Source organism: Megalops cyprinoides, chromosome 18 (genome assembly GCF_013368585.1).
Source record: "Megalops cyprinoides isolate fMegCyp1 chromosome 18, fMegCyp1.pri, whole genome shotgun sequence".
Taxonomy (NCBI): Eukaryota; Metazoa; Chordata; class Actinopteri; order Elopiformes; family Megalopidae; genus Megalops; species Megalops cyprinoides.
The window spans coordinates 24,121,366-24,193,454 of record NC_050600.1 but is presented as its reverse complement, the minus strand read 5'-3'; the positions used below and the strand labels follow the sequence as shown (position 1 = coordinate 24,193,454).

The following is a 72,089-nucleotide window of genomic DNA, read 5'->3' as shown; positions in this document are numbered from 1 at the left end:
GCGCTGTCGTGTGAGGCTACCATCTGCGCACTCCATGCGATTGCCATCAGACGTTAAAGCCTTCGCAAATATATTGATCAAATTAAGTCCAACAAGGGTGACTTTCTCCGTTTATTTCAACGTCAAATGCAGCAACCAGCCACAGTATAATCTTTATTTTCTATATCTTTTACTTTCCACTGTGCAAAACGTTTCAGACCTTTAAAAGTAAAACAGACAGACAACAGGTGTAAGGCTCAGAGCTGTGGAAAAAGGTAAAAAAAAAAAATGAATAAAAGATCATCAAAGGACTTGAATCAGTGATGCCACTTTTGACTAGATATTGAGAAAGGATCGATGTGGAGCATATGGGCCAAAAGCGGGGTCCATCAGTACTATTTCTTTAGTAGCAAGTTGTTCTTGATACATTGAAGTTGAAGAAAGCGTAGAAGTTGAACAGTGGGCAAATGACCAGATTGTCATTATGGAATTTAAGATGGGACAGGGTACAGGGTACCAGTATTCTGACACTTTGTTTAATTTGTGTTGTGTACGACCCCGTGGTTCATTTAGCATCATTATGTTCACTAATAGCCTACTGTATGTAAATCTCCCTGGGTAAGAATTACTGCTAAATTGATAAATGTAGTCCTTTATCGTTGAAGATGTATCACGCCGTTGCAGTGGGCGGTTCTCCCCACGAAATGAGTCTGTCAAATCCCCGTATATTCCTCATTAATCTTGACTACGGCAGACATCAGACTTTAATGTCTCAAACTGGGCACCCTTCTTGATTAAACCGGAAGAGCAACACGTGAAAATGCTTGGATCTTTCGAAACGATGGAAAACGGGAAAAGCGTAATGAAAAGATAATTACACTTTGAATGTAGGCTAATTATCCAGGGAGATTAGTGGCTAAAATGACGGTCAGGAAAGTATATTGAAATCTGTGGTAAACAGGATAGGGAATTTGCGTTTTAGAGTATAAAAGTGGAAGTATGTTGTTTAGGAACGTGTAAATCTCATAACGGTATTTAGAACAGCGTCATTGTTAAACGAAGATTTTTTTGTGAGTGATGATTAGAACCTCATAGTCAATGCGTCATAAAACTATATTGTGACGTAACTGATGTTTAACACAGGAGAATATTTTTCCAATGGTTTCATTTTCCTTTAAATTTCGTAATTTAGTTAGCAGACGCTCTTACCTTTCAATTCGATAGTAAAAGACGCATCTAACAAAACAGAATGCAATGTTCAAACATGGACACAAGTCATATTCCATAATGTGGGAAACGCAGTGCTGATATCATACTTGGTTCGGCGTAAATAGCGTTTTCATTAAGACTAGGGGAGACCTTTTTTTATTTTGATCAAAGTAAAACTAATTTTGTTGAAAACTCCACCTTGAAGCTCCCCGTTTTCGCATGCCGTTTGATTAAACGATTTTCATAAGCTACACTTATACCTTGAAAAATAACACCATGACCCCACAGGTAACGCAAAGAAAAAATTGGTGGAGAACAGCATGTATTTTGCATATTCATTGGAGTTTAATGAATGTGCAATTTTGCGACTGTGTGGTTTGTTCCACACAAGTTCTATTTGTTTTATTTCTAACAGCTGGATCATCCGGGCCTTTGCCTCTGTTTTAAAGCTGTTGCGAAACTTTTCACAATATGTTTAATTATTTACCCCGGGGCTATCGCTTTACTATTTGGCAGTTTTTTTTTTCGAGGTAGCCATAGCACCTGCCCCTGCATTATTGAATGGCTTGGTGACATTGACAGTGTGGTAGTTTGCGCCGCCAGTCTCTTTGGAACAGTGGTGTACATGTACCTGTACGTGGCTGTAGCTGTCTACGAGAGAGCAAACTTGGCGCAGCAGGTTCATCCGCAAATGAAAGTAAATGGTGAAAGACAAAGCGCAGGAAAATGTAAAGCGCATGCAGTTTTCCGATGGAGGGGGAAACGTTTCAACCGGAGGGCGAGAAGCCGCAGAAGAGAGTTAGGTTTCGGGTGTCGTCGGCGAACAGCGGCCGGGTCCTGAAGGAGATGTTCAAAGATGAGGGCATGTCGGACTCCTTGGATTCCGACACCACCAGCGGTTCAGACGCGGAGAGGGCCAGCACTCCGTCGAGCAGCGAGACCAGCGGTCACTTCAGCGGATTTCTGGGCTCGGAGCTGGACGACAGTGAAAGCGAGCCCGATGACCTCCTTATGTACGTGGGAGCCCCGAAGGACCGGGCATTCGGCACTAAGCGCGTCAACATCCTCAGCAAAAACGGGACAGTGAGAGGGGTCAAGAACAAGGTCAGCGCCGGTCAAGCGCTGTTCAGCAACCTCGCCAACGTCTATGGGGTGAGTGCATTGATCAGGTTGATACCTGTGGCTATTTTGATTTTCAGCTGCTTTATTTCTTCCTCCATGGCCACACGCCCAGCTTGCATGTTCCCAGAAGAAATAAAAGTGCGGTTCTTTAGGATTCCTGATGACTTCGTTTTGGCATGGGCTTTTCAAGAAGAATGAGAGAAGAAATTAAAAGGAAAAGGAAAAGAGATTATGAGAGGATTCTAGCAGATTCTCTTCTTATGAGAAGAATATACAGGAGTTACAATTATTTAAAATACTTTGTGTTCTATAGAATTATTCAGACCGTGAAAGTCTTTTTGTACTTGGTACTTAGGACAATAACACTCAGCCTCCGTTCAAGAAGCGGCACTTATATAATGGCGCTATGTGGTGTCTGTTTTTTGGTATGGACATGTCATTACTGGGCTGGCAAGTAAAGGTATCTCGGGGGTTGTCGTTTTGCGGTTGCCTGTAAAGCAACGGTAGATAACTGTCAATTTGCCTGCATTAAAAACACTATTTTGTGAAAAATAATCAGCATTTGTAATCCAGACCAATAAGAACGTCCAGACGTCCTCACTAGGGTTACAAATGTCTTAAATTTGCTTAGAGAGCTGAAACCTTCACTTAAGGACAGTTAGAAAGGCCACATTTGAGTAGTATGAGTTATTTAAAAAAAAACAAAAAAAAAAAACAACAACGATACATTCATTTGTTTGTGCGTTGCTCAGCGCCACCCAGACTGGTGTATTCTGGTTTGAACAGGTTGTGATAGTGTCCCGTTTCGGACCAGTGCTGCATTCGAAACGGTTATGACTCAGTTTCGATCCCGCACCTCCTCTCTCTTACTCGAGCTCCAGCTGTGCGAGATCAAAGCACAGGGTCCCCGACAATTTAAAAATTAATGACGCAATTCGTTAAGTGTTACAGGGGGAACCTAATTAAGTTAATGAACTCTCAATACATTAGGTTTGTAGTGAGTCTGCATACGCAGCTATACGTAGCAGGGTGATTTAACGGACAACGGCATGTGAAGTTGTGATAGCTGGCTAGTATCTTGCGAAGAAGGAGCGGTGGTGCGGTGTAGCGGTTAGGGAAATATGCCCATAATCTAAGGGTTGTCGTTTCCAAGCCTGAGTGGGGCGCTGATGTTGTGCCACTAAATGATATACTCAATTTCAACGTAAATATCCACCCGTGCAGATGAATATTTGAAGACATGAGTCATGTAAAATCATGAGTCATACCTTAGATGAGCATATAAATAATAATTAAATGCGATTTGACCTGTTCTAAAAAAAAAAAAAAAAAAAAAACGTCAGTTAGAAAACACAGCATTGGTCCAAATTACTCATTATAATGAGTTTTGAAAGACTATATAAAATATAATGGTTTGGTGGTATTTGTATACATCTTTAGGTGTGCATCTACATTTCATTGAGACATTACCCCCATTCATATGAAGTGGTAACAGATAATATAAGTCAGCATTCAGACAGATGTTTACATTGTTAAGATACACTGGAATACTAGATGCTCACCTTCCTGACTTTGAGTTTGCAGCTCATTCAAGTCTTATTTTTAACTTGGAATATATATGTGTCCATGAACCACTTTGTTGCAGTGTTGAAATCTGCCTCAAATAGATAATGTGGCATGGAAACAGTCACATTTGTACATCACACTACACTGGTCACCCAAGTCTGTCGTTCTCAGAAACATGACAGGTCCTCTGGATGATTGGCACTTGTCTTGACTCATCATCTTGGCTGCTCAGGTGTCATACTGGTCTAACCATACATTTTTTCAAGCTGTGGGGGACCCTGTTAAAGGGTGCAACCTGCTGGATTTACCCCGGAAAAGAGCAGCATGTTTCACTCTACCATGAACTTGGCCACAGGCTTTAATCTCCTTCCAGCTGTGCAATCCCCAAACACTTGACTTGTCACAGGGAAAGCAATTATCCAATTGGGAGCACCCCCGAGTGACCCCTGACTGATGGGACAGGCACAATGAAAATCACACCCCCAAGCTTCCTGTGGACACAGCTATCATGTCTGCAAGTCCTCTATGTTGCTCCCATTGCTGTCACTCTCAAATGTTCATTTTTTGGCTGTACCTGGGGGTTGTTATGATACATGATGGCTAGCAATGGTGTTCATGGGAAATGAAGTCCACAGATTGCTGCAGTCACTATTGTAGTAACCATCAAATTGAAGAATGTGTTGTATGCTTTCCCATTATGGCTTTTCCCCATGCTGAGAAGGTCTGCTTTGATATAAGAAAAGTTGTGTTGGCTAAATTTTCCAGTGTTCAAGTTAATGGTAGGGATAATGTAGTCTTTCAAATCTCTCATTTATAAGATTATACCTCTGCAAGATCTAATTCTGTTGGGATTACTACCTCTTGTTACATCTGGTAAGGTTTCAGTCAGTTGCATTGTGTATGAATTTTGCATATTTTTCATATTTCATGCTGTCCAAAAACAATGTTGCTTTCTTGTTGAATAACTCTCAAGTAGCTCCTATTGGCTCTGGGCCTGGAACTTCATGAACATGCTCTCAGTGCACTGTGTCTCTGTTTAGTAGTGACATCTTGCCTATATTGATTTTCTGAAACAAATATTTAAGTACACACTGTGTGCATGTTTTTGCACTCATTTATTAACTCTCACCTTTTTGTATAATATGTAAAACCCACAATTGATCTAGACCTACGAATAATGTTGTGCAACACCATTTCTCCCTTTATGTACCGATTCCCACCTAAAGAGCAGAATTCCTGCTCAAGTACTCCTTGTTAAAGTATCGGTTTTCTCCTGAAAAAGAGATTCTTTCCTCATGCACACATTATACACGCATTAAAGTGCTGACTCTCTTCTAAAGAATTGATTCTTAACAGAATTCCTCATGAAGCGCTCATGAGTAAAGCAAAGTACAGTAGAGATTCTCTCCTGAAGCTCGGTTAAAGTGCCCAGTCTCCCCTAAAGTACTGATTCTCCCCAGCCAGAGTTGACGCTGGAGTACGGGCGCATTGTGATCTATACCACCAGCTTCCGGGTGGTCAGGACCACCTTCGAGCGCTGCGAGCTGGTTCGCAAGATCTTCCAGAACCACCGGGTCAAGTTCCTGGAGAAGAACATTGCCCTGAACAGCGAGTATGGGAAGGAGCTGGAGGACCGTTGCCAGCGAGTGGGGGAGCCTCCCTCTCTCCCCGTGGTCTTCATCGATGGACACTACCTTGGGGTGAGGGTCCCTTATTTATTTGGGTCATGTCACCTCTGCTACTTATTGAAGTAGAGCCGCCTGGCTGCATCAGCTCAGAAATGGCTGAAACTAGTTATTGTCACGACTCAGGCAAGGACTCAGTCGCAGACCACGGGAGCTTCGGGTTCCAGATGGGTTTTATTAAATCACTAGGCAAGATCGCAAACAGTAACAGGCAGGGTCGAAACCAGAAAGGCAGTCCGTGGGCAGATCCAGGATCAGGAAACGGGAACAGGCAGGATCGAGCACCAGGCAGGCAGAATATCAGGCGATCAGGGAGAGCGGCAGGCAGGAATCGGGTCGAAGAACAGGCAGGTCGAAACACGGGAACAGCACACTGGCGAAAACCAGCTGGGACGAAACCGCACACTGCTACGAACTAGCAACAGGACAGGGACACGCAGGGAACATATAGGGCAGGGCTGACGAAGGAATGGGAAGCAGGTGTGCAGGCAGGCAGGTGAAGGCGATGAGGCAATCAGGCGGGTGGAGACCGGGCGGGGAGCGGGGCAGGGCTAGAACACAAGGAAAACAAAAGCACATGGACAGGGAAAAACAAAAACACCACAGCTAAGGGGGCGGAGCACTGACAAGTTATTTTGTTAGATGTAACCAACACATCTTTTAATGTTTTTTTTCCCCTCATTATGCAACTTTGTTTTGGAATCTTTAATTGTCTATTGTCTGCCTACAGTCATGAATCTTGAACTTGTGAATCCTCTGATACACCAGCACAAAGCCAGCAGCTATTTTTTCACAGACAAGTCACACTACAGCGGAGTCAGTGCTCATTGGAGGATGTGACGGAGGGGAATGTGAACTATGGCTGTACAGCACAGCCAGCACTCCAAGAGAACACCTTGCTGACTGAGCCACTCGGGACATGTAAAAACACTTCTAACACAATGTTGTTGTAAGGGCTCAGGCAAGGACTCAGTCGCAGACCAAGAGAGCTTCAGGTTCCAGGCGGGTTTATTTATGACGGCAGGCAAATTGTGAAGCAATAGCAGGCAGGGTCGAAAACCGGAAGGCAGTCCGTGGACAAAAGCAGGGTCGGTAACAGAAGCAGGCAGGGTCAGGAACCGGGCAGGCAAACGATCAGGCAACAGGACAAAACGGCAGGCAGAAAACGAAGACGAAGGGCAGGCAGAGTCAAACACGGAGGAATCAGACATCCAAAAAACTGCGGGAACGAAACAGGTACGACAACACTGAGACGAACTGGCAAACAAGACAGGAACAAGCAGGGTAGAAATAGGGCTGGGCTGATGAGGAGATGGGATGCAGGTGAGCAGGCAGGCAGGTGAAGGTAATGGGGCAATCAGGAGGGCGGGGACCAGGCGGGGAGCGGGGCGGGGCTGGAACACAAGGAAAAACAAAAAAGCACATGGACAGGGAAAAAACAAAAACACCACAGCTAGGGGGGCGGAGCCCTGACAGTTGTACTGAACGTTATACTGACATTTGTAATGTAAATAAAACCTGTACACAATTTAACTGCAAGGTGCTGGCAAGTACCTTTGAATAACATATTTAACCATTTGAGTCTTCTTTTTCTTATACACCTTTAATTATTTACTTTCACCATCATAGTCATAGTATTTAGTCATGAATGAATAAGTTCTGGATGTTATATTTTGCTATTCATGAATGAGGGAACAGCAAGCTTTACATTATAATAGATGTGTTAATGTAACCAGTCTGTTTGCAGTGAATATGATTAGTCATGTTGTTCATGCTGTAGCAAATGGAATGGCATTTGCCCACTTAGTGATGATATTACCTTAGTTCAGTTTTACAACTCATGGGCATCAGTCATATTTGGATAGAAGTCTAAGGTGCTAACCCTACTCCTACTGGAAATAACCATTCTCCCCAGTGTAGGTTACTAGTTACCAGGCCCCACCCCCTCTCCTCTCTGATACCTTCCCTGGACCAGGAGCTGATACCTGTAGCTTGGGGCATTCATCAATCAAATGCTCATACTCCCATTAATGTTGATGACACCTAGCACTGCATGTCAGTTAACACAGATGACATGCTACTGATTATTTGCAATGTTCCTCAGTCTTTTCCACATTGCTTGACTGTTTTTTGATAACTTTAGTTTGAATTTCAGGTGTAAAGTCTGCTGGTTTAAAGCCACATCATATCCTGTGAATGAGACACCCACCATTCAACACTTTCTGTATCTTGGTGTGAGGATCTGTTCTGGCTTGCACTCCACTGTACGGACAGATTTTAGTCATACCATTACAAGTGTAGACACAGACCTAGATAGATGGTCCAGGCTTTTTACCTCCTTTCAGGTGTGTTTTTCCATTATTAAAAAGATTGTGGTATGAAGCACTCATATTCTGTGGATCTATGCTCTGTTCCTCTTCACCTCTATATGATACTGGAATATGCTGCTCACTTTAATTCCCGAGTTCATCTGGAAGGGATGGAAGGAAGGAAGTTTTAAGAGCGGCATGCAAAGAGAAAAATATGAAATTTAGCTTTAGCAGTCAGCAATATGCTATTTCTGGTTGTTGGTTTTCGACCCTCTTGCTGCTGTGGTTCCAGTGCTCCTGTCCCATGGTGCTGTGGGATACCCACATATGCCTCAGGATGTAATCTACTCTGTTACTCCTTGCAGATGCTGTAAACTGCATTTAGGCTCAGTTCATTTTAATATGGTTTAATAAAATTATTCAAATATGAAACATAAATAGAATTCCCACTTGCCACAGATTCATGAATATGTTCTAGGTGTTTTTATGCATGTTGGAATGACAGATGAAGATGGTAGATGCAGTCTATAATTATGACTTTCTCTTCACAAGCAGTACAGTTTGTCTGCAATTTAGAGATAGAACTGACAACCCATCCCCTACAAACCTTTTTTTATATTTCTTTATGTCATAGTCACTTATTTTATTATTTATGAAATGGGACATTGTATGGGCTAATGTTAGTTTTTCTTCTTGGAATCCTAATCATCAGAGGATTCTCTTTGTAACTTTGTCTGCAGGCTCCATCTGACTCCTCATAAAAGATTTCCAATGAAGCTCGTCCTCAGCTCTGTCTGTCAGCTTTGCCCCCTGGTTGCCCTGGGTACTTTGTTACATATGGCGTGGGAATTATCAGATATCGCTGAGTTCCAGGAACTAACGTCTTGCAGCGTTTCCATTATTCTCGGTAAAAATACACCTTGCTCCTCTCGTGTTCTGCCCTTAAGTGACGATTCGGCTCTTGATTGACTGATTCGCCAACAAGGCAGTGTGACTCGACTGGTTCACTGCAGTAAGAAAAGATCCCTTCAGGCTGTCAGTGACCACACTCTCTCCCCTTGCACCAAAGGATCCTCTCTTAAGTAGTTGATGTAGATGCTGTATGGGGTTACCTACAGCTGGGATCCACAAGCCTAGAGAGGAAGGTTTCTATTACTGGAACGGCACAGTGGCTGGATTTCAGGATACGATATTAGGAATGTCATTTGGGATATGAGGCAGGGGAGGAGGGAGACTCAGGGGTGCTTGGTCTTTGTGCTGTTTTATTTTTGTTGTGGTGTTGCATGTGTGTGTCATTCTAGTAAAAATGTGGGTTCAAAAAATAACCGCTGATGAAACGTTGGAACTGGGGAAAAAAACTCAGTCTTTTCATTACTTCTTCTTTTTCAGTTTTTGATCAAGTTTGTGTTCATGTCACAGGGTGCAGAGAAAATACTGGACATGAACGAATCGGGAGAGCTTCAGGATCTCCTCACTAAAATTGAGGTAAAATTTCCAAATGTGTCTTTGCACAAAAACAGCAATAACACTGCCAGGGAAGGCCTGTGTCAGTTTCTTCGCAGTGACTGGCTGTTCTGTTAAAGTCTATGAAATAAGCTTTTTTCATAGCGAGTGGATCAGAGAATTTTTGGCTGTAACTAGATTCAACCTAGATGCTTATAATGTGCCAGAGAATCCTACTTTGGGAGTTGTCTTCTGTCTCCAGATATTTCTCTATGTGTCACATTGTTGCTTTTAAATATATGCATTTAAACACTGGGCATATAACCCAGAGTCTGCTGGTTTGATTCTTTGGAGGTCCACTGCTGTTGTACTCTTTAGCAAGGACAAGAACATTAGCTGAGCAAAAGTAATGTAAGAGTAAACAGCATAATACTCATAGCTGAACTGGATCCATAAGCCAAATGTTAGACAATGACAATTACTTAAGTAAAAGTGGTTCCACAATTATGGCCAGTGTTAGTTTTTGTGTTAGAAAAAAAACACTCTTCATTATCAATAGTGTTTTCCCCAGCAACCCCGTCATGTTTCACAGCTTGGCTTTGGTTCATTTCTGACATTTGGCTTCTGCGTCAGTAGTTGAGCAAGTCACAGACCTAGTGCGTTTGCCCCAGAGTGAAATGGGCGAAAACTCTAACACCACCGGTGCTGAGGGGGCAGGCCGCGCTGGGCGAGGTGAATGTTTACAGATATTTACAGGGCACTGATGCGGGAGACAGGAGAACAAGACGTCTACAGGGGAGGTCATTGCTGCCCTGTTCCGTTTCCATTCAGGGGAGCTGCGCTCGAGGTCGATAAAGCAGGGACACGGCATCAGTAATGCACCAGAGGGCTGCCCCTTAATTATGAATGGGCATCGACAAATGCAACATCAATTATGGATGGCGGAGATGCCAGTTTTGTATTCACAAAACTTGTTGATACACGGCTAGGGAGGGCCAACCACTCAGGAGTGCAAATTGGGCTGGCCTGAGCCGAGCTCTCTCAGCTGAGCGACATGGGCTGGTGGACGTGAAAAAAGGCAGACTGCTGGCTGATCCAGGATCAGCCGGTCCAAAATGAGTCACCATGCAGACATAAGACATAAGACATAAGAGAGCTTCATTGTCATTGTTCATGTCAACCAAATTACAACACTGCAGCTCTCTGAAGTGTTTCCCTTGTGTACCTGTGCTTTGTCCCATCGTGCCATGAATAATGTTATTGCCTCTTGTGAGTGCTGTTTGCTAACTAGCTGGCTTTGACATTAATACCACCAATGTGTCCTTTTAATAATCCTATCGTGTCTCATTTAAAACAGCAAGGCCCCTTCATCTGGATACTTAGACACTTTGTCATTAGTATAGCTTGTTTTGAGTAATGTCAGCTTACACACTTTGTCATTAGTACAGCTTGTTTTGTGTAATGCTTTGTCATATGTTACTTGTCCTGGGTAATGTTAGCTAATGCACCTCCCCATTGGTAATACTAAAGTGTCTCTTTCTGTTGGCTCAGAGGGTGCAGCACCCCCACGCATGCCCCACCTGCGGGGGCTTCGCTTTCATCCCCTGTCCTGTGTGCCATGGCAGCAAGATGTCCGTCTTCCGCAACTGCTTCACGGACACCTTCAAAGCCCTGCGGTGCACCGCCTGCAACGAGAACGGCCTGCAGCCCTGCCGTAGCTGCGCGCTGTAGAGCCGCAGTGCCTCGCCACCTCCCCCTGCAGGCTGCCTGTGGGACTGCACCAGCAGGGACGCGCCCCGGCTACCGTGGTTTCTCGTCTCATTTTTAACTGTGGGAGTTATGTCAATAAAGACTGTGTTTCTAAGAAAACCCGCGATTTGACATGGTACATGCTTCCTTTTTTTCGTGTAATGGTTCTAGGGCAAGAGTAGCGGTTGGAGTTTCTCAGGTTATGTTGGTCACCCACGTCTCATATTACCATGCCATAAGGGAAATGTCCCTAACCTTTCCATGGCAACAGAAACACAACCTGGTCTCCACACTGAGGACCAGCAAGCACCTAGCACAGGTGCTGTGCTCAGAGGTCATGAAAGACTGGAATGAGCAGTCTTGGAGGGGTTTCACTGAATGGTCTTGAAGCAGTGTACCTAGTGGGCATGAAACAGTTTAATGCACAGTCTTCAAAGGGATTTACTACGTGGTCATGAAGTGGTGCACTTCGTGGTTATGTAGCACCCTCAGGACAGTTTGTGTCACGCAAAGGACAGGGAGCATCACAGGATCACCTCTTGCTCCCCTGGAGAAGGCTGTAAGCCAGCCTTGCTCTCATCCGCACTGCACCCTTCTCAGGGAACAAGAGCACCCCATACGAGATGATTACCATTAGTTTAAACCATTTCCTTAGATTCTAGCTCCTCTACCTCACACTGTGGGGTGACTTGTATGATTTATGAAGCTTACATGCTCATCATATGGGAGGAGAAATGGTATGGGGGAGGGGTCACAAAAATGTATGAGTTCAAGCATCTCTCAGCATGGTGTCAGATGTAGAACCATTCAAGTTGTGTCACTAAGTAATGTGGCTTTGAGACCTTAAAACTTCATGGCCTCACTGATATCAGCTCTGACCATCCCAAGATGCATCAGTCCACTGTCTGAGGCCAAGAACAGAGATCTGCTTTCATGCACAACCTGTGGACTCTTTCTGCATGTTGCAAAGCTCCACCCCTCGCGCTTTGTGGTGTTGTGCCCAAGCATGGTGAGGTAGTAGCCTCCAGGGACAGGATAATATACACAGTGCTGTCATGTCGGATCACCCTGTCGTACTCCAGAAAGTAGAAGACAGAGCGCAGGAGGAAGTGAGCTGGATGAACAGGAAGTATTGTGAAGAGTTTGAAGAGCATGCTGGAGGATACCTCTCTTCTAAATCCACTTGGATGAAAGCAAGAGAAAAGAAGCGAAAGATATGTTGTCAGATTCATTGGACCAAGATCATTTGTTATTCAGCCCTCTACTTGCTTTCTCCCACTTTCCGTGGGTCATATTTATTCCTTTCACCACGGGCAAAGTGAAGGATATTAAATGACAAAACTGTTTGTTTAAAAGTCTAAATCTAAATCTTCAAACATTGTTCAATATTGGTTGATATCTCCATCGTGACTTTGATTGAATTGAATTGTAGCAGTTTTATGGCAGGATATGCTGTTCAATAATCACGTATATGGAGCTTGCCACAGGGACACATGCATGTGCTGAATAATTGAAATTACTGAGGACTTTAGACTGCTGGGTTTCCATTAAATTATTAAGGCCAGAGTGAGGACACAGAACCTGAAATCCTATCACTTACAGTTCGTAGAATAAAGGGGAATAGACATGAGGTGTTGCATCTTAGTGTTTCATACTGTTCCTAGAAAAGACCAGACATCTGAGACACCTGTATTCACACCACGCCCATTCCCCTGCCCCACCTTCTGCCACGCCAGGGAGCCTGGGCCTTTATCCGCGCCACAGTTCACTCAATGGGTGAGCTTCTGCGATTACTGCTTAAAGGTAATCATTTGCTGATATGGTGCCACGCAAAGTAAACTGTGCAGATGCATGTGGAACGCCGGTATCTCTTTATCCCAGTAGAGGGCAGTATTTGTGCGAAATAAAAGAGGTTGTTACCTGGCTTCCTACATTTCTGCTGTAGTAGGGCAACATCTCTGGCAATATAACTGACCGTATGCAGGAATAAATGCCGAGATAAAATCTTCAATGTGTTAACTCTGAAGAACAAGAACAGTAGATATCCAGCTGGATAACCTGTAAAAACCTGTAATTGATGTAAATCGCTCTGGATAATAGCGTCTGCTAAATGATAATAATGTAACAAGAAAGAGCAAGGGTTACTTAAGTATCACCATAACATTGTGGGTTTGGCATGTCCGATGACTTTGAAATGCTTTTAAAACATGACACGCTTTTTGCTCATATAATATTTGGCTACAGACACTGTGCGTTGTTATTTCCCTCCCATAAGGAGTTGGAAAAGAACAGCTGTTGTTGTGTGCTTTAACTTTCCAACTGTACCCTTTCAGCTTGAAAAACAAACACTTACTTTTGATTGTCACATTGTGCTAGGATCAGTATAACTGACTGGCATCATTTTCATCCTCCAAAAGAACATGCCTTATTAAAATAGCTTCACTTTGAAGCCAAAACAGATTTTGAGCAGTACTTCAGCAATGAAATCGACTTTAATTAGGAACATTATATGTTATTATAAATAGGCTTTATTTAAATGAGTCATTTTGTCACCCTTAAAATGTGAAGCTTAAAACTATGTAGCTCTGAAATGTGGAATTTCAAAATCAGAAGCGTGACTATTTGCAGTAGGCCTATAGCTACATTTGGCCCCTTCAGTTAAATCCTAAATATATCATTCTGATTCCCCTTGTAGGAAGTGCAAATTTAATCAGAAATTTATTTAATGTTTAATAGCAAATAGGCAGAGCCCAGATCTGTGTAAAGCTGGAATAAACAGTGCCTTCGTTGCCTTTTCAAACCCTCAGAATGCCGTCATATCCTAATTTTCCGGTTGTTCTCTTTAAATTCTTATTGCATTGAGAACTACCATTCACATGGTTAAATTTACATATGGATTATAGTGGAATTTACATAAAAGATTATGTTCTGGCGGGAACTCTTTCGTTTTGATTTCACAGTATTTGCTCTGGGTATTAGGATTTCAATTAAGATCGAGCCAAAGGAGGAAGCCATTCGGTGCAACTGAATTGGTTCTCTTGTTAAGAATTGTATTGAAGAAAAACTCTGGTCAATTAACCAATCAATTTATTAATCATTCGGTACGTAATGCTTAATTGTGATGTGTTTTTGTACGTGCATGACTGAACATTCCAAACCTTGAAACAAACTGAAAAGAGCCGTTGTTGGAAAGCATGTAGAAAAAGACACTAACGGTGTGAATTAGAAGTTGCAAAAACCGGAGCTGAGCAAACTACGTGCAGCATCAATATGGAAGCTTTGACTGCAATATCCTGTAGAGTATATTTCTACTCACATACGCTAGACATTGGCTGTACGGCCACGGCCACACTTGACACACGGCTCAAAATACAAACCTTCATTATAAATATTTACCTGGAGACATATGCTTCACGGTTGTAACAATTTTTTTCAAAATTTTTTTTATACCAAGCCTCACAAGAGAACAACGGCTGTTGCTGTGGGAAAAAAAATATATGTTGACCTTCAATCACTGACCATGGATCAGCTTCATCTTTTTCCATACAATAGCTGTCACACATGGAACTGGTAAATCTTATCTACTGTATATTACGAAGGCCATCCCAGTCCAGTCACATCACATGGTTCAACAGTCCATATCTTACTTTCCTTTAGCCTATTCATGACATCAGTGCCAAAAATACCGGAATACACAACTTCTATTACTCATTCTATTACTCCTTCCTGTTCATGTTTAAACATGTTTTTGAAATGTATATGCAAAAAGGAAGAAAGGCAACAGAGCAGACATGGAGGCACAGGGCAAATAGGACAAGTAAGGCATTCCATTCTAAGAAGATATATGCTAAAACAACATTTGCTAAAGCAACATTTTTTTGTCAGTTTTAATGACCATTTTGTGTGAATTTCACACAAAAAAAGAATACTTGCATTATTATGCAGGTCCATGTGACACCCCTCTTTGAGTTCTTCCATTGGCTACCTGTTGCGGCAAGTTCAAGATCTTGTTACTAACCTTTAAGGGACTTAATAGAGCAGCCCCCCGATACATACAGGACATGATCAAGGCCTACCAGTAAGAGAGCTGCACTCTGCTACCTCGTGTTGCCTCTGTGTCCTGAAATACAAGGGAAGGATCTCTCTGACCCGTCTCTTCTCAGTACTTGCTACACACTGGTGGAATGAGCTTCATGCTGCAATTCGTACAACAGACTCTACACTTAACTCAGTATTTTACTGACCTCTTGTAGTACTTCTCAGTAACTTCTCAGCATTGTGATGCACTTATTTGGAAGTCGCTCTGGGTAAGAGCCTCTGCTAAATGACATAATGTAATGTAATGTGATGAAGTTATGGAATACTGAGGGGTGTGTGTGCTTGGGGGGGGGGGATTTTTCCTGGAATTTTTCCCAGAGCTGTAACTAGAGGGCTACTTTCTAATGGTCCCAGAGAGCTACAGTATCTGCAGTCTCAGTGCTGGTAACAGAGGGCTGCAGCCCGCAGTGTCTGCAAGGCTACTTTACCTTGGCCTTGGGGGACCATAGTGTCCGCATATTTACTAAGTGCTGGTAACAGAACACCACCTTCTGTCCCCTTCTGGTAGAGCACCTACGCTTACTTTGAATCACTTGCAACATTCACATGGACTCGCCCAAGAACAGACTGTGAGATGACAGCCGACTGACCGCTCTCTCTGTGGTTGGTCAGTGTGTTTCCACGTCCTGGTTTCAGAGGCAGGTGGTGTATGCTGGTCTTACTTCCAGTCAGGCTCAATTAACCGTTTGATTCAGCTGTTAATTGAATGCATATCTGGGCTTGACTTGTCTTGATGGGTATATGCTGTTTGTTGTGAAAGAATCCTTTGGAACTGTGCCTGTGCAATTAAAAATAGAGTAAAGGCATTTCATCAATTTATTTCTGTTAAATTGTGTTCTTTAAACGAACTATGGTTCAGCTTAATTAAGATGAATTGGTTGTTTAAATAGTTTTTTTTTTCAGTGCCTTTAGCAATTAATTGAACAACAAATTAAGTTTAATCAACTGAGGCTGGCAACTCAATTTGTTGTAAGCTCAGTCAAACCTGATTAATTAAGAGCCTCATTGGACCCAAAACCAGCAGACACACAGCAGGGAACCCTTCAGTCTGCTGTAACATGTCACTGCTGGCCAGCAGGGGGCACTGCTTCCTGCTTGTTCCATCTTGAGTGTTGAGTGAAACCGCTTCCACCAATGTGCTGTTCCTCAGATGAAGTGCCAATAAAACAAAGGCAGTGAACTTTAATGTTAAGATAATGCAATGCAATTTTTTGTATTTTTGTTCATTTTTTTCTGTTTTCAAAAAAAAAAAAAAACACACCCATTGACAATGTTATGAAAAAAGAGACGGCACCACAACATCAGTGTTTTCAATGGATGGAGTGTCTTATGCACATTTACAACGGATTTATCTTAGAGATCTACCTAGCTAAGAGAGTCATGTACAGAATTTGCAAGAAGTCAAACATGCCAAGGAAAACAGAAGTTAGCAGTGCCAGAGTTCACATGCAAACCGGTTGTCCCCAAGCAATCCCATATAGTACATCCCATACTGAGCATTCCAATACATGTAAGTATATAATATATAATATAATATAATATAATACACTGAAGTATGTCATCACAGAGGCCTACGCCAATCTTCTCATTAGCTGAAGTATAAAAATTGCATTTGTACAGAATTTCACACAATCACAATTATGCCATTTGACATATCTGTTCAGCCCCCCAGTTACAAAATACCAGCATGTTTGTAATATTCATTCATTTAAATGACAATACTTGTATGAAAAACATACAATGAAAACAAGCACCAGTAGAGACTGGTACATAGCCTGCTTTGATGTTCCATGGTAGTGTAGAATATTTCACACCTGTCAAACCTTTTCTGCAGACTTCGGAGGGGGTGACTCTGCCACACAGTCTGAAGTGACATATATGACTCCACAGAGACACAACAGCAATGCTTGCTTTGGAGGTAACACAAAAAGTATTTATATGACTCCTGATAGGTTCCCAGTTTTATGTAGCACCATGTGTATATCTTACATGTAGTGTATTGTGTCTCCTTTTCACCCATTACTGTCTGTGATTTGTCTGTATAACACCTCTGTAGTGTCTGCAGACAGCCCGAATAACCTGAGTTTGTCTCTCCCTTGCGCATTGAATTAAACATCAATTCTCTTAAGAGAAGTCGTCAGCGTGTTCTTCATCGTCCTGCATTGAGCGCCACGGAGACATAAAATATCCTAACACTCCAAAGCACAGGGTGTCTCATATGCTGTGGCAGTCTGTCCATAAAGAATTTAAAGAATTTACAGTTCTGTGAAATCTGTCATTGGTTACATTAACAAGTGTATCGAGGATGTGACTGCTGTGAAAACCATCAAGACATGTGCCAACCAGAAACCCTGGTTGACTGGGGAAGTCCACCCGCTGTTGAAGATCTGAAATGCTGCTTTCAGGTCCGGAGACACTGCAGCGTTCAGGCTGGCCAAAAATAATCTGTCCTGGGGTACCAGAGAGGCAAAGAGGAAGTATGGGCAGAATCTCAACAGTCACTTTACAGACAATAAGGACACATGCCACTTGTGGCAAGGTTTCCAGACCATAACAAACTACAAGCCAGCCCCTCAAACATGCCACAGTGACCCCTCCCTTCCAGACACTCAATAACTTTTACACGCGTTTCTAGGCCTCTAACAACACCACAGCACAGCACCCAGCAAACAGGTATTACAACTGTCTCCAGCCAGGGTGAAGAGAGCCTTCTCTAATGTTAATCCCCAAAAGGCTGCTGGTCCAGATAACAATCCATGGATGCGTTCTCAAGGACTGTGCAGAACAGCTGAAGGATGTCTTCACAGACATCTTTAACATCTCACTCAGCCAAGCAGTAGTGCCCACCTGCCTCAAGAGCGCAACCATCATACCTGTGCCAAAGAAACCCAACCCACTCTGCACGAACGGCTTCCATCCCGTGGCTCTCACTGCGATAGCAATGACATGTTTCGAGCGACTGGTCTTGCAGCACTATAAGGCCCGCCTCCCCAGACTCCTCTTCATCGACTTCAGCTCAGCCTTCAACACCATCATACCACAGCAACTGGCCTGAAAGCTGAGGTCGCTGGAGGTGGATACTGGCACCTGTAATTGGATCTTGGACGTCCTGACACAAAGGCAGCAGTCAGTCAGAGTTGGCAGCCACACATCATGCACCATCTCAGTGAGCACAGGCTCACCCCAGGGCTGCGTCATGAACCCCCTGCTGTTCACCCTGCTGACCCATGACTGAACTACCCGATATAGCAACAACCACATCATCAAGTTCGCTGATGATACTACAGTTGTGGGTCTCATCAGCAAAGGTGATGAGTCAGCATACAGGATGGAGGTGGAGCAGCTGACAGCATGGTGCAACGGACACAACATCTCCCTGAATGTTGATAAGACCAAGGAAATGGTCATCGACTTCAGGAAGGCTCGCACAGTGCACCACCCCCTGCTGACCATAGATGGCGTGGCAGTGGAGAGGGTCAGTAGCATCAAGTTCCTGGGAGTGCACCTGGCGGACGATCTGTCCTCTGACCTAGTGCATCACTGCCTGGTCTGGAAACTGCACAGCATCCGAACAGAAACAGCTGAACAGGGTAGTGAGAACAGAGGGGAAGATTATTGGTGCCCCTCTCCCATCCCTGCTGGAGATCTTGAATCAGTGCTGTGCCTGCAGAGCCTCCAGCATCACCAAGGACCCTGACCACCCCTCCCACAGCCTGTTTTCCCTCCTGCCATCGGGGAGGAGATACACAAGCATCCGTACCAGGACCACCAGGCTTCTGAACAGCTTTATACCCCAGGCTGTGAGGATCATGAACACTCTTGCCCCCCCCCCCCACTGAATTGTTAACCGCTCCATAGGGGTTCACTTCTCTCCACCAGTGCAATCCCTTTCATGCTGCACCTAGCACTTTTTTGTAGACTATAAAACTATAATTTACTGACAGAATACATACAGCTAATCCCCTCCAAATATACTGTAAATACATGCTGCTATAAAACTCAAAGACTATTTACAGTACACTCCTTGTTTGTACAGTATTCAATGTGTATAGATATACATTATATGGGCAAAAGTATTCGGACGCCTGACCATTACATTATAATGACATTGTATTCAAATACATATACTTTAATATGGAGTTGGTCCCCCTTTTGCAGCTATAACAGCTTCCACTCTTCTTGGAAGGCTTTCCACAAGATTTTGGAGTGTTTCTCTGGGAATTTGTGCCCATTCATTCTGTAGAGCATTTATGAGGTCAGGCACTGATGTTGGACGAGAAGGCCTGGCTCGCAATCTCCGTTTCAGTTCATCCCAAAGGTGCTGGATGGGGTTGAGGTCAGGGCTCTGTGCAGGCCAGTCAAGTTCTTCCACAGCGAACTCATCAAACCATGTCTTTATAGTCCTTGCTTTGTGCACTGGGGCACAGTCATGTTGGAATAGAAAAGGGCCTTCCCCAAACTGTTGCCACAAAGTTGGAAGCATAGCATTGTCCAAAATGTCTTGCTATGCTGAAGCATTAAGATGGAGATAAGGGGCCTAGCCCAAACCTTGAAAAACAGGTGTGGCCAAATACTTTTGTCCATATAGTGTATGTTGTTCTTATTCTCTTCCTTAATTTCTGTACACTGTTGGTACAGGAGAAACATACTTTCATTCTTGATTGTACGCAAGTGCATGATAAAATGGCAATGAAGGAAATCTGAATCTGAATCCGGAAGAACTTCAGTAGCAGCAGCAAGAGGGGAAGCACCACTACATCCTGAGGCTTCCTTCTTTTAAATCTTCCCGCTCGTTCCTCACCCAATCGCAGAGAGGCGCCAATCTGTAGAGAAAAAAAAAAAAGAAAACATAGGACGGAAAAGATCGAGAGAGAGACAGCAGACACACAAACTCCATATGTCCAGGGACGTAACAGTTATCCTTTTATATAGCTAGATATTTACTGAGGCAATTGTGGATTTAGTACCTTGCCCAAGGGTTGATAGTGCACAAGCATATTTAACAATCTAATGGTAACAACACGTCGGCGTGAAAACATTGTGATTGAGTGTTTGCCTCTGCCATGTTAATCTGCCAAATTTATCAAACTGATTCATGTATTCAGAAACATGGGTTTCTCTAAAGCTAGCACTTAGCTGTAGCCAGAAAAGTCCTACCAGCACATTTAAAACTAAATTTACTATATGTAACTCTAGCCCAGTAATCCATTACTGATGTTTGAAACACTTATGATGTAATATAAACTGCACTTTCTTTTGTCTGGGTGCATTTTGCCAGTTGTGTTTGACAACAGCAAATAGGAAATGGAGTTTTACAATGTGATATTTCTAACAGTGTTACAATGGTTAAAACCACCTCGCCAGCAAGCAACTGAGATGTTTCAAAAATGGAATGCTTTGCATATTATAGTTACTGTTTAATACCCTGCATTGTGTTTATTTTAATACTTCTGTTGTTTATTTTTGTCCCAAATGTTGATTACTTTTGTTATAATTTGTGTTACTTGTTTGTGTTAGAGTCAAGTTTATTGATATATTGTCTGCCGGATGTTCCAGTGGGAGGGGCTACATCTACTTAAGGGCAGGAGTAGAGCCTCTCTGGGACAATATTGGAAGGAGAAGACTTGTGTCTGTAGGATGTATAGGATCCAAGAGAAGCAAGTTTTTGTTTTGATTTATTGTTTTTGTACAGTAAGTTTATTTATGTATACTGCTAGTCATGATGGCTTCATTGTAAATAGTCTGTACTGGTTCCTGGGTACAGCACCAACAGTAAATAAATCACTGGCGACTCCATCTCAGCCACTCTTTCAAAACAATAAACACATCTCTGTAAACATATCTCAACACGCCACCTGCAGTAACTCATTCACCATTAGCTCATTTAAATACGTTGTTAAATAGGTTTTAATCTGTTGGATTTCTTGGATTTGTCTCTTTTTACCATCAGCTGATTGCAGATAAAATAACATGAAACACAGGACAGACATTGCAGTTGCATTTTATTTTGATTATGGAGACAATATTGCCGCAATGCATTTGATTTACAAATTCCTTTATAGCTTGGCTTCAAGAAGACATTGTATACATGCAGACTTTTTCTACAATGATTCTGTAACAACAATATAGGTAAGGTTTTGTTTACAATTACAGCAAGCACTTTAGTTATGTTTCATTTTGTTATAAGGCTGCCCCGAGAAATAACAAAGAAATTAAAAAGACAAATCAGTAGACTATAAGGAGGGCAAGGATGCTGGAATCAGCTGTCATGATGGTGGCAAAGTAGAAGCCATTTTTATACTTGTAGAAGGTTAACATGTTCAGGCTAAATTTGTGTAAGGGTGTTCAATGATGAATTTTCAAAAAAAAAAAACATAGAAGATCTGTTCCTTTTATTTTTTGCAATTCATTGACCTCAGTCAGACAGTGTGGTGTAACCTGTGGTGGAACAGATGGGAGCACTACAGCAAAATCAAAACTGAAAGAAATTCCAATATAGAAACCACCTCCTTTCCTCACTCCTCCATCTTTTTCTGCATCTTTCTCTCCATCTCTCTGTCCCTGAATGGAGAGGTTCAGCGCTTGTCCTCTCTGTGAGCCATCTTGCATGACACTGAGGCATGAATTTCCCTCAAAAAGCAAACAAGCCGCAGCTATGGAGCAAATGATGAACCAATTCTGTTTTCACTGGAAGTCCGGTGTTTACATTTACATAGTCCCTGTTTGAATGTTTAACCTCCAGTACTGTAGCTCAATATATTATGCTAAGAAGTAGCTTGTAACTTCCTGCAGAGTGATATTTTTGTAGAGATTTGTCAGACATGTCTATTTGCATTTTTGGAGGATGAGACATGGAGCGGGCGGAATAATCAGGAAGCTGCTTGGTTTTGTAGTTTCCTTTTGCAAAGCAGTTGTCATATTTGAACGAATGGATTTGTTTATGAGCAGGACTCTATGCGCTGCTTCACACCACCAAAGGATCAGCAATGCAAGACGAGCATGAGTTCCGCTTCCTTGAGACGCATCATCACATTGGTTTGTTTGTGTTCTTCCTCTAAACCCAGAAAGCTGTCTTTGTGTGCAATGACTGTGAGATGTTACATGGCACAGTATCAGTCGGTCATCTCTGGCTGTCCATCAGGGCCATATCCAGGGCCAAACATGCATTTCACCAACCCTCCCTCTCATATCCATTCATATCTCAGTACTATGTGTCTAATTATGATCCAGTAAAATATTTAGCTGTTTCCTTTCCTTAATATGGCACTTATAATTGTTACTGAACATTAGATGTCACTTGAAGATTGGTTGAAATGGTTCATGTGACGGTGGTACAGTGGTAATGGAAATTACAATTTACTGTATTTTCTGAAATTAGTTGCACTGTATTAATCACTTACACCACCATGCACATGACATGAAAACGTGACATACAATACAAGAGATATGGAAATGAAGCGAGGGGCAAAGAGAAAGTTTTCCAATTAAACATTTTCAGAAGATTCTTAAGAACGGGCCAAAAATATTTGATATTGGTTTGTATAAGAAACAGCGTTTCAAAGTCTCATCCAGTCCTTTTCCATATGGAAGCGTTGAGGGGTCAGGTGTTTGCATTTTTCGTATACTCAGACACTTCAGCAAAGCTACTGCATGTGCATTTGTGTTTTTTCCCCACTTTCTGCCTGAGGGGTAAGTACTAAACGCTGAGCTCTGAAGACTTGTACCTCTGAACACAGAATAATGAGGAAGAGTTGTGCATGGTCTGCACATCCGTCTTTCATCTGTAGATGACAAAAGAGAGATAACAAAACCTCATCTTCTTACCTCCCAATCAACTCACTCCAGCTGATCAAAAAATCCCCCGCGCTCTGAAACAGTAAGTACATGAATGGAATAATTAATAAAATGATTATTAATACAATAATTTAAGAAGGTCAATGAAACAATGGAACTCATAAGGTTTCACCAACAATATGCTCATTTCATTCCCTGAAAATATCCTTTTTCTAAACGGGTAGTGACTAGCTTTCATGCAAGAATTTGCAAGGTGGCATTGGTAGCATTAAGGATTTCTGAAGGAAACTGCTGTGTTCATGTGCACCACTAGATGTCAGCATTCTGTCAATGCATTGAACTTGGATGTCTGCATTGTTTTGGTCCAGAATATACCAAAGTGAGGCTGTATAAAAGAAGGAAGTGACCATTTACCACAACAGAGGCTCCCTGATGACATATTGAAGATGTGTCCTCGAATTTATATGCAAGGTTGAGCACTACAGCCTGGGTTTGATCCCCTCTGTGTCATCAGCCAGCGATGAACAGGAGCCCATAGTGACAGAGCAAATTGGCTCATTGTGGAGGGTATAGTGGAGGGTAGGTGAGCCAGGGTCTGAACTCATAGCTGAATAGTGACCCCTACTGGTTGGTGCAAGTAGTGGCATTAGACAGCAGGTCGTTCAGAGGAGAGCTTGTTAGTCTCGTCCTTTCCTGCCAACAGGAACTTTTCAAGTAAAAGTGGTAGGCAGCATCAAATGGGTGTTTCAACCAATGGAATGAGCTGAGTGCAATCATATTGTTTCTTAAAAAATGTAATAATCTTTGGATCTGAAACCCAGACAACAGATGACACTGACACCTGCAAGTACGCTTCAAGCTCCCTAAAGACACATTCTTAGTGATCCACGCCCACAACCTTCCGTAGTCCATTGCCACACCATTGTTCTACCCATCTTCTCTGAACTTTCCCTTTCCACCCAGAGCATGATCTCATTACATTTATTTATGTTTATTCTTAGTCTTCATGTCCTCAACAGTCTGTGCTGGATCTTGGATACAGCACCAACCGTAAATAAATCACTGGTGACTCTACTTCATCTCAGCTGCTCTATCAAAGACTCCAGCCGACAGTGCACCCTAACACCCACCTTGTTGATTGGCTGATAGACAATATGTACATCTCTGTAAACACATCTCAACACTTCACCTGCAGTAACTCATCCACTGGTAGCTTATTTAAATAGGACTTCATATGCTAATCTGTTTGATTCCTTGGGTTTGTCTCTTTTTACCATCAGCTGATCACAGATACAATGACAAGAAACACAGGGAAGCCTCTGCAGTTGCTTTTTTATTTTGATAATGGAGACAATATAGCCATAATAGATTTGATTTACAAACTCCAAATTAATGCTTTGTAACATAGCTTTAAGGGGGATATATGGTATTTATGCAGAATTTACATGCAAGCTTCTTCAACAACCATTCTTTAGAAACAGCGTGTACACAAATGAAATTTCAGAGGTTTTTTTTTTGTTTTGCAAGTATAGCAAGCACCGTAGGTATGTTTCATCTTGTCATGGGGTTCCCCCAAGAAAAAACTAATTGAAAAGACAAATCACAAGATAATGAGGTCAAGATAGTGGAGAAGTAGGGGTCATTCTTATACTCATAAATGTTAACATGTTCAGGCTAAATTTGTGTGAGGGTTTTTCTACACATTTCCCTGACTCCTCTCTGTTTAAACTACAACATGTCACCAGTTCAACAGGAAGCATGAATACAAGCAAGAATATATTAAGTACGCATCAGGAAATCACAATAATATTTCAATCTGCAGGTACATAATTAGATTTATATAATTTTCATACCTTCACTACTGAAAATGAATAAACTACATTTATTTGGATTTAAAAGGTCTAACACTATATTCTTTGTCCTGTGCTCGTTGTACAATTTTCCTTCAAACTCAGGGAAACATTCACTTTAACTCTTTCAACACAGAGTCTTCTGTGATTTTTTTCCATTCCTCAGGGATTTTACCATCACCAGCAAATCTGTATCCGCATTTTCCCTCCCACTGTGTCTGAAACTTGCAGATGAACCATTTCCAGTAGTGCTGAGTACTACCATCAGCAGTGATGTTCCATGTATTGTAAGGATCTCCAGCATCTCTGTAGGTCTTGTAGGGGACCCAATTACTCATTCCATGACCTCTGAAACTTGAATCACTGCTCACTGAAGTGGTGCAGAAATCAATGGCAAAATTGTCTATGTCCACATAGTGAACACGACCCAAGGCTTTGGACCGATGAAACATCACACTGTGCTCTCCACCATGGTTAGGGATGGTGTTTGTGCAGATGGCTTTGCAGAAAGGACATTGGGCCCAACACCCCTGAAGCTGCTCACACAGAATTTCTGTGGCCTTCTGTTTCAAGGCCACTGAATCAATTCTCTTTTCGTTCTTCACCATGTCTTCCAGAGATACGGCCATCCTGTTTTTGAGAAACTGTAGGTCTTTAATTTCTTCATCTTCAATGCTTTTTAGTTCTTCTCTATTTATTACTATGTGTTCTCCAACGGTTTGACAGAACTGGTCAAGCCACATGGATGCGTTGCCTTTTCGTTCATCCACTTCCTCAGTAACTGCTGTGCTTGCCAGTAAAATCTCATTTTTTAAGGTTTCCAGAATTTCCTCTTGAATTTTGCCCAGCTGTACTGAATCTCCACAAAATGTATCCACCTGTTCATGGATAAATCTTTGAAAGTAACTCTTTGGATGGTCAATGTATTCCTCATACAAGCTGAAGTTCTTCTTAGTTACCAGTTGTTTCAGTATGTGATTTTCAAGATTTGATCTGTTGCTGTTGAAAGCTGGGTTGTTGGATTTCAATTCATTTGCAATTCTCCGACCGGTTCTAACAGTGCCCGATTTCAGGACTTCTGGTTTGATGTGTTTACACAGATAATCAACAAATATTGTCACAGAACTTGCTCCTTTGCAATAGTTTTTGAAAGTCTGGAGATACTTGTCTCTTTGGCTTTGCAGATATGTCAGTGGATTGTTTGCAGTCCTGAAGGCTTTATGAATTTTCTCAAATCTCCAAATAGATTTGATACAAAGATGGATAGACAAGTCCAGCTTGAATTCATTTGTGAACTTCAGATCACCTGTGGAATTCTGAAATTCATCAACATTTTTTCCAATACATGATAATATTTCATACATCAAGTTCTCATCAAAGTCCTTGTTTTCGTCCTCTTTTGTCATGATGTATGCATTGACTGTCTGATTCACTTGTTGTTTGAGTGTATCAGCATCATGCCCCACACTGCCCCTTCCTAATGATTTGAGCCACTCCCATGTGCTCTGGGATATATGTTTTTTCTTGTTAAATTCAAACTTTCCACGTTCACCTTTTATTTTCTCAATAATGTTCGGCTGTTTTTTGAAGTGTTCTCGGAGGACTGTCTCTACTACGGCTTTGACATTAATGTGCTCCTCGGGTGGCTGCGCTTTGGCCACATCAGCTATCCATTCAACCCAGAGTGTATCAAACTTGTCCTCCACTTGCTTATCAGTGAGACGCTGACCCTTTAGTGTGGATGCCAGGGCTTTACTCTTTACCACCAATTCATTCTCATACTCAATTTTTTTGTGGTCCAGTTCTGATCTGTTTTTCTTGGAGGTAATTAATTCTTTGCATTTCTTTAGAGTCCCTTCAATGAGATCATGCTTCAGGCTTTCAAAGCGTTTGTCAACGCTTGCCCTCCACTTTATGAGGGTCTCTTTGTTTTTGTCTTCTTTGAAATACTTCTCAATCTCACTTTTCAGTGGATTGTACACTTGGTCAAATTTCTCTGTCAGATCTGCTCCATTCACATCCTGAATTATGTTGCTGCCAATTTGATTGTGCAATTTGCTCTGCATCTCCAGCGCATGCTTTCTAAGTCTCCATGACCATGCGGCATACTTCTCCTCCAGAGCACTGTACACCATCACTTCTATTGTGTTTCTGAAGCTGAAAACAAAGTTTTCCTGTAAAAGAGCATTCCAAAGATCACTGACTCGCGATTTGAATTTTGAAAATGAGGAAAACTGGAAGTCCTTCTGCCACTCTGCAATTGTCAGCAGCTTTGTCTTCAGCCCCTGAACATTCTGGCTGTATGAGGGGTTTGGAGGAGCCATGGGTGGGTCTCCCTCAAGAAGATTTTTGAAGTAGAACACCTGGGTTTCCAAGTCAAACTGTATTACATCACTGAAGCTGTTAATGCCATCGACATTCTCTTCCTGTGCTGCTATTCGAGCCATGTCATCCAGTTTCTCCAGGAGACGTCTCTTCCCCTCCATGTTTTTGTCTCCAGCCGATGCTTCTGCAACATTCTGGTGCACAAAAATGCAACTTGGTGCGATTTTAACTTTCTTCATTCTCAAGAAAGCCTGGACACAAATCTGAAGGATCTCATGCATCTCGGACGGGTTCTCTCCCATTATGTTGATGACGGTTATGTCGCCGATTCCAATGATGAAAGTGGCCAGCTCATTGTCATGGCTCAGTGATGAACTGTTACTGATCTCTGGTGATCGAAGTCCCTCTGTGTCCACAATGAGGACAAAGTCATATCCAAGCTCATTCACAATGCTGGGGTCCACCTTTAATAGCTGCATGAAGGCACCACGTGTACACCTCCCTGCACTCACAGTAAACTGAAGGCCAAACATGGTGTTCAGCATTGTGGATTTCCCAGAGCTTTGAATCCCTAGAATGGACAGCACAAACACCTTTTTGTCTCCAAGTTTTCTAATGAGTTCATCCAGAACAGCTTTAATCCAATCTAAAGGCACATGGGCAGCATCTCCATCCATTAGTTCAAGTGGATACCCAGATACCAGCATTTCCACACCAATTGCAGGAAGATTATTGTCATTTTGTGTGATATTTTTAGGTGCAGCAATTGCTTCATAGAGCTGCCCAACCTCTCTCATAAGATGCTGAAGACCAATTGTACTAGCAGCCATTTTGTCAGATATATCATTAAGTTTTGTTCGCAGTTTCTCTGTGTCCACTGATTTTGCTTTGTCTTTGGGAATGCGCCTCATTTGTGTCCATGTTGAGTGATACTCCCCCTCCAGCCCTGCAATCACACCAGCGGTGAGGTCATCAAGGAGAATTCTTAGCCACTGTAGCATGTACAGAGTTGTATCATGGGAATGAACAGGTGATGTCAGGCAGTCTAAAAATGATCTCAGGAAGTCATTAAGAGGAGTGGCTGTGTTCAGCTGTCTCTGTCGGATTTTGTCCATCTCAGCTGAGATTGTACTCAGCTGCTGTTCAATGCTTGTCTGTGCTTTGCACTGTAAGCGATACTGTTCTTTGTTTTTCCTGCACCAGGCATGCCACAATTCACCTTGCAAAGGCAAAAGCCTCTCCTTGAGAGTTGGTAAGTGTCCCTCACTCAATAGGCACCTTAACGTCTGGGCCTGTTCACGTCCATCTTGACATGATTGCTTATCTTCATCTACTCTGAACTGTTGTTTTCTTGCAACTTCAGAACATGTTTCAAGGCTTCCGGTCTTTTCATATGCACCAATGCACTGTTTGATGCTTGAAATCAGCTCATCAGTGAGCTCAGCTTCGTTTCTGTTCTTCGCAGCAAGTCTCACTTTTGTTAGATTTTTAGAAGGCTGAACTTTCTCCTGTCCTGAGAAAAGGCAAATCAAAGGGACAGGAGACTTGGAGAGTTTCTGGGAAATTACTTTAGCCCCGTCACCCAAAGGATGTTCCGAAAGTAGAAGCACAATGACAGTGCTTACTGCCTGCAGAAATTCAAGTTGTTTTGGTTGTTCTGCTGCATCACCATGAAGGTTCAGAAAAGCCACACAGTCATCAAAAATGTCATCTTCCTTTCCTCCTGGACAGTACCATGCAATCTCCACAACTCCATTCATGAGCAGGCTGTCTGGAGTGCTGCCTTTGCAATGACGGTGGTAAAACACATGGTGCCTCTGTTTGCTAATGACACCATTCAATATCTGGGCCTTGGAGTTGGAAGACGCTCCTAATCTAATGAAGGAAACAATTGGCACTGGTGTATTGAACATTTGCTTTATATTGCACTTTCCAGAACTGTCAGATGTACCATGTTTTTTGCTTTGCCATGATTTACTGATGTGTCGAAGTGCCCAGAGGGGGAATTCCACCTCCCCTGTGCAGGGGCTTGGCACTAAGAAAGGTAGACCAAACTGACAGGTGGAGAGTTTTGAAAAAAGGTACTGTCGCAAAAAGTCATTGGCACAGTGGAAAATGGCCATGTGAACATCCATTGGATGAATGTGTGCCTGTTTGCTGCTCACCTCCGGGATGGATGTCTCATCAAAGGTAAAAAAATCATCATTTTCATCAACAGTTGCTTCATCATTCTCGGCAGCCATGATAGTTGCCTCAGGTTTTATAAACAGATATCTAGCTCTATAGTCTAACATCATCAGTTTGTAGAGGTAATGAGAGTTCAGTTCGTTCTCTTCTTTTGGTTGATTCACATTCAGAGATAGTCTGTCTATGACCAGAACATCTGCTTTTGTCAGCTTCTGGGGATAGCACTTACTTAGACCCAGCTTTTGGAGCAAATTCATAAAGCTGCCAGTTTTCTCACCCTTACTTTCATCCACTGGTATATTCTGTTCATTAGTGTGTTGAATCTCAGATAAAGATGGCACATGCTTTGCTAATAAGCTGTCCAGTTCTACGTCCGTTTTATTTGACTCTGCATTTTTGTCATCCATCTGGGAGCACGTCACAATAGAATTCAGTTGTCCCTCAAGCATTTCCCAGTCTTGATGGCTGTTTTCAATTGCTAATTCAACAGTATCCAAAAGGCTGTCCTTTAATTCTGACTTTATGAACTGCAATCTTTCACCTTTTTCCTTGGGGGAGACCTCTTTATCTTCATCAATGGACGTAGTCAAAGCTGTGATCAACAAGAAGGCCTGAGCCCTGGAAGCGCACGCTTCTCTCAGTGAGGAGTATGTGCTGTAAGCATTTTGGAGTTTATTCTGTAAAAAGCTAATTTCTTCAAAACCCAGAACATGATTAAATGTCTTACTATTCCTGCTGTATCCTAAGGCATTGATTATGGAATATATTAGCAGTTCAGCTTCTTGCTGATTGTTCTTCCTCAGGGTCTGACACAATGAGTTCAGTGAATGGGTTATAGTACATGTAGCTCTTACTTTGGAACTATGTCCCAGTTCAGCAGACCTGAAGGCATATCTGTCTTCTAGTTCTTCTTTAGCATGCTGCAGGATGTTGGCTAGCTCTGAGAATTCTGACACAGAAATGTCTTTGTACGTGTCTTCCTCAGATAGGTACACCCACTTCATGATTTCTGCTCTATGCCTGAAGTTTTTAACTGTGTACAGACCAGGGTCCAACAAACAGCGCATCAAAATTCTCAAATATCCAGCCGTGGAATGATTGTTTTCTCTAACCACTTCCATCAAATAATCTTGAAGCTCTGGACTTGAGAGACAGGTTTGAATCCAGATGTTGTAGGATCCTGTTGTCTCATATAGCCTGGTTTTGAATTCCAATAATTCTGTTAATTGGGATTCACAGTCTGAGGCAGTCCAATTCTGTACTGACTGAATCAGTGCTTTTGCTCTTTCTATTTCCATAAGGACATCTTCTCCCCACAGTTCGTCCTCATTTAACTTAGTGATATCTTCATAAACATTCTTTAATTTGGTGCCTAAACTGAGAGCATCTTGGAAATCATTTTTGTGAGCAGACATGATGATTTCCCAGACAGGAATTAAAGTTGTTCCTCTGTCAACAACGCTCCAGGTTCTGTTACTAGTGACAAGATGAGACTTCCACTGCAAGTGATTATCAGTCTCAGCCGGACCACCAGTTTTACTGACTGACAGCTGCACTTTACTCATCAAGGTTTCACTGTGTCTTCCAGTAGAAGATCCTTTCACCTCTGAGGAAGAGATGCTCAATCCAGCAGAGACACTGACAATAGGTCTAGTGTATCCCGCTCCGACGTGAATGTTCAGAGCTTTAGATGTCAGCTTCTTCATCTCTGACAGTTCATCACTTCTAAAGCCTTCTGCAGAAGCAGTCCACCAGAAAACTCCCCCAAAGTGTATCGGGCCCTGGTTTGCATGGGAGCCAAATCTCTCATAAAAACTGCTGACTCTGTTCCTTAGTGCCATGTTCTCACCAGAATGTGAAAGGATAGTTTCAATTTCTTGAAGGGCCTTAATTGCTCCTTGTGAAAGCTTCAGTTTATCCTTTTCAATAAAACAGGATGCCAGTGGAATGTAGTTGTATTTTGTGCTGAAGATGGAAGACTGTTCACATGACTGAGTTCTTGTTTCTTCTGTCTCACTTGATTCATTTCTTTCGGTTGTATTTCTAATGCCAAAGCCCCATAATCCAACATTCAATGAGCTGCTGAAACTGAAGCCCAGCTTCTCCATGACTTTCTGATGAACTGTTTGAGATCTGTGGGATGAAAATTCTTTCTGCTCATACATGGCACTTTGTTTTGGGCCAATGAGTGAAAATGACAGGGGGACCTCAATGAGCTGCTCTCTTTTTGCCAACAAGTCCTCCAGATTTTGGGTTCTGTAAAAACCTTCTAACGCCAGACCACCAGATGCATTTTTCAAGACCTGCACATCTGAAATCGTCTCAGGAGAGAGTGAGGCACTCTGCAAAATTTCCAGCTGTCCATGCAAATGTTGTATTAGATCCTTCAGAGATTGACCAGGAGGAGCCCAGCTTTCCTTTGGGACATCGAGAGCCACACGAATCTTCTCTTCAAAGCCTTTCACCACTGCATCATTTCGATCTTTGCCCTCTTTATATAAGCTTTCAAGCTCATTTAGACTCTGTTGTACCTGTTCTTGAGATTTCCTTAAGGACTCCATTCTGTTTTTAGTCACTTTTGATGTACCCTATGCGATTCAGTCTTCAGTCAAACTGGTTCTTCCAACTGTTACTGTTATGTCCTTATTAGTGAACGGTTTCTGAAGATTTTATTCCATGTGTGTCTACAGCTTTAAATCCTCCACTGTCAAAAAATAACTGAGGATTCAAATGTATGATATTCAATTAATCTTAGAAAATCCTCAGTTCTAAAGTTCAATATGAATATCTGTGAATAATTTGTCTTCCACGACAACCTTCTTGTCCACTGGACCCATGCCTGGAACAACAAAACAAAATGGACATAAATCAAAATTACTGTGATCATCTAAAATACAGTGTAACTGAAGTCACTAAATGCATTCTTATGAAATATTTTACATGCATTGCTACTATTTTCCTCATAAAATTGTTTGCTGACACCTTTGTCTGCATGGCCTGATCACACAGAGCATTGGATTAGTCATGGCTTGGGTTCCTAGTAGATTGATTCATGGTTCATTTGGTCCAGTTTCCTAAACCTGTCAATAATCTTGAAAAAAAATTAAGGAAAATACAAATTTTAAATACAAAGACTAGTCTTAAATATGCTGAACCGCTCCAACAGAATTTTGTTCCAGTGGGAACATTTAAAAAAGTTCATTTACAAAACAACTTTATTTCACCCCTTTTTGTTTTTCAACGGTAAAAAGGCTCTTAGGGCCCCTGAATAATCAAAATTACAGTCCTGCGTTTTCAGTGACCGGGATCTGAAGGCTGTAATTCAACCAAAGTCCACAACGTGCTTCTGTAGCAGTTGAGCACTTAAAACAGATGACTGCAAAAAAGTGCAGATTAGATAGAGAGAGACACATAAATTTGGATCAATAAAACAGATTATTGCTTTAACTGAATAGAATGCCCAAGATAGTTCTGGTAATGGAAGTAAGCATTATATATAAGTCGTTCTTTGAACAAATGTGCTCAAAAATATATGCCTACTGCACTGAACACAAATGGAGTTTTTTGAAAATCCTTCAGTTGATCGTCAAACTATGCAGTGAAGATAGTTTAATATTACAAATTGCTGACATTGAATGTGACAGGACAGTATAGCTGAGAAAAAATTCACATTGCTGACTGACATGATCATTTGGTAGTAATCATCCCAAACTACACTGTAGAAAAGGGCCACATTCCTTAGTCCATGTTTGTACACACACGAATCTGCCTCAGTAAGTACTATGCCTGAGTTCAACTGCTTGTATTACAATTGTCTGTAGAGAGAGAAGGGTGACATGCATTCTTGTTCAACGTATGTTATGTGTGCACATTAATTAAGATCATGTTCATCTGTTATTTGTACCAAAATGAAGTGCTTCTTTGCTTAAGACAACACGTTAACATTGCACATTGGTTTTATGGTAGACTACACTGTTGTGGTCCAAATAATTCCAGCTAGCTAGCGTCATCATTTCCTCTACATGCATGTGGTGCAGTAAAATCAAAATGGTACACACCTAGGACCTCTTGCGGTCACAAACAGAGCTACATCCTATTGTTAGCCTTGTTGCGCATGAGCAGTAGTGTTAGGGGCAGCTTCCTAAGCATTAGGCAACCTAGCCGCTATTAGCTCACAGCTGGTGTTCTGTCGATTTGTTCTACCTTATCGAAATGTCCTACCGTAGCGTAGTTTGATAGTCATATCTATCGATCTTTGCTAGCCTATCGGGAAATACTACCACAAGTAGGTTGTGCTACCTTAGAAGCCAAAAAAAGGTCGGTAATTCTTTTTTACGGAGCCTGACTCCTGTGTCCTGACCGACGCCCCACTGTGACAGCAACATTAGCCTGAACCTACTTCACGGGTGAAACTGCCCCCTCAGTTTCTTACACCGATGACTGTATATCAGGAGGAAGCAATGGTTTGTGTGACGCAGATCACAGACTGTTATCAAGCTGGATCACATACATTTCTCTTCCATTTCAAAAGCACTACTGCTTTAAACCAAATAAATATTTAATGATGCACACATTTTTACAGGCCTATTGAACTGATGTTGCAAGGTTGTCCCAACTGCTTCTATTGTTTCATAAAAGGAAACATTACTGAACGTGAAAATGTTTTTCAAAATGATGTTTTAGTGTAAATATGCTATGATATTGCTGCCTAGATGCTTTTCTTCCCTGCAGAAGGTATGCAAGGAAAGTGGTGTATAGGTTGGAAACCTATGCAAGTCAGGGTTTCAGAGACTGCTTCTTGCAGCAACCAGTAGGCGTCCTCGTGACAGCCTGTCTGGCCCAGTTGCCTGCTACTTCTCCGAGCTTCCACTGGAGGGACCGTCTTCCTGTTTGTGCCTGAACTGAGTATGCCTGATCTAGCTGAATTGTTTAATCCTGTGTGTCATCAGTATCTGTGTGTTTTCCTGCTCCATTTAAACCCTGCCTGTGGCTTTGTCCCCTGCTCAGTCTTGAGCTGCCCTGTGTTGTGTGCTTTCCTGTGCCCAGGTTTGCTTGTTCCTAGTAAAGATTCTTTGTGTATTGAAACCCTTCTGTATTTTGTGTGTGGTCTTTGCATCTGGGTCCCTCCTGCTCAGTCAGTTTTGATGACAGTATCTGCTAAATGACAGAACTGTAATGTAACTGTTGTTTTGTGTGGAGGAGACAGCTATTTTTTACCTCCACAATGAATGGTCTCTTCTTGTCAAGTGTTAGTTTATCAACCACGTGGGAAAGAGACCAGCTTCTCTCCCACCCTAAAATCCCACCCACTTTAACCCCCGACCTCCTCCTCTCCATCTCATTAAAGAAAAGTGGACTCAAACATAGATCTGGAAGATGACGATGATACATTGGGTCAGGCTTCTTATTTGTCTACTGTTGACAGGAGAGTGAACAAACCCATGTGTGACTCATAAATGTGACAACAAAAGAGTGTCAGCATGATGGCTCAGAAAGCTTACCTGTCGGCAGGTCCACAGGCTGCTGGAGAGGCAAGCAGGATGGTGCAGCAGCAGCTTCCTGGGAGACGGCGAGAATAAGATGAGTGAGTGACAGTGGAGCTGCCCATACTAACTACAGCCCCAAGTCTCATTTAATTTTTTCTGCTTTTTATGGTGCTCTCCTCCTAGTCAACAGTGTCCCAGCGCAAGACCCTGTCCTCCATTTTCTTTAAATAAATATAAATAAATCTCTTAAAGGAATTGTTCTAAGCTTTGTTCAGTCGTTTCATACTTCAAGAAGCCATGTAAGTAATCTTGCTTTGTGAAATAGCCTATTTGAGAAAAGGAGAGTACGTATGTACTTTTGTAAAAATGTATATGCGCAAATTATGTGCTTTGCATATATTTAGATAACGTAACTCATGCCAGTAAAGCAAATTTAAATTCAACTTAAGTAAAATGTGAAATGAGAGAGAGAAAGAATTACAATTTCACCTAGCAATGTAGTCACTGTGGGACAGGTGAGGTGCATTTAAACAATGGAAAGGTGAAGAAAAATTATAAATTGTTCAGGGAGAGGGAAACCTTTAGCAGCACAATACGTATCTGAGCGCCACAGCCTGAGAGACAATGGGCAGGAAGCATCTGTCCAGCTACTGTATTAAGGTAAATAAATATATGTATGTCCGTTTCTGTATCTATGTATATATTTTCGATTAATTTTCCTCTTGTTCGCATACATATGGTCATACCAATAAAGCTTTTTTGAATTTGAAGAGAGATATGTATACAGTTGGCTGACAGCACGCTTTTCAATTTGATGAATTGAACAATTTGTGAACTTCATTTTTTTCGCCTTTATTTATCTTTCTTAGTTTAAGTGTCAGTGAGTTTGTTACAATATTAATCCACAATCCGTAACAAACTGTCCTTCACCGATATACACAATGCCGGTGGCTGGCGAAATAAAGATAGTAGCAGCTGAACAGAGCACCAATTCCATACATATTTGGCTAATTTGAATAATCTATAATATAAAAGATAGATGTATTTAACACTTTTTGGTCACTGCATAAATCCATTTGTGCTATTTCATAGTTTGATATATTTACTATTATTCTAAAATGTGGAAAATAGAAAAAATGAAGAAAACTGTATGAAGGTGTGTCCAAACTTTTGACTGGTAGGCCTACTGTAAATACTGAACATTTGCTACTTTCGACTACTCATCTAGCGATTCACTTTCACCTCCTCAACGTTTATGAATTTAAGGAATCAACTCAGTTAGGAGGCTGCAGGTAACTACTGACAGTGTGTCGCTTTCTTCACTGGGGTGTGAACAATTGTGGGGCTGGACAATTGTCAGGGGCAGTAGATACGCAACCGTGATTTACCTCTGTGTGATCCAAACTATGGAGGACGAAAGCTGCCAAAATCAAAAATAAATAAATGACTCAAAAAAGAATATACATTTCTTTATGCATTTCTTCGTCTTTTTACGTCTTCATGCATTTCTTTTTACATTTCCTCGTGCATTTCTTCGTCTTTTTACATTTCTTCATGCATTTCATCCTCATTATGCAAATGGGATTGACATCAGAATACATGATAGACTATATATGGGGGCGACAGTGGCTCAGGAGGTAGAGCAGTCAACTGGGGATTGGAAGGTCCCTGGTTTGAATCTGGCTCATCCTGGCAGAGTGTTGAAGTGTCCTTGAGCAAGACACTGAACCCCCAACAGCTCCCAGTGGCCAGTTGGTAAGCCTGTATAGCAGCCTCTGCCACTGGTAGGTAGATGTGAGGCATATAACTGTAAAGTGCTTTGAGTACTCAAATGAGTAGAAAAGCGCTATATAAATGCAGTCCATTTACCATTTATACCTGCCTTAGTTGCTCCCACACCGGTGGCCAGGCTCACTACAGAAATGGCTACCTCCAGTCAGGAGATCGCTGGAGAATTGAGGCGCTTAGCTGATCTAGCTGAAAAGAATACCCTCAGTCTGGACTAGGGCGGGGTATCCTGGGGATACTTTTCTCGGTATGTCATTACGCTCGTTGTTGCATAAACGTTAAATAAATAAACAAATTCACAGCACTGAACTCTAAGATATGGAAAGAACGTAACTGCTTCCCTTTCCCGAAGTTGCAGAAACCATGGCGTCCAGTGCACCACACCGCGTCCATTTTCCATTGACCCCAAAGGGAATATTCCTGGCTCTTTCTGCCAAACAAATGGGTTTACAGTCATATTTTCAATCCACTTATAACAATAATGCCTGAGGTAGGAAGCTAATACTAGCTGGCAATGATTTGTGAATCCGTGTGGCCTGAACTAGCTAATATCAGAGGAAGTGCGGGTTATGAAAAAAAATGATTTCACTTGTAGTGAGCGAATAACGTGTAATTTTATGTAACAGCTTTATATGCAGCTCACAGGAATTAAAATAACAATTATATGTATAGCTTTATAACGAATCCTACTGAAATCAATATAGCTGCCCGGGAAGCTAGCAAGCATCATTTTAAGTGACAATAATAGCACTAACATTTCTACAATGTTCCCCTTCGCTACAAGACCGTCTGCACTCATTATCACTGACTGGCAAGCGCTGGGTCGATCCGTATATATCTCGATGTTCATACACAGTTCAGTAACCATTAAAGTTCAAGCTACTTTATGACTGTAAATTCTTTTAGGACATTCATCTATACACGTTCCATTAACTTCATTGCCGAATTGTGTCAAGTAAAATCACACCTTGATTTTTATCCTTATATCCATTATGGGTGCAACTTGGTTGCCTTATGCCATACTTTGCCATCCGACGGTTCTCTCTCACCAACACCAAGCCTTGCAATGTCACCGAGAGACAAAGCCACAAGCAAAAAACTTTCCAGGGTTTCCGCAGGAAGCATATGAGGAGGGCGCCCGACTGTCCCAGCATTATTTGTGTGGTATACGGACAGTGTTCGGCCACTTCCTCCAAATTATTGAAAACAAAAGGGCCAACCTCTGTTAACGGGGAGTGTGTGGAAGAATTGGCTAGCTAACGTTAGCTACGCATGGCTAGGGGCTAGGTACATTGGGGTGCTAAAAGAGATCGTATATAGAGACCGGAGAGGTAGAATCAGAAGTTGCAGACACTAGAACGGAGGCTAGCGCACCGCAACATGTCCACTTCCCATTGATTATAATGGGGAAACTCCTGTCTTTTCCCACCAAACTAAGGGGATTACAGTCATATTTACAACACTTCCAATGTTGTAGCCTACAGCATATTGTTAAACACAAAAGTTGGTAAAATATCCAGTGCACTACCAAACTATGACAGACAGAAGTACATTTTGAATAATCCCTGATAGTTATATATACATTTTTCTACAATCATAACAACATTAGCTACACTGGCTTACGTTTTGACGGCCCACAGATTTCAGTGTAATGCTACTTGCTATAATTTTAATTTTCTTACAGACAAAAAGATAAAATCCTGTAACTTACCGCAACAGCAACCCACCCCGAGACCTATCCCGAATCACATCAGCCCTGAATCCCCCTTAACAATGCATGAAGAAATGTAAAAGAGGAAGAATTGCAAAAGGAATGTAAAAAGATGAGGAAATGCATGAAGAAATGTAAAAACAAAAGTATATTCTTTTTTGAGACATGCTGTTACGTCCCAGGTGGGTAATGGCGTCCAGGGGTACGTATATGGGACGCAACACAAAAGGAAACAACCAGACATGGGAGCAATATATGGGAGCACGATATATTTACAATATTTACAAGACGATATACAATGACAAACATTCACAGGGCAAACAAAAAGGGGGGAGGGAGGACAACAGACGGTGTCAAAGAAAAGAACAAAACAAAACAAAACCAACCCTACATACCTATACAAATCCAACTAGATACAAAAGCAAAAAGGGGTGGCAGAGCCAAACGAAACCTACCTACTCTAACTAACTTAACCAAAAATACACAGGAGCGGCACCCGCCTCTAACCTAACCCTAACACGGCGAACCCTCACACGGGGATCCCCCAGCTTACCTGTCCTCCTCCCACGACAACCGAAATGCAACCAAATCCGAGACAAGATCCACAACCAAAGTCACTACACGATGCAATATCAAAGCACGGTATAGGCAAGTTTGTAACAGAAATGAACACAACGGATCAGAAAAGAAAACAGCGAGACGATCACCCCAAGCATCCAGCATCTTTAAATCGGGGCGCCCCGTTTTCTGGTTGGCCGAGCCGGAACGAGGAGGCGGGGCGCAGCGCCGCGGGATACCTGCGTCAGGGGAGAGAGCGGAAGAGGAGAGGGGGGGAAGAAACCGAGACGCAGGCGACCCAGACTCCACACGCCCAGTGCGCAGCACGTAACACATGCATAATGAAATGTATACTTTTTCGAGTCATTTATTTATTTCTTTAAATATTTTGATTTTGGCAACTTTCGTCCTCCATACCAAACATTGCATTTATATTTACAATTATTCATTTGGCAAATCGACTTACAAGTAAGGTAGCGTACAGCACAAGTAAAAAGCCATAGAAGGAGTCAACAATATTCGAAGCACAGCATGACCAGGGTTCAAAGGCTGGTCGGGCAAGGTACAAGCTAGCTGCCAGAGATACGAGTGCATCGGAAGAGCTGTGTCTTCACAATGTTTCTTGAAGACAGCGAGGGACTCGGTAGTACGGATGAAGCGTGGAAGTTCATTCCATCATCGGAGGACAACGGCAAAGAAAGTTCTGGATAGTGATTTCATAAACATCGGTTAAGACTACTACATGTGCAAAAAGCGGGAACATTAACAGTTTACACAAATCATTGCATCTGGCGCACAAATGCTTCTGACACCATTACCAGTCTAAGAAATTGTGTCAATAAGCTGTCACACGGCAGAGGGCTGCCGTCAGAGCTACTGGAAACGGGAGAACATGAAAACGGCAACGGTGCAGTTGGCTAGCAGCGAAACAGAGCAATGCTCCTTTATCAAAGAAAAAACGTTAAGTCCACAGATTGCCTTCAAATAGGTTCGTATTTCAAATACTGTAGCTCTGCTGGTAGAATATTTTCATATAAAAGTGAGAGGCATTCTAGGTAGGCTATCGTAAGTGTATCTTAACTATTAATGTCACTTATCTACCGTTACCTATGGACGAAGTAGTTCAAAGAATACAGCAGTAGGCTACTGATACAGATTTGGATTACTGAACATAACCGTTCCTGACGTGTTAGAGACGATCGGGTGTAGGCTACATTATAAAATGCTGATGCTCAGACACTTGTTTGAAGCATCTCTGCATAATCCTAAAACAGTGACACACTCAGTTCTAACGCCACAACGGCTTCCTCGCAAACACTTACCCCACCCTCATAACACCAAAGCTACTCAATCACAGGGCATGAATGAGAACGAAACTAGCGATACTGAGCTTCGAAACATTTCAAGACATTGCACCACAGTAAAAACATTACAGGTACGTAAAGTACTAAAAACACCACTAACAGACAAAAGTCGTCTCCCCGCACACAAACATGAAGATGCTGCAGCAAATGTCTGAAGAGCCGCTCCTACGTAGTGGCACAACCGTAAATACTGAATTACCGGCGCATTTCTTTCCACTTATTAATTAGTAAGGTAGCAATTGATGGCCCAATAGTTGCTACTAATCCGTTTTATAAAAGCATTAATATGCTTGAGGATGATTATTGGCACTTCGTAATATTGGCAATTCGTTACGAACTCCTGAAGCTACTGAAAAACGAACCGATCATTTGAATCAGCTGTGTTGGAGCAAGGAGAGATCTAAAACATACAGGACAAGTGGCCCTCCAGGAGAGGTTTGGACACCCCTGGGATAAGCAATCAGCACCCAGGTCAGCATGACCAAAGCATTAAGACTTTTCCTCAGTCTGCACTCCAGTTTCTTTGGGGGTGCATTCTGTGGGATAGAAGGCCTTCACTACAGAAGTGTCTCATCTTATATGGTGGGCAAAGTGCAGCAATAGCGCAAATGTCTGCATTTTACACAAGATGCAAAAAGCTAAGTGCCGTTTCTGTTAACCTGACCATTCCCCTTAAAGTTAAACAGTGCTTCAGTGGTGACCTTTACTCAGTACACAACACTAATCATACAAGATACCTTTTAGACTGATAACCAACAGTGAGTGTTTCAGGTGAGCACAGAAAAGATGTGTCTTCATATTCTCAAAGTGTTGGAAGATAGTGAAGGACTCGGCAGAACAGCTCACCAGCCGCCACTGATTTTTATATATATATATATACACAGCCAATTCTGGCGACCAGGTGCAAACATTTTTTTCTCAAGATGTATTATATTCCAAGGTGACAACACACACATACACACTGCTAAACAAAGGTTCAAGAGTGGTCTCCCAAATCACTAGATATAAACATAATTAAACCTTTATGAAAAGTTCTGGAATGTAGATGTCCATCTCTTTCATCTCTTAAAGAACTGCAGGCTTTCCTTCTTGAAGAATGGTCTGTATATAAAACTTGCTGAGCTGTAACTGAATTTGTTTAATAGTGATGAATCATGAGCTCTTTTCAGGCAGCGACACAGTGTCTTCTCATGTTCAATATATAATATTTCAGTTTGAGGCAGACTTCCCATTTAAGAATGGCCAGTGACTAACTAACTTTGTTGTTATTTTGTCCACACTGAATAGGGAGCAATGATGCATGTGATGCACATCAGATTAAACCAAATGTATATTTACAGATAAATATAGATGTAGTTCAGATGACTTCACATTGGGGCCAGTGCAGAGCAGTGTTTGTGCGCCTCACCTAAGTGTTTTTCACATTCAGACTTATCTTACGCAACAGCATTTCCCTTAAAATGGGTGGTGCAAAGCTGCACGCTGTAGATAAACAGAAATTGCTCCGGAAAACCACACCTCCCTGTCAAAAGTCTTCATTGCAGAATGCAGTCGCAAGACACTCACTTTAGGCATGAAAGCTGAGCAGATACTTTTGAGAAAATAAAGCAGTTCTGGAACCAAGGCATCTGTAAAAATTCAGCATCTCATTTATAGACTAATTAAGTGGGGTTTAAGAAATTGGGCGAATTGATTCAAATGTAAAATTCAATATATGTGAAATGGAAAATCTCTGTTTCCTATTTTTATGTTCACTAGTCTTTGCCTGTCTAGTCACCAACAATGTTGCTGTTACACAGTACGGCCACTGCGGTTGCACAACCTTTTCCTGTGCAGAAGGGTCATGGAGAGAAAAGCAACTTACAAGTCAGAATATTTGAAAAATAATGAGCACACCCTTATTTCGAGAAACACACCCTCATTTTGGGCAAACTCTGCGCATACTAGTAACAGAGGCTTGCAACTCTCGGCCGAAGCTCTTAAGCACACATACACAGTGTATCTCAAGTCTGAATTGGCCCCATTGTGAGGTTTTTCCAAATGCTGCTACTTATTGAGTCCCACAGCTTCCTCAGTACCTAAGGTTTTCGTAGTGCTATGCTAGCTTAGCCCTATGTCTAAATCTCCACATAGGCCACGTTCTTGTAAGTTATCACTATTTGCTGTGTGACGCTGACAGCTATTTGATTACCTCCAGAGTTGGCAAGGGACACTGTGATTTGAGCTTCTGAGCACTGAGGTGTTCCAGCAAAAGTCTTAGATATCCACAACCAATGAGAGTTGTCCCTAAGGCCTCTGTGAAAAGAATGCAGAGAACTAGTGAAAACATTTTAATATATGCATTTGTTTTAAAGAGCCACATAATTTGCTCGTGCTCTGTGGAAATAAGGACACACAGCCCCAAATCTCAATCTGAAGACTTTCCCAGAATTGCCCCTGTTGCTTATTCCCTTACTTGCACCTACACAGGTAACTGCCACACTCCTTAGAACAACCCCCAGTTCATCATTTCTCCTCTGACTGGCCTTATCCTCAGCATCCACCAGTGGTACAGCCAATACGGACAGAGCATTTAGACATTATAAAGCTGGTGTGGCTTCCCCCTTACCTGTTTCCCTGCGATGAACAACTGGAGGGGTGTTAGAGGGAGCAATTGCATTTGTACTTTATCTGTGCAACTGTAAGTTCCCTTTACTCTGGGTAGGATTGCATGCTGGTGGGGGGACCTTTGATTCTAGTGACTGTTTAAGTAGAACCACATTTATCAGTTATTTTTACTGTGATGAAGTGTCTTTATTTCCTGACAACCATGCACTATTATTGAAAATCGCTTGCTTAGTGAACTGCACCATCACAGTGAGTAGCAGACAAAGTGAAAACATTATTTTAATGTAAACCCAGCTACCTAGCATCATAGGCCCTGTGTACACTTGGTTTTAAAATGCGTCTTGGGCTATCGGATCACAAGTGGACAGCCGAGACACATCCCCGTTTACACCTGTGTCTAACACGTGTATCCAGCCGACCACTTGTGCTCAGATTTTGTTACTGCCTACGTCGCCCCGCCTACAGTTATTACGTCAGTCTCTGTCGCCAGACAAGCACCAGATTTGTTTATTTGTTTATGTTAGAAAAGCATTTTTTTTCGAGCGTTGGCGCGCTGTCACCAAAACAATCACCACGTCCTGCATTGATGACGTATTTTCCTGTTACTCCTGTTAATGGGCGTCAATGGAGAGGAAAACGCTTAATTTTCTGTTTTGGACAGGAAATCTTATTTCGTTTGTACAACATTGTATTTGTCACTGCACTTATGTTCTATATGTTATACATAAAGTTGCTTTAAAATGGGAAAAAGGAAAACGCTTAATTTAAGATAGCGTCCATACTCATAGGATTTCGGTTTTGATTCTTTTGACACGTGGAAGACAAGACATGGCCGAGAGAAATTTCATGATCATTGGACGATATTTTGGAACATTAAGCCACGTTCAGCCTTTTCACGTTAAGAGTTTTAGAATGTCCTCAGTTGCTTCTGCATGTTAGGCTGCCCCCTACACTGCCTGTTTTTATATCCTGTCTTAAAACACATTTTTATTCCTTGGCTTTTAACTCAGAATGAGATTTGCTTTTTCTTTTGTTTTATTGCTATGGTCTCATTGCTTTTATTTATTGTCTCATTTTTATTTTTAACTGGTCTCTCTCTTTTATTGTGTTGTCTTATGGTTTTTGCTATTCTGATTGTACAGCACTTTGGTCAACTGCTGTTGTTTTTAAACGTGCTTGATAAATAAATAAACTTGACTTGACTTCCAAAGACACGCTAGAGATTGTGCAATCACTTCACCGGTCACTGGAGCTGCAGACAGCGACAATCAGGTTGGAGCGAAGGTGATAATGATCACGTCAGAGTCACCACGTGTCAGTCAGCTTCATGACAGTGAAACTGGCCATGGTCCAGTCCTCGATGACTTTGTCAAGTGCTGTGAGGAGTCTTACCTTCAGTTGAATATATCTAAGACAAAAGACATGATCATTGATTTTAGGAAAAATGCCCACGCACAGGAGATCACATCAATTAAAGGTCAGACTGTTGAATGTGTGCAATCTTATAAATATCTAGGCACAATTATTGACTCTAAACTGACCTTTGAAGTGAATTGTGAAGCAGTGTATAAGAAGGGGCACCAGCGCCTATTCTGTCTGAGAAAATTGAATCGTTTCCATATTGACAAATCCATGATGACCTTATTTTATCATGCTTTTATTGAATCAGTTTTATCTTTTTCTCTGGTGTCATGGTTTGGAAACCTTTCTCTAAAAAACAAAAACTCAATCAAATAGTTAAGTGGTCTAGCAGGCTGATTGGTGAGTCACAAGCTAATCTGGAGGCCCTGTATATCAGGCATCTAAAGCGAATAACAAACTCAGTTTTAAGTGACGCCTCCCACCCCCTACACACAGAGTTTCAGCTCCTTCCTTCTGGTCGCAGGTTTTTAGTTCCAAGTTGTAGAACAAAACGATACAAAAACAGTTTTGTTCCAGCAGCCATTACACAGAAGAATAAGTCATAGTATAATTGTTCATAGTATAATTGTTTTTTTCTGTTTTATTTTATTTATTTATTTTAATTGATTGAACTCTTTTATTGACTGTTTTATTGTCTTTTAGTACACTTTTAAATGTCTTAGGAAAGAATGGACCCCTGAGAACTTTCTATGTTATGTTTTATGTTTTATGTGTTATGGTCTTTGTTGCCTGTAGAGCAAGTGTGAAGATGAATGATGTATGACAAGTGTCTGTCTGTTACTACATGTGTGTACATGAATTAGGACTCTTTACTGCAAACCAAATCTACCTCTGGGTACAAATAAAGTAACCTGAACCTGAACCACTTTGTAGGACAGCCAGTCACAACCAATGAAGGAAGTGGTGCCATCCGACGGTTCTCTCTCACCAACACCAAGCCTTGCAATGTCACCGAGAGACAAAGCCACAAGCAAAAAACTTTCCAGGGTTTCCGCAGGAAGCATATGAGGAGGGCGCCCGACTGTCCCAGCATTATTTGTGCGGTATACGGACAGTGTTCGGCCACTTCCTCCAAATTATTGAAAACAAAAGGGCCAACCTCTGTTAACGGGGAGTGTGTGGAAGAATTGGCTAGCTAACGTTAGCTACACATGGCTAGGGGCTAAGTATATTGGGGAGCTAAAAGAGATCGTATATAGAGACTGGAGACGTAGAATCAGAAGTTGCAGACACTAGAACGGAGGCTAGCGCACCGCAACATGTCCACTTCCCATTGATTATAATGGGGAAACTCCTGTCTTTTCCCACCAAACTAAGGGGATTACAGTCATATTTACAACACTTCCAATGTTGTAGCCTACAGCATATTGTTAAACACAAAAGTTGGTAAAATATCCAGTGCACTACCAAACTATGGACAGACAGAAGTACATTTTGAATAATCCCTGATAGTTATATATACATTTTTCTACAATCATAACAACATTAGCTACACTGGCTTACGTTTTGACGGCCCACAGATTTCAGTGTAATGCTACTTGCTATAATTTTAATTTTCTTACAGACAAAAAGATAAAATCCTGTAACTTACCGCAACAGCAACCCACCCCGAGACCTATCCCGAATCACATCAGCCCTGAATCCCCCTTAACAATGCATGAAGAAATGTAAAAATACGAAGAAACGCATGAGGAAATGTAAGACGAAGACATGCATGAGGAAATGTAAAAAGAGGAAGAATTGCTAAAGAAATGTAAAAAGATGAGGAAATGCATGAAGAAATGTAAAAAGAAGAAATGCATAAAGAAATGTAAAAACAAAAGTATATTCTTTTTTGAGACATGCATAATGAAATGTATACTATAAATAAATGAGTATACTACTCATTTATTTATTTCTTTAAATATTTTTGATTTTGGCAACTTTCGTCCTCCATACCAAACATTGCATTTATATTTACAATTATTCATTTGGCAAATCGACTTACAAGTAAGGTAGCGTACAGCACAAGTAAAAAGCCATAGAAGGAGTCAACAATATTCGAAGCACAGCATGACCAGGGTTTAAAGGCTGGCCGGGCAAGGTACAAGCTAGCTGCCAGAGATACGAGTGCATCGGAAGAGCTGTGTCTTCACAATGTTTCTTGAAGACAGCGAGGGACTCGGTAGTACGGATGAAGCGTGGAAGTTCATTCCATCATCGGAGGACAACGGCAAAGAAAGTTCTGGATAGTGATTTCATAAACATCGGTTAAGACTACTACATGTGCAAAAAGCGGGAACATTAACAGTTTACACAAATCATTGCATCTGGCGCACAAATGCTTCTGACACCATTACCAGTCTAAGAAATTGTGTCAATAAGCTGTCACACGGCAGAGGGCTGCCGTCAGAGCTACTGGAAACGGGAGAACATGAAAACGGCAACGGTGCAGTTGGCTAGCAGCGAAACAGAGCAATGCTCCTTTATCAAAGAAAAAACGTTAAGTCCACAGATGGCCTTCAAATAGGTTCGTATTTCAAATACTGTAGCTCTGCTGGTAGAATATTTTCATATAAAAGTGAGAGGCATTCTAGGTAGGCTATCGTAAGTGTATCTTAACTATTAATGTCACTTATCTACCGTTACCTATGGACGAAGTAGTTCAAAGAATACAGCAGTAGGCTACTGATACAGATTTGGATTACTGAACATAACCGTTCCTGACGTGTTAGAGACGATCGGGTGTAGGCTACATTATAAAATGCTGATGCTCAGACACTTGTTTGAAGCATCTCTGCATAATCCTAAAACTAGTGACACACTCAGTTCTAACGCCACAACGGCTTCCTCGCAAACACTGTTACCCCACCCTCATAACACCAAAGCTAATCAATCACAGGGCATGAATGAGAACGAAACTAGCGATACTGAGCTTCGAAACATTTCAAGACATTGCACCACAGTAAAAACATTACAGGTACGTAAAGTACTAAAAACAGACAAAAGTCGTCTCCCCGCACACAAACATGAAGATGCTGCAGCAAATGTCTGAAGAGCCGCTCCTACGTAGTGGCACAACCGTAAATACTGAATTACCGGCGCATTTCTTTCCACTTATTAATTAGTAAGGTAGCAATTGATGGCCCAATAGTTGCTACTAATCCGTTTTATAAAAGCATTAATATGCTTGAGGATGATTATTGGCACTTCGTGATATCGGCAGTAATAGGTTATGTTTCGCAGCCTTACACCGGCATGCCCATAAAAGTGCATTTACTAACCTGAATGCTGTAGTTGTCATAATAATATAAAGCAATGTAATGTTCACTAACCTGCAGAATTTCAGGATCTGGGAGTCACAGTTAACAGCTCGGGTTGCTCTTCTTTGTTGAGCAGAGTTCGGTAGAATTGGCTCTGAGGCAGACAGCCTCACGATTAAATAGTGGGACTTGGAGGAAATTGACCAAATATGGCCTCTCCTTTTCCAAGAAAAGCCACTCTTAGTGAGAAAGTGAAACCCAGTTTTTTTTTTTTTTTTTTTTTTTTTTAATGTTCAATCCACCTTACATATCTCCACAATTCCTACGACTTCCCTGACATGACATGATGTCATGTTGCCAGACAGGGAACGAAACATTTCCCAAAACCAATAATTATTTTAATCAGGACAGTGATCATTTTAAACACTTTGGCTACCGGTCAGGAAAATTATGTTATGATTTGGCATTTAATGTTTTATATGTGCTGTTGGCTCAGAGCTTGGGAGCCAACAGCACAGCCTCACAGTCACCCCAATGGATTCACAGTAATGCCTGCAAAGGCGGAAGCTGTTGATACTGTGGTGGAAAATTTTTGATAAAGTGTATACCCCATATGTAAATTATGAGTATTGCCACTTTCACCCCCCCCCCCCCCCCCCCCCCCAGAGAAAAGTGGAGCTTGACGTGGTACGATTGAGCTTGTTACATGGTGGAAATAAGTTATTGCCAGCAAACACCATAAGCATTGCCAACAGATGTTAGCTTTTGATTTTAACCACAGTTATTGACATATTAACTGAAGTTATTGATATATTACATTAGCTATTTATTTTATCTTTACTGTACATGTGGAGGTCTGGAAGTGTATAAGGAAACCAGACAATCTAATATGTTAGCCTTAAATAATATGTATTCTATTATACTTTGTATAGTGGAAAATATTGTTTGCATTAAGCACTACTACTGAAAAGTAATATGATGTGATTCTATGCCTAAATAATGCTGGGGGTTACCCTAGGTCATAAACATTGCATGTAGGCCATTGTAAGACACCGCTAGGGGGGTAATCTTGGGGGCTATTACAGGACAGTGGGTGACCTTGGAGAAGGAACACTGCCTTCAGCATTGGCCATCCCTGGAAGTCACCCCAGAACCTTCGTGCACTATGTTGCTGTTCCATAGTCATGCCACCATTGTATCTTTTCTGCCTTCACTTCTCCTATTGGTTCATAATCTACGCTTATTGTATCTTATCTCCCTTCACTTCTCCTATTGGTTTACGGTCTACACTTATTGTATCCTTTTTCTCTGACTCATAGTAATGCCATCTTCGCTTATTGTATCTTCTCCCCCTGACATGCCCCTACAGCGTGTCAGCATGTTTTTGCCTCCTTTTAACATATGCATCCCATTTTAGTTTTATATTTTCTTTTAGGAGTCATACAGCTAGAAAATAAGAGCTGATTGCCTGCTTTGGCCTAGCTGACATCTGCTGGCAAATGCTTGCGAACTGTATGTGGATTTACTGCAGTTTGTCATAGTTGCCCATCATAGTAGTGCTGAGCCAACGGCCCCCCTTTGCGGGGTTTAATTCTTCTTTGTCTTGTTCCTGTGGCCCGTCTTCTGGGCCGTGTCCAGACGGGGCCTAGTTCTTACATTAACCCTTTGCTTTAAGGCCTAACCTTGTAGCTTATGGCACATAGATATCTGTGTGCCTTCTTACAGTCTGCAGCACCGCGGTCTGGCTAACTGAGTTACTTAACCTTTTTTATTATTTAAACGTGGGCCTGGAAATAATGGTAATATTCCAGGCATATATGCTGTGTATTATTTAATTATGTTTAAAAATCATATAGGTGTGGAGTGGAAATAATGGGAAATTTCAGAAGTGTTATGTTTAAAAATAATATACAATTAATGACTATGGAGTTTATAGGACTTTCCAGGCGGGGTAAATGTAACAGCTTAAAAATTAAATAATGGTGTATTAAAATGGAAAATGGGATGATCTTGAAGGAGGAGCCTGGGAGGAGTTGGAAATTGTGGTCTGGGATAGGAGGAATGAGAAAAGGTATAAAGGTATAAAGGATGGATGTAGGCTGAGGGGGAGGCGGAGTGATTGGGGAGTGTTTTGTGAATGTATACACACCGCATATACACCTGTTGCTCCGCGGACCAACCCGGTTTACTGTATGTGATTGATCACCATATGCAATAAACCAAACAACCATGATTACATCAGACTCTGTGAGGACTTATTATTTTCTGGAAGGCATCAAAATGTGGAGGAAGACCCTCGGTCCATTTGGCCCAGACCAGGGGGATATCCACCACAATACGGTCTGGGTTCTATCCAATGTCTCCAATGCACCAGATTAGTAGGGGATAAGCAATCAGCACCCAGGTCATCATGACCAAAGCATTAAGACTTTTCCTCAGTCCGCACTCCAAGGTTATGTGACGGAGAACTAATTTTGGTTATAATTCTCCGTCCCAAAGTTCGGCGTCCGTCTCGTTACGAGGAAGCAAGGGAAAACGCGCATCGGCTAAAATGGAATTTGTAAAGACACCAAACCATGTTTTATTTCATGTTTGTTACTGGTTGGTTAAAGTCGCCGGATACATTCTTATTTATCCACCGAAAGGGTTTGCATTAAAAAAAGAAAAGAAAAGATAAAGTAATACTTCACATGTATTGACAGTAAGCTATGTCTGGACTTTATACAGTGTACAGTATGTCATTTATCAAACTTACTGTAGTAAAGAAATCCCGGTCGAACTCACTTGTGCGTCTGGTGGCATGCAAAGTGCGCACCGCACTCAACATGGTGGTTTTATGCATTGTTGGAAGTGTAGATCACATTGGTGTAGTACGAGGGGGGAATTGTTTTCAACGTTTGGCTAATCCTGCTATATTGGTAGTGGGGTAAATGTGTATGTTGAATTTATTGTTTCTGTATTTTCATGTTATGTATGTTAGGGAGAGAATTAAGCTTTTTATTGTTTCTCCTTAGTTGATTGATTTTAATCCTAACAATGGTAGGGCTTGGGGGGGGGGGGGGGGGGGGTAAGCGTATTTAAGGCCTCCATCTGGATCAAAGAAAAAAAAGGGGTTAGGGTTGAGTTAAGACCTGGCTGAAGCCCACAGGTAGAAACATTCTGGGACGGATTGCCTCATGTTTCCTGTTTTCATTTGTAGTTCACCACTGTTGGTTATTAGTTTATTTTTTTTGGGCACTTTAATAAAATTAGTGCTGTTCACTCTATTTCTGTTGTCGGCTCCCCTGTTTGACTGAACGCCATTCTCACAAGTGGTGTTAGAGTGGGATGGCTTGCCGCGAGGCCGTCGGAGGCGTGCCCAGTGTGTGAGCTGTCCGAGGGACCCCCCCAGGTTCGGTTGACCCCGGTGTGTGAGGGACCCCAGAGATGGGTGAAGCACCAGTGAGTGGGGCACCCTGGGAGGGGAGAAGTACGGCAGGGAATGCGTGAGGGACGCCTTGGTGTGTGAAGCGCATGGGCGCGCTTCCTGAAGGGGAGGGCAGTGTGACGGAGTGCCGTCACTACAGCTGAGCATGCGCTCTGACTACCATACCAACAAGCCTGGCTCTTTGGTGTCGCGGTCAACGCTGCAGTTTGGTACCCTGTAGGCCTGTGTTCGAGGCCGGGTGGAGTGACTGCTCTCGCCATTTGCTACAGATTAGCTGACTTCAATGGGTTGTTTTTACAGGTAAAATTTACATTTATTAACAGTTTAACGTTGTCTTTATGCAGTAACATTTGTCTACACATTCGAGGACAAGCAACCTGCCTCTATAAATAAATTGCATAAGGCCGAAAGAAGTAGATTTGGATGACAACATTGATGCTTTTGTTGCAACCCACCACACCAAAAGGAGTATTGTGCTGACATTCACGAAAAGGTAAGTTATATTAACTAATATCATGTATTTGTTCATTTATTTATTTAAAGAAGCCAACCTGAGAGAACAAAAGTATTTATGTACATAGGCATATGTGCATATTATATGCTTTGGCAATATTTACATAACCTAACTCATGCCAATAAAAGCTTGAACTGAACTGAGAAAGAATCAAAGCTTATGCCCAATCAGCTTAGTTCCCAATCTTAGTTCCCTCTTTTCTGCTGTACAGTGCTCGGTAGACTTGGCTCTGAGGCAGTCAGTCTCATGATTAAATAACAGGATATTATTTTCAGTTTCGTTTTGACAATGCTGACCAAATATGGTGTCTCTTCCTCCAGGACAAGACAGTCTTTCCGGGAAAATGAAACTGAAAGCAGTTTTTTTTCTTGGTCACACCATGTTTATTCTGCATTTCTCAGTGTAATTACCCTTGACATCCTTCTAGCATTATGTTATGTGACCAGACAGGGAACAAGACATTTCCCTAGACCAGTAATGACGATAAGCAAGATACTGACTATTTTAAAATGATTCGCAAAGATAAGTGTTTCAAACCATGTTATTGTCTGGTATATTAGATAATTTACTGTCGGGACACAGTAGTTCCTACCCAGCCACTGCTTAATAAGTGCCAAATTTAGTTTTTTTTTATTTAGCAACCTTTGTGTAACAGTCTACTGTTAAGCTTAAAGTATATATATATATTTTTTACTACTTTAAGCAATAAAATGTCCCTGTACACGTTTTTATGTCATTTTGTCCTATATAATCAGAGATATGAATAAATATGGAGGGCACTGAATTTATACATACCATATGTATACATAATAAGGGGAGACATTTATACAAAATATAATATATAAAAATCATTGCAGAATGGTTTGAGCAAGAGTACAACAGAAAAACAAAGCACAGTTGTTGCCACTTACTCAAACATTGTATCATGATTTTTACATTATCATAATACACATGTACACATGTAGAACTACCTTCTAACTACTGTTCACCAGTCTTACACATGTAAGGTGGAAACAGGAGACCTGACAACATATGGACTGTGGCACACAACACAAGGGACTGTTGTTCAAGTAAACATTCTCAGGCAATAGGATCTTGGCGCAACGTTTCGACTGTTTCTCTCGAATGCATGGGTTGTTGTCAGTGTTTGCGGTAGTTGAGTTGAGTTTTGAGTTGCGATTTTGTGATAATAGTATATTGACTGAGATGGAGCCAGCAACGTGTAGACAACTCTGATTTGATTTCTCCAGCGATGATTTCCATGAAATATAACATAAGCCTAATTATTAGGTTATGTTGTTATTTCGTGTTGTCACGGATCATTTTGCAACATGTTTTCCACTCTGTCCCCTTTAAAGAACCTTCAGTGTCAGAATGGCTTACGCTACCCAGAAAAACACTCACTGATCAGATGATTTATATTATATTATATTATATAGGCTATAGGCAGGCATTGCCAAAGTCCTTGCATTACGGTGAAAAGACTAATACCTAGATCATACCTGAAGAGTTTCAATTTCATTACAAAATAACACTGACCATAAATGCTTAAAATGAACTATTTCTTCATTTGACATGACTTTCATGTGTAGGCAAGCGCACATCTCGGCGCTGTCAACATGCCAAGAATTTTTCTTGTATCATATTTCCATTGACCTGCAGGTGTCCCTAGAGTGCAGTTGAAGCCTCGAGAAATGAACCACTTTTCAACACAGCTGGCTGGAAAGCTTCAAGGCTTCATGAAGCTTCATCTCGCGATCACTAACCACTGCTTCCAAAGACGTAACGCACGCATCTGCCTTCAACAGCCACCACTTCCTTCATTGGTTGTGACTGGCTGTCCTACAAAAAGCCTAAAAGTTCTCAGGGGTCCATTCTTTCCTAAGACATTTAAAAGTGTACTAAAAGACAATAAAACAGTCAATAAAAGAGTTCAATCAATTAAAATAAATAAATAAAATAAAACAGAAAAAAACAATTATACTATGAACAATTATACTATGACTTATTCTTCTGTGTAATGGCTGCTGGAACAAAACTGTTTTTGTATCGTTTTGTTCTACAACTTGGAACTAAAAACCTGCGACCAGAAGGAAGGAGCTGAAACTCTGTGTGTAGGGGGTGGGAGGCGTCACTTAAAACTGAGTTTGTTATTCGCTTTAGATGCCTGATATACAGGGCCTCCAGATTAGCTTGTGACTCACCAATCAGCCTGCTAGACCACTTAACTATTTGATTGAGTTTTTGTTTTTTAGAGAAAGGTTTCCAAACCATGACACCAGAGAAAAAGATAAAACTGATTCAATAAAAGCATGATAAAATAAGGTCATCATGGATTTGTCAATATGGAAACGATTCAATTTTCTCAGACAGAATAGGCGCTGGTGCCCCTTCTTATACACTGCTTCACAATTCACTTCAAAGGTCAGTTTAGAGTCAATAATTGTGCCTAGATATTTATAAGATTGCACACATTCAACAGTCTGACCTTTAATTGATGTGATCTCCTGTGCGTGGGCATTTTTCCTAAAATCAATGATCATGTCTTTTGTCTTAGATATATTCAACTGAAGGTAAGACTCCTCACAGCACTTGACAAAGTCATCGAGGACTGGACCATGGCCAGTTTCACTGTCATGAAGCTGACTGACACGTGGTGACTCTGACGTGATCATTATCACCTTCGCTCCAACCTGATTGTCGCTGTCTGCAGCTCCAGTGACCGGTGAAGTGATTGCACAATCTCTAGCGTGTCTTTGGAAGTCAAGTCAAGTTTATTTATTTATCAAACACGTTTAAAAACAACAGCAGTTGACCAAAGTGCTGTACAATCAGAATAGCAAAAACCATAAGACAACACAATAAAAGAGAGAGACCAGTTAAAAAATGAGACAATAAATAAAAGCAATGAGACCATAGCAATAAAACAAAAGAAAAAGCAAATCTCATTCTGAGTTAAAAGCCAAGGAATAAAAATGTGTTTTAAGACAGGACATAAAAACAGGCAGTGTAGGGGGCAGCCTAACATGCAGAAGCAACTGAGGACATTCTAAAACTCTTAACGTGAAAAGGCTGAACGTGGCTTAATGTTCCAAAATATCGTCCAATGATCATGAAATTTCTCTCGGCCATGTCTTGTCTTCCACGTGTCAAAAGAATCAAAACCGAAATCCTATGAGTATGGACGCTATCTTAAATTAAGCGTTTTCCTTTTTCCCATTTTAAAGCAACTTTATGTATAACATATAGAACATAAGTGCAGTGACAAATGCAATGTTGTACAAATGAAATAAGATTTCCTGTCCAAAACAGAAAATTAAGCGTTTTCCTCTCCATTGACGCCCATTAACAGGAGTAACAGGAAAATACGTCATCAATGCAGGACGTGGTGATTGTTTTGGTGACAGCGCGCCAACGCTCGAAAAAAAATGCTTTTGTAACATTCTTCCTTTTTCGTCTTGCCCTGCGCTCTTTTGCAAGTCGCAGATGACTTTGTCCTGCCAATCTCAACAGTTAGAATACCCTGTACGTGTGTATTAGTTCTTGAAACATTTTTGTTTTCTTAGCTAGCCCGTGCTAAACAAATCTGGTGCTTGTCTGGCGACAGAGACTGACGTAATAACCGTAGGCGGGGCGACGTAGGCAGTAACAAAATCTGAGCACAAGTGGTCGGCTGGATACACGTGTTAGACACAGGTGTAAACGGGGATGTGTCTCGGCTGTCCACTTGTGATCCGATCGCCCAAGACGCATTTTAAAACCAAGTGTACACAGGGCCTATGATGCTAGGTAGCTGGGTTTACATTAAAATAATGTTTTCACTTTGTCTGCTACTCACTGTGATGGTGCAGTTCACTAAGCAAGCGATTTTCAATAATAGTGCATGGTTGTCAGGAAATAAAGACACTTCATCACAGTAAAAATAACTGATAAATGTGGTTCTACTTAAACAGTCACTAGAATCAAAGGTCCCCCCACCAGCATGCAATCCTACCCAGAGTAAAGGGAACTTACAGTTGCACAGATAAAGTACAAAGGCAATTGCTCCCTCTAACACCCCTCCAGTTGTTCATCGCAGGGAAACAGGTAAGGGGGAAGCCACACCAGCTTTATAATGTCTAAATGCTCTGTCCGTATTGGCTGTACCACTGGTGGATGCTGAGGATAAGGCCAGTCAGAGGAGAAATGATGAACTGGGGGTTGTTCTAAGGAGTGTGGCAGTTACCTGTGTAGGTGCAAGTAAGGGAATAAGCAACAGGGGCAATTCTGGGAAAGTCTTCAGATTGAGATTTGGGGCTGTGTGTCCTTATTTCCACAGAGCATGAGCAAATTATGTGGCTCTTTAAAACAAATGCATATATTAAAATGTTTTCACTAGTTCTCTGCATTCTTTTCACAGAGGCCTTAGGGACAACTCCCATTGGTTGTGGATATCTAAGACTTTTGCTGGAACACCTCAGTGCTCAGAAGCTCAAATCACAGTGTCCCTTGCCAACTCTGGAGGTAATCAAATAGCTGTCAGCGTCACACAGCAAATAGTGATAACTTACAAGAACGTGGCCTATGTGGAGATTTAGACATAGGGCTAAGTTAGCATAGCACTACGAAAACCTTAGGTACTGAGGAAGCTGTGGGACTCAATAAGTAGCAGCATTTGGAAAAACCTCACAATGGGGCCAATTCAGACTTGAGATACACTGTGTATGTGTGCTTAAGAGCTTCGGCCGAGAGTTGCAAGCCTCTGTTACTAGTATGCGCAGCGTTTGCCCAAAATTAGGGTGTGTTTCTCAAAATAAGGGTGTGCTCATTATTTTTCAAATATTCTGACTTGTAAGTTGCTTTTCTCTCCATGACCCTTCTGCACAGGAAAAGGTTGTGCAACCGCAGTGGCCATACTGTGTAACAGCAACATTGTTGGTGACTAGACAGGCAAAGACTAGTGAACATAAAAATAGGAAACAGAGATTTTCCATTTCACATAATTTTACATTTGAATCAATTCGCCCAATTTCTTAAACCCCACTTAATTAGTCTATAAATGAGATGCTGAATTTTTACAGATGCCTTGGTTCCAGAACTGCTTTATTTTCTCAAAAGTATCTGCTCAGCTTTCATGCCTAAAGTGAGTGTCTTGCGACTGCATTCTGCAATGACGACTTTTGACAGGGAGGTGTGGTTTTCCGGAGCAATTTCTGTTTATCTACAGCGTGCAGCTTTGCACCACCCATTTTAAGGGAAATGCTGTTGCGTAAGATAAGTCTGAATGTGAAAAACACTTAGGTGAGGCGCACAAACACTGCTCTGCACTGGCCCCAATGTGAAGTCATCTGAACTACATCTATATTTATCTGTAAATATACATTTGGTTTAATCTGATGTGCATCACATGCATCATTGCTCCCTATTCAGTGTGGACAAAATAACAACAAAGTTAGTTAGTCACTGGCCATTCTTACATGGGAAGTCTGCCTCAAACTGAAATATTATATATTGAACATGAGAAGACACTGTGTCGCTGCCTGAAAAGAGCTCATGATTCATCACTATTAAACAATTTCAGTTACAGCTCAGCAAGTTTTATATACAGACCATTCTTCAAGAAGGAAAGCCTGCAGTTCTTTAAGAGATGAAAGAGATGGACATCTACATTCCAGAACTTTTCATAAAGGTTTAACTATGTTTATATCTAGTGATTTGGGAGACCACTCTTGAACCTTTATTTAGCAGTGTGTATGTGTGTGTTGTCACCTTGGAATATAATACATCTTGAGAAAAAAATGTTTGCACCTGGTCGCCAGAATTGGCTGTGTATATATATATATTAAAATCAGTGGCGGCTGGTGAGCTGTTCTGCCGAGTCCTTCACTATCTTCCAACACTTTGAGAATATGAAGACACATCTTTTCTGTGCTCACCTGAAACACTCACTGTTGGTTATCAGTCTAAAAGGTATCTTGTATGATTAGTGTTGTGTACTGAGTAAAGGTCACCACTGAAGCACTGTTTAACTTTAAGGGGAATGGTCAGGTTAACAGAAACGGCACTTAGCTTTTTGCATCTTGTGTAAAATGCAGACATTTGCGCTATTGCTGCACTTTGCCCACCATATAAGATGAGACACTTCTGTAGTGAAGGCCTTCTATCCCACAGAATGCACCCCCAAAGAAACTGGAATGCAGACTGAGGAAAAGTCTTAATGCTTTGGTCATGCTGACCTGGGTGCTGATTGCTTATCCCAGGGGTGTCCAAACCTCTCCTGGAGGGCCACTTGTCCTGTATGTTTTAGATCTCTCCTTGCTCCAACACAGCTGATTCAAATGATCGGTTCGTTTTTCAGTAGCTTCAGGAGTTCGTAACGAATTGCCGATATTACGAAGTGCCAATAATCATCCTCAAGCATATTAATGCTTTTATAAAACGGATTAGTAGCAACTATTGGGCCATCAATTGCTACCTTACTAATTAATAAGTGGAAAGAAATGCGCCGGTAATTCAGTATTTACGGTTGTGCCACTACGTAGGAGCGGCTCTTCAGACATTTGCTGCAGCATCTTCATGTTTGTGTGCGGGGAGACGACTTTTGTCTGTTAGTGGTGTTTTTAGTACTTTACGTACCTGTAATGTTTTTACTGTGGTGCAATGTCTTGAAATGTTTCGAAGCTCAGTATCGCTAGTTTCGTTCTCATTCATGCCCTGTGATTGAGTAGTGTGGTGGATATCCCCCTGGTCTGGGCCAAATGGACCGAGGGTCTTCCTCCACATTTTGATGCCTTCCAGAAAATAATAAGTCCTCACAGAGTCTGATGTAATCATGGTTGTTTGGTTTATTGCATATGGTGATCAATCACATACAGTAAACCGGGTTGGTCCGCGGAGCAACAGGTGTATATGCGGTGTGTATACATTCACAAACACTCCCCAATCACTTCCCCCAATCACTTCCCAATCACTTCCCCAATCACTTCCCAATCACTTCCCAATCACTTCCCAATCACTTCCTCTCAGCCTACATCCATCCTTTATGCCTTTTCTCGCTCCTCCCATCCCAGACCACAACTTCCAACTCCTCCCAGGCTCCTCCTTCAAGATCATCCCATTTTCCATTTTAATACACCATTATGTAATGTTTAAGCTGTTACATTTACCCCGCCTGGAAAGTCCCATAAACTCCATAGTCATTAATTGTATATTATTTTTAAACATAACACTTCTGAAATTTCCCATTATTTCCACTCCACACCTATATGGTTTTTAAACATAATTAAATAATACACAGCATATATGCCTGGAATATTACCATTATTTCCAGGCCCACATTTAAATAATAAAAAAGGTTAAGTAACTCAGTTAGCCAGACCACGGTGCTGCAGACTGTAAGAAGGCACACAGATATCTATGTGCCATAAGCTACAAGGTTAGGCCTTAAAGCAAAGGGTTAATGTAAGAACTAGGCCCCGTCTGGACACGGCCCAGAAGACGGGCCACAGGAACAAGACAAAGAGGAATTAAACCCCGCAAAGGGGGGCCGTTGGCTCAGCACTACTATGATGGGCAACTATGACAAACAGCAGTAAATCCACATACAGTTCGCAAGCATTTGCCAGTAGATGTCAGCTAGGCCAAAGCAGGCAATCAGCTCTTATTTTCTAGCTGTATAACTCATAAAAGAAATATAAAACTAAAATGGGATGCATATGTTAAAAGGGGCAAAAACAGGCTGACGTGCTGTAGGGGCATGTCAAAGGGAGGAGATACAATAAGCGAAGGTGGCATGACTATGAGTCAGAGGAAAAAGATACAATAAGCGTAGACCGTAAACCAATAGGAGAAGAGCAGGGAGAGAAGATACAATAAGCGTAGACCGTAAACCAATAGGAGAAGAGCAGGGAGAGAAGATACAATAAGCGTAGATTATGAACCAATAGGAGAAGTGAAGGCAGAAAAGATACAGTAAGTGTAGACCATGAACCAATAGGAGAAGAGAAGGGAGAGAAGATACAATAAGCGTAGACTATGAGCCAATAGGAGAGGATGGCATGACTATGAAACAACAACATAGACGTCCAAGGAGGGGCAATGCTGAAGGCAGTGTTCCTTCTCCAAGGTCACCCACTGTCCTGTAATAGCCCCCAAGATTACCCCCCTAGCGGTGTCTTACAATGGCCTACATGCAATGTTTATGACCTAGGGTAACCCCCAGCATTATTTAGGCATACAATCACATCATATTACTTTTCAGTAGTAGTGCTTAATGCAAACAATATTTTCCACTATACAAAGTATTATAGAATACATATTATTTAAGGCTAACATATTAGATTGTCTGGTTTCCTTATATACTTCCAGACCTCCACATGTACAGTAAAGATAAAATAAATATCTAATGTAATATATCAATAACTTCAGTTAATATGTCAATAACTGTGGTTAAAATCAAAAGCTAACATCTGTTGGCAATGCTTATGATGTTTGCTGGCAATAACTTATTTCCACCATGTACCAAGCTTAATCGTACCACGTCAAGCTCCGCTTTTCTCTGGGGGGGGGGGGTGAAAGTGGCAATACTCATAATTTACATATGGGGTATACACTTTATCAAAAATTTTCCACCACATTCCCCCCTTTGTGACTTATAAGTCACACCATTAAACTATCCCTAAGCAACACATCATGGAAAACATCCCGTCCCTGCGGGGCGCGGGTAAAAACCACACTGTGTACCTGTCCCTACACAATATCATCATCAATAAGAGTTATTACAAGCTAAATCATATAAGATCAATAAACAGAAATCATTGTCAGTAAGGCATAATGCACATAACACTTAGTCAGATATAAGAACCTGAAATATAGTCAGTCAGATATGAAAACATAAACATAGTCAGCCCCAATCAACCCCCAGTGGGTTAAACAACTAGGCAGACTCCCTAATCGGCCTCCCTGCCACTTACATAGGCCACCAGTAAACCAATTTGCCCAGCAGTCGTCACCCAGGACCCCCAGGAGTACCAAGGCCAGATGCAGGCTTTACCGCTGTGTGCCGCCAGGGCATGGCCCCCGTGTCTTAAAAGAGTATGTTGTACAATGTCATGTGGCCCCCCTCCACATGGATATCAGATGCAATTGTCGCCCCGCCATCAGACTCTTGGCCATCATCCACCTGAGGCCCCCAGGACAACAGCAACAGGGCAAATCATGGCCATCAGTACCACTCAACGAGGCTTGATGTGGGCCGACCTGCATACACTGTAATCCTATCAAAAAACATACTAAAATACATCAAATAAATCACCTGCTAAGCATGGTTACATCAGTAATGGGACCAACCACGGTGTAATCAGTTTTGATCAATCACATTTCAAATCACAGTAGTAAAATCACCCGAGTAATTGTATTAAACATTAAATCTAGGCAAACAATATTAAATCACGCAAGACAGCTTTAGCAGAGTGACATCTTCTTTTCCTCCAAGTCCTCACCGGGGCGTTGGACCAATGGACAGAAGAGAAGTTCCTAGCACATCACTCAGCCGTTGCTGGTCATGATTTTTCTCAGCAGCGGTGCAGGAAAAAATGTGTGGGTATTTAACCATCTGCCATAGGTCAGAGTTGCTGAGCTGAATAAGGCATCTGAGTGCACACATAACATGAATCTTTCACTGTAGGATATGTTCAAGCAGTCAGATTATACCAGTTCCACCAGTCATTTTCCGTGTGTGAGTATATACATTGAGACTTCAAGGCTCTTCTCTCCCACTTAGCATAGTCTGTGTCTGTGTCTGTGTCTGTGTCTGTGTCTGTGTCTGTGTCTGTGTGTCTGTGTCTGTGTCTGTGTGTGTGTGTGTTTGCATTTAGTAGGCCCGTGCACCTCGGTTCATCTGCTTCTGGGGTACTACTCCGACCCTGCGGTGGTGCCGTTGGCTGGGCACTCATCACTGTGCGGTTATCTTTAGAGTCCCACCGTTGGACTGAGCGGCTATTATTTAAGTCCTGCCGTTGGACTGACGCTGCTCGCATTGCCCATAGGAGGAGGGCCCCAACCAGGAATCCTGTCGCATGGCTCCAGGGTCCCATCCTTTCACTGCTTCTCAGGGGGGTCTGTCGAGGTGGCCCCCTCAGAGCTGACTTTCCTGCAGTGAGTAGCATGTATCCAGGCATCTCTCTCAGCCACCCAGACAGCCGTCAGGGTCGTCAGCAACACCTGGTATGGCCCCAGCCACGTCAGCAACCCAGCCTAATTCAAAACACCATTAAGTGCACTACAATACTGTACCATCTTGTCATCCAGTCCAGTCTGCGTTTACCTGTTCTGGGAAAAAGGGGTATTTATCATGCGCATCGGTCTTCCTGTAGGAACTTCATGTAGCACTAACCCAGTGAACCGATGGGGCTGCCCACGCATGCACACCAGTGCTAAAGGCAACACTTAAATCAGTTCAGTTTCTGCCATCAGCTGAGTAAGTTTTAATTTTCAAAGTTTAGTTTTGCCTGCTCCACTGTACCTCCACTGGCCAGGTGGGAAGCACAGTGGGCTTTCAAATCAACTTAAAGGCTTTCAGAAAGGCTCTGTATGACTATTTACAAAATGCAAGCTATTGTCACTTATCAACTTTGTGGGCAGGCCCCATCTGGGTATGATTTCTCTCATCAGTGCTTTAGCCACAGACTAAGCTGTAGCTCTTTTACATGGAAAACACTCTGCCCGCTTAGAAAACATGTCTACTATCACCAAACAATAACGGTTACCCTGGCATGGTGTCACCTCAATAAAGTCCATCATTAAATGTTCAAAAGGCCCCTCAAGTCTTAGATGAACCAACAAAGGTACAAAAATGCCCTTTCCCACATTGTTAGTCACACATATCATACATCATAAGAAGAAATTTTCAGAATATTTTAAAAATCCTAATGCATACCAATGCATATTTACAATATTATACACAAACCCCCCTTTTAACACATGGTCCTGATCATGCCTAAACCTAGCAAGGAAAGAAAACGCAGCGCGCGGCAAAACAGGTTTGCCTTTTGGGCCAAAATTTATGGCCCTCATCTCAGATGCAGTCCTTTCATCTCAAGGTCTTTTCTCGTTCCTCGGCTGCCGTCTGCAAAACGGAAACATCATTAAGAGAAAAGGGGTTAAGCGGTTCAGGAAAAGACACCATCTGTGGGGAGGCTGGAGTGGTTGCGGCCACTTTTGCAGCTTCATCTGCCATTGCATTACCTAGGGAAACAGAATCAGTATTTAACAGTATACTATCTGTTTCAAATGAGAATATGCTGGGATAACCCGTTGACAGTAAGCTCAGTTCCCTTTCTGCTTCTTTCCCATGGGTTTTCCAAATTACACTATCCCCCACACAAATTTTTACAACCTTTATTGTTCTCCTAATCACACGTCTCCTGTCTACTCTGTGTGCTCTCCTCATCGCTACCTTCAGCGACACTTCTAGATCTAGATCAAATTCAACCCTTAATTTTATTATTAAGATATTTCCAATTTCAAAATATTCCCATGCATGCACTTCTATATTTGAATTATGACTCCAAACCCATGCAGGTTCTTGTCTTTCGTTTTCAAGTGCCCAATTGCTCAGCTGAGTTAACACATATGACAGACAACACAACAAAGTCTCCTCATTCATTCTTCAATCATACCCATTCATACAATTGCCGGCACACTCATACGCTACTTTTGGCCAATATTACTCTTATTCTTTGCTCTTTATTTTTATTTGCCCGTTTTTTTGTCTTTTGTTTTTTACTCTTTACTTCTTTTTACTCTTTATTCTCTTTACTCTTTACTTCTTTTTACTCTTTACTTCTTTTTACTCTTTATTCTCTTTATTCTTTGCTCTTTATTTTTATTTGCCTGTTTTTTTTGTCTTTTGTTTTTTACTCTTTACTTCTTTTTACTCTTTATTCTCTTTACTCTTTACTTCTTTTTACTCTTTATTCTCTTTACTCTTTACTTCTTTTTACTCTTTATTCTCTTTTTACTCTTTACTTCTTTTTACTCTTTATTCTTTTTACTCTTTACTTCTTTTTACTCTTTATTCTCTTTAACACTTCATGCACACACACAATGCCTGCCCATTCAGACCTCTCCCTCTGATATATTTCACTTTTACCCCACTCTGATACACTTCCTTACACAGGGAAAGACAACACCACGTCCTGATACACTTCCTTACACAGGGAAAGACAATGTCACATCCTGATACACCTCCCTTACACAGGGAAAGGCTGTCACATCCTGATACACCTCCCTTACACAGAGAAGGCAGTTACCATAACACAGAGAGAGAGCGATATCCACAGGACTTCACACCAAAACACCCTTCAGAGTACCCCAAAACAGTTGCCAAAATTTGTATTGCTCACATAGAACACCAACCCCTTTGAGTTCACATAGAACACCAACTCCTCTGATCATTTTAACAACTGCACCAGTGCACCCTTCTACCGTTCTATCCCTTACTTTTGCCTGAGATGCCTCAATAACAAATAAACCAAACCCCCTACAAAGGCAACACAGGCAATAAACCAACACACTGTTTTTTCTCTTAGCTCCCACTCAAGCATGCCTTCTCACATACCCTTTCACCACGCTACTCATGCACACAATATTACATCAGACTCTTTTCACCAGTTTTTAACAATTTACAAATTTAGTTTTAAATTTCTCTTAATATACATTTAGGTCACCAGTTTTTAACAATTTAACAAATTTAGTTTTTAACTTCTCTTACCATAAAAGTAGGTTTTCTTTTGCTTCGGGTTCTTTTGAGGAGAGGCGAGCACTGCCTTGGCCTGGGTGGAGACACTGCTCCCGGATACAACAAACTAGCAGACTTTGGAAGAAAGCGCTGCTTACTTTTTATTTGCGGCCGCTGTTGCACCGAGAATCAGCGCGTCCATCCAGGCGCTTGGCCGCCCCGAGCCTGTCCCATCTGGGTCGCCAATTAATGTGGTGGATATCCCCCTGGTCTGGGCCAAATGGACCGAGGGTCTTCCTCCACATTTTGATGCCTTCCAGAAAATAATAAGTCCTCACAGAGTCTGATGTAATCATGGTTGTTTGGTTTATTGCATATGGTGATCAATCACATACAGTAAACCGGGTTGGTCCGCGGAGCAACAGGTGTATATGCGGTGTGTATACATTCACAAACACTCCCCAATCACTTCCCCCAATCACTTCCCAATCACTTCCCCAATCACTTCCCAATCACTTCCCAATCACTTCCCAATCACTTCCTCTCAGCCTACATCCATCCTTTATGCCTTTTCTCGCTCCTCCCATCCCAGACCACAACTTCCAACTCCTCCCAGGCTCCTCCTTCAAGATCATCCCATTTTCCATTTTAATACACCATTATGTAATGTTTAAGCTGTTACATTTACCCCGCCTGGAAAGTCCCATAAACTCCATAGTCATTAATTGTATATTATTTTTAAACATAACACTTCTGAAATTTCCCATTATTTCCACTCCACACCTATATGGTTTTTAAACATAATTAAATAATACACAGCATATATGCCTGGAATATTACCATTATTTCCAGGCCCACATTTAAATAATAAAAAAGGTTAAGTAACTCAGTTAGCCAGACCACGGTGCTGCAGACTGTAAGAAGGCACACAGATATCTATGTGCCATAAGCTACAAGGTTAGGCCTTAAAGCAAAGGGTTAATGTAAGAACTAGGCCCCGTCTGGACACGGCCCAGAAGACGGGCCACAGGAACAAGACAAAGAGGAATTAAACCCCGCAAAGGGGGGCCGTTGGCTCAGCACTACTATGATGGGCAACTATGACAAACAGCAGTAAATCCACATACAGTTCGCAAGCATTTGCCAGTAGATGTCAGCTAGGCCAAAGCAGGCAATCAGCTCTTATTTTCTAGCTGTATAACTCATAAAAGAAATATAAAACTAAAATGGGATGCATATGTTAAAAGGGGCAAAAACAGGCTGACGTGCTGTAGGGGCATGTCAAAGGGAGGAGATACAATAAGCGAAGGTGGCATGACTATGAGTCAGAGGAAAAAGATACAATAAGCGTAGACCGTAAACCAATAGGAGAAGAGCAGGGAGAGAAGATACAATAAGCGTAGACCGTAAACCAATAGGAGAAGAGCAGGGAGAGAAGATACAATAAGCGTAGATTATGAACCAATAGGAGAAGTGAAGGCAGAAAAGATACAGTAAGTGTAGACCATGAACCAATAGGAGAAGAGAAGGGAGAGAAGATACAATAAGCGTAGACTATGAGCCAATAGGAGAGGATGGCATGACTATGAAACAACAACATAGACGTCCAAGGAGGGGCAATGCTGAAGGCAGTGTTCCTTCTCCAAGGTCACCCACTGTCCTGTAATAGCCCCCAAGATTACCCCCCTAGCGGTGTCTTACAATGGCCTACATGCAATGTTTATGACCTAGGGTAACCCCCAGCATTATTTAGGCATACAATCACATCATATTACTTTTCAGTAGTAGTGCTTAATGCAAACAATATTTTCCACTATACAAAGTATTATAGAATACATATTATTTAAGGCTAACATATTAGATTGTCTGGTTTCCTTATATACTTCCAGACCTCCACATGTACAGTAAAGATAAAATAAATATCTAATGTAATATATCAATAACTTCAGTTAATATGTCAATAACTGTGGTTAAAATCAAAAGCTAACATCTGTTGGCAATGCTTATGATGTTTGCTGGCAATAACTTATTTCCACCATGTACCAAGCTTAATCGTACCACGTCAAGCTCCGCTTTTCTCTGGGGGGGGGGTGAAAGTGGCAATACTCATAATTTACATATGGGGTATACACTTTATCAAAAATTTTCCACCACAGTAGCTTTGGTGTTATGAGGGTGGGGTAAGTGTTTGCGAGGAAGCCGTTGTGGCGTTAGAACTGAGTGTGTCACTGTTTTAGGATTATGCAGAGATGCTTCAAACAAGTGTCTGAGCATCAGCATTTTATAATGTAGCCTACACCCGATCGTCTCTAACACGTCAGGAACGGTTATGTTCAGTAATCCAAACCTGTATCAGTAGCCTACTGCTGTATTCTTTGAACTACTTCGTCCATAGGTAACGGTAGATAAGTGACATTAATAGTTAAGATACACTTACGATAGCCTACCTAGAATGCCTCTCACTTTTATATGAAAATATTCTACCAGCAGAGCTACAGTATTTGAAATACGAACCTATTTGAAGGCCATCTGTGGACTTAACGTTTTTTCTTTGATAAAGGAGCATTGCTCTGTTTCGCTGCTAGCCAACTGCACCGTTGCCGTTTTCATGTTCTTCCGTTTCCAGTAGCTCTGACGGCAGCCCTCTGCCGTGTGACAGCTTATTGACACAATTTCTTAGACTGGTAATGGTGTCAGAAGCATTTGTGCGCCAGATGCAATGATTTGTGTAAACTGTTAATGTTCCCGCTTTTTGCACATGTAGTAGTCTTAACCGATGTTTATGAAATCACTATCCAGAACTTTCTTTGCCGTTGTCCTCCGATGATGGAATGAACTTCCACGCTTCATCCGTACTACCGAGTCCCTCGCTGTCTTCAAGAAACATTGTGAAGACACAGCTCTTCCGATGCACTCGTATCTCTGGCAGCTAGCTTGTACCTTGCCCGGCCAGCCTTTGAACCCTGGTCATGCTGTGCTTCGAATATTGTTGACTCCTTCTATGGCTTTTTACTTGTGCTGTACGCTACCTTACTTGTAAGTCGATTTGCCAAATGAATAATTGTAAATATAAATGCAATGTTTGGTATGGAGGACGAAAGTTGCCAAAATCAAAATATTTAAAGAAATAAATAAATGACTCGAAAAAGTATACATTTCATTATGCATGTGTTACGTGCTGCGCACTGGGCGTGTGGAGTCTGGGTCGCCTGCGTCTCGGTTTCTTCCCCCCCTCTCCTCTTCCGCTCTCTCCCCTGACGCAGGTATCCCGCGGCGCTGCGCCCCGCCTCCTCGTTCCGGCTCGGCCAACCAGAAAACGGGGCGCCCCGATTTAAAGATGCTGGATGCTTGGGGTGATCGTCTCGCTGTTTTCTTTTCTGATCCGTTGTGTTCATTTCTGTTACAAACTTGCCTATACCGTGCTTTGATATTGCATCGTGTAGTGACTTTGGTTGTGGATCTTGTCTCGGATTTGGTTGCATTTCGGTTGTCGTGGGAGGAGGACAGGTAAGCTGGGGGATCCCCGTGTGAGGGTTCGCCGTGTTAGGGTTAGGTTAGAGGCGGGTGCTGCTCCTGTGTATTTTTGGTTAAGTTAGTTAGAGTAGGTAGGTTTCGTTTGGCTCTGCCACCCCTTTTTGCTTTTGTATCTAGTTGGATTTGTATAGGTATGTAGGGTTGGTTTTGTTTTGTTTTGTTCTTTTCTTTGACACCGTCTGTTGTCCTCCCTCCCCCCTTTTTGTTTGCCCTGTGAATGTTTGTCATTGTATATCGTCTTGTAAATATTGTAAATATATCGTGCTCCCATGTATTGCTCCCATGTCTGGTTGTTTCCTTTTGTGTTGCGTCCCATATACGTACCCCTGGACGCCATTACCCACCTGGGACGTAACAGCATGTCTCAAAAAAGAATATACTTTTGTTTTTACATTCCTTTAGCAATTCTTCCTGTTTTACATTTCTTCATGCATTGTTAAGGGGGATTCAGGGCTGATGTGATTCGGGATAGGTCTCGGGGTGGGTTGCTGTTGCGGTAAGTTACAGGATTTTATCTTTTTGTCTGTAAGAAAATTAAAATTATAGCAAGTAGCATTACACTGAAATCTGTGGGCCGTCAAAACGTAAGCTGTGCTGTAAACTGTGCTTTTAAATTTTGTCTCTTGTTGCCGCCTTTACCCTGACGCTCATTGTGCCGTTTGAAGTTGTTGAAGTTTGCCGTTCGAAAGTATATTGTACTAATTGCCCTTTAGGCTGTAATTGTAAAAATCTGATAGTACTGCGTCCTCAAACAGACCTTGCTCTCAGCTGAGAACTGTCTCATTGTGGAACTGTACACATCCTGTCCCCGTACTGTCGCTGTACCTACTGTATGCACTTTTGTAAGTCGCTTTGGATAAAAGCGTCTGCTAAATAAATAAATGTAAATGTAAATGTAAGCCAGTGTAGCTAATGTTATGATTGTAGAAAAATGTATATATAACTATCAGGGATTATCCAAAATGTACTTCTGTCTGTCCATAGTTTGGTAGTGCACTGGATATTTTACCAACTTTTGTGTTTAACAATATGCTGTAGGCTACAACATTGGAAGTGTTGTAAATATGACTGTAATCCCCTTAGTTTGGTGGGAAAAGACAGGTGTTTCCCCATTATAATCAATGGGAAGTGGACATGTTGCGGTGCGCTAGCCTCCGTTCTAGTGTCTGCAACTTCTGATTCTACCTCTCCAGTCTCTATATACGATCTCTTTTAGCACCCCAATGTACCTAGCCCCTAGCCATGTGTAGCTAACGTTAGCTAGCCAATTCTTCCACACACTCCCCGTTAACAGAGGTTGACCCTTTTGTTTAAAATAATTTGGAGGAAGTGGCCGAACACTGTCCGTATACCGCACAAATAATGCTGGGACAGTCGGGCGCCCTCCTCATATGCTTCCTGCGGAAACCCTGGAAAGTTTTTTGCTTGTGGCTTTGTCTCTCGGTGACATTGCAAGGCTTGGTGTTGGTGAGAGAGAACCGTCGGATGGCAAAGTATGGCATAAGGTTGCACCCATAATGGATATAAGGATAAAATCAAGGTGTGATTTTACTTGACACAATTCGGCAATGAAGTTAATGGAACGTGTATAATTGATGAATGTCCTACAAGAATTTACAGTCGTAAAGTAGCTTGAACTTTAATGGTTACTGAACTGTGTATGAACATCGAGATATATACGGATCGACCCAGCGCTTGTCAGTCAGTGATAATGAGTGCAGACGGTCTTGTAGCGAAGGGGAACATTGCAGAAATGTTAGTGCTATTATTGTCACTTAAAATGATGCTTGCTAGCTTCCCGGGCAGCTATATTGATTTCAGTAGGATTCGTTATAAAGCTATATATATAATTGTTATTTTAATTCATGTGAGCTGCATATAAAGCTGTTACATAAAATTACACGTTATTCGCTCACTACAAGTGAAATCATTTTTTTTTCATAACCCGCACTTCCTCTGATATTAGCTAGTTCAGGCCACACGGATTCACAAATCATTGCCAGCTAGTATTAGCTACCTACCTTTGGCATTATTGTTATAAATGGATTGAAAATATGACTGTAAACCCATTTGTTTGGCAGAAAGAGCCAGGAATATTCCCTTTAGGGTCAATGGAAAATGGACGCGGTGTGGTGCACTGGACGCCATGGTTTCTGCAACTTCGGGAAAGGGAAGCAGTTACGTTCTTTCCATATCTTAAACAAATTCACAGCACTGAACTCTATTTATTTAACGTTTATGCAACAACGAGCGTAATGAAATACCGAGAAAAGTATCCCCAGGATACCCCGCCCTAGTCCAGACTGAGGGTATTCTTTTCAGCTAGATCAGCTAAGCGCCTCAATTCTCTAGCGATCTCCTGACTGGAGGTAGCCATTTTTGTGGTGAGCCTGGCCACCGGTGTGGGAGCAACTCAGGCAGGTATAGTCTATCATGTATTCTGATGTCAATCCCATTTGCCTAATGAGGATGAAATGCATGAAGAAATGTAAAAAGATGAAGAAATGCATGAGGAAATGTAAAAAGAAATGCATGAAGACGTAAAAAGACGAAGAAATGCATAAAGAAATGTATATTCTTTTTTGAGTCATTTATTTATTTTTGATTTTGGCAGCTTTCGTCCTCCATAGTTTGGATCACACAGAGGTAAATCACGGTTGCGTATCTATTGCCCCTGACAATTGTCCAGCCCCACAATTGTTCACACCCCAGTGAAGAAAGCGACACACTGTCAGTAGTTACCTGCAGCCTCCTAACTGAGTTGATTCCTTAAATTCATAAACGTTGAGGAGGTGAAAGTGAATCGCTAGATGAGTAGTCGAAAGTAGCAAATGTTCAGTATTTACAGTAGGCCTACCAGTCAAAAGTTTGGACACACCTTCATACAGTTTTCTTCATTTTTTTCTATTTTCCACATTTTAGAATAATAGGAAATATATCAAACTATGAAATAGCACAAATGGATTTATGCAGTGACCAAAAAGTGTTAAATACATCTATCTTATATTATAGATTATTCGAATTAGCCAAATATGTATGGAATTGGTGCTCTGTTCAGCTGCTACCATCTTTATTTCGCCAGCCACCGGCATTGTGTATATCGGTGAAGGACAGTTTGTTACGGATTGTGAATTAATATTGTAACAAACTCACTGACACTTAAACTGAGATAGATAAATAAATGCGAAAAAAATGAAGTTCACAAATTGTTCAATTCATCAAATTGAAAAGCGTGCTGTCAGCCAACTGTATACATATCTCTCTTCAAATTCAAAAAAACTTTATTGGTATGACCATATGTATGCGAACAAGAGGAAAATTAATCGAAAATATATACATAGATACAGAAACGGACATACATATATTTATTTACCTTAATACAGTAGCTGGACAGATGCTTCCTGCCCATTGTCTCTCAGGCTGTGGCGCTCAGATACGTATTGTGCTGCTAAAGGTTTCCCTCTCCCTGAACAATTTATAATTTTTCTTCACCTTTCCATTGTTTAAATGCACCTCACCTGTCCCACAGTGACTACATTGCTAGGTGAAATTGTAATTCTTTCTCTTTCTCATTTCACATTTTACTTAAGTTGAATTTAAATTTGCTTTACTGGCATGAGTTACGTTATCTAAATATTTCCAAAGCACATAATTTGCGCATATACATTTTTACAAAAGTACATACGAACTCTCCTTTTCTCAAATAGGCTATTTCACAAAGCAAGATTACTTACATGGCTTCTTGAAGTATGAAACGACTGAACAAAGCTTAGAACGATTCCTTTAAGAGATTTATTTATATTTATTTAAAGAAAATGGAGGACAGGGTCTTGCCCTTGGACACTGTTGACTAGGAGGAGAGCACCATAAAAAGAAAAAATAAATGAAAAAAATTAAATGAGACTTGAGGCTGTAGTTAGTATGGGCAGCTCCACTGTCACTCACTCATCTTTTTCTCGCCGTCTCCCAGGAAGCTGCTGCTGCACCATCCTGCTTGCCTCTCCAGCAGCCTGTGGACCTGCCGACAGGTAAGCTTTCTGAGCCGTTATGCTGACACTCTTTTGTTGTCACATTTATGAGTCACACATGGGTTTGTTCACTCTCCTTGAAGCTTGAAAAAGTGTGTTCATCTTCATCCTCCTTGTTTCTCTGCTATGTCATTGATGTCTCAGTGAAGAACCAGATATCCCTCACACCAGCTTCATCTCCTCCATCCTAACCTTAACCTTCAACTTAACCCTAATTTCAAAGTAATCCATCTTTGGCTGTGTTATAATACTTGTGATGATACTTATGATACTTAACTGCTTGTCCCATTGCAGTGCAACAGTAGACTAACAGTAGACAAATAAGAAGCCTGACCCAATGTATCATCGTCATCTTCCAGATCTATGTTTGAGTC

The 72,089-nt window shown here is 41.6% G+C and overlaps 3 protein-coding genes across 6 annotated transcripts in view; 2 read left to right on the top strand and 1 right to left on the bottom strand.

Annotated features, from left to right (window-relative positions):
- The first annotated feature begins 1,938 nt into the window (after window positions 1–1,938).
- On the top strand, window positions 1,939–11,063 carry grxcr1a (glutaredoxin and cysteine rich domain containing 1 a). Its single transcript, XM_036550690.1, has 4 exons — window positions 1,939–2,340; window positions 5,337–5,576; window positions 9,290–9,355; window positions 10,865–11,063. The coding sequence occupies exons 1-4, from the start codon at window positions 1,939–1,941 to the stop codon at window positions 11,042–11,044; spliced, it is 888 nt and encodes a 295-aa protein (XP_036406583.1). The 3' UTR covers window positions 11,045–11,063.
- Window positions 11,064–24,878: 13,815 nt separating this feature from the next.
- LOC118793082 (interferon-induced very large GTPase 1-like) lies at window positions 24,879–47,628 on the bottom strand. 4 transcript variants are annotated; one of them, XM_036551062.1, is made up of 4 exons: window positions 47,567–47,628; window positions 42,415–42,518; window positions 34,818–34,875; window positions 24,879–32,155 (listed from the first exon to the last, which is right to left on the bottom strand). In XM_036551062.1, the coding sequence occupies exon 4, from the start codon at window positions 31,875–31,877 to the stop codon at window positions 24,918–24,920; it is 6,960 nt and encodes a 2,319-aa protein (XP_036406955.1). In that variant the 5' UTR covers window positions 31,878–32,155; window positions 34,818–34,875; window positions 42,415–42,518; window positions 47,567–47,628; the 3' UTR covers window positions 24,879–24,917. The 4 variants fall into 4 exon arrangements, with proteins under 4 accessions (XP_036406955.1, XP_036406956.1, XP_036406958.1 ...); XM_036551063.1 differs by lacking the exons at window positions 42,415–42,518; window positions 47,567–47,628 and adding exons at window positions 36,191–36,222; window positions 36,672–37,027; XM_036551065.1 differs by lacking the exon at window positions 42,415–42,518 and having other exon boundaries at window positions 47,567–47,615.
- A 7,582-nt stretch (window positions 47,629–55,210) lies between these two features.
- The window catches only part of LOC118793022 (interferon-induced very large GTPase 1-like), a 26,843-nt gene continuing 9,964 nt past the window's right edge, over window positions 55,211–72,089 (top strand). The window contains exons 1-3 of the mRNA XM_036550968.1: window positions 55,211–55,521; window positions 55,835–55,938; window positions 71,658–71,715. The gene's annotated coding sequence lies outside the window, so the exon portion shown is untranslated. The remainder of the gene's footprint in view (window positions 55,522–55,834; window positions 55,939–71,657; window positions 71,716–72,089) is intronic.

Coding starts and splice junctions, on each gene's coding strand:
- grxcr1a (XM_036550690.1), top strand. CDS start 1,939: ATGGAGGGGGAAACGTTTCAACCGGAGGGCGAGAAGCCGCAGAAGAGA. Junction 5,577..9,289: donor TCGATGGACACTACCTTGGG/GTGAGGGTCCCT, acceptor TTCATGTCACAG/GGTGCAGAGAAAATACTGGA. Junction 9,356..10,864: donor ATCTCCTCACTAAAATTGAG/GTAAAATTTCCA, acceptor CTGTTGGCTCAG/AGGGTGCAGCACCCCCACGC.
- LOC118793082 (XM_036551062.1), bottom strand. CDS start 31,877: ATGGAGTCCTTAAGGAAATCTCAAGAACAGGTACAACAGAGTCTAAAT.